Genomic DNA, 72,089 nt, shown 5'->3' with positions numbered 1-72,089 from the left:
GTATTTTTAAGAACATTTATATAAATTGGAATTGTGTAATTGAAGATTGCCGTCCATGGGTTAAAAACCCTTGTCTAAATTCAACTGAGGGTCTAAATTTAAACACTGTCTTATTTGTTTGATCAGAATGATGAACGTAAATGTTATAAGGTTTGATGGCAGAGACAAAGTGACACATTGGCTAAGTCACTAGTAAATTATCCAGAGAAACCCCTCAAATTTATGTCAGGCCAGTGGGCAAACAAAGGAGGAGTGAATATAACTGAAAAAAGTTTTATTTTTCATCCATTAAATGGATGCATGACATTAGATGCCTAGAGAAATACAAAGTTCAGTCATGAAACTCTAACCGAGCGCTGATTGGTTCTTTCTACGCCATGGCATCAGCCAATCGGAAGTAATTCCATATCCACGCAACCATATATATCGTACCCTAGCCTGCGATCGACAAGCTGCGCAATGTGAAGCGCTGTTATGAGCAGAATGCTTTCAGAAATTCAACATCTAAGATAAGTAAACAGGTTTTCTTATGATATTGCACAATGCTTTGAGAAGTACTGTATGCTTTCAATTGTTGAAGTATCATACACGAGGTCAAATCATGTCAACTCCCAACCTACAGTGATAACTATATGCATTAGCAGCTAGCGTACATGCATCGCATCTGGAGCAGCAAACAGATATGTTGTAAGGATACAAAGAAATAGTTCGCTAATTTAAGCGTATGGGTTTCACTCCGTTTCACACATAAGCTACAGCAATTCCTAATATTTAAGCAGCAGCAACATGCTAAAACAAATATTAGCGGATATCAACAGCATAGAACGCTAGCAGAAGTAAATGTGTGTTTCGCAATCGAGTGACATTGTTCAATTATCTGCTAACCACGATCGATTACTCTTTAAAAACGTACTTATTCACTTAGCATATTAAGAACGTGAGCAGTTAACGTTACATACACTTTTGGGAAATATACACTAACGGACCATGCGGTCCACTGCTTTGAGGGGGTTCTACCATTCTTGCAGCAGCTTTTTCCTTGTTGTTTTATTTGACTAAGCTAAACAATTTGTATTTGCTCAGCAGCAACAGCAGTAACTGCAGCAGCAGTAGCAGCAGCAGCAACAGCAGCAGCGTAGCAGATCTCGTACGCCAAAATCAAGCCATGTATACTTCATACCCCATGCCAATAAATGCTGGTTGAATTTAATTCACTCCGAGAGTTGTCATGATTGAAATACAAAGTTCAGTCATGAAACTCTAACCGAGCGCTGATTGGTTCTTTCTACGCCATGGCATCAGCCAATCGGAAGTAATTCCATATCCACGCAACCATATATATCGTACCCTAGCCTGCGATCGACAAGCTGCGCAATGTGAAGCGCTGTTATCCCTCCTCCTCCCCAGCGCCACCTGTAGAGATCTGCTACGGGGGTTCTACCATTCTTGCAGCAGCTTTTTCCTTGTTGTTTTATTTGACTAAGCTAAACAATTTGTATTTGCTCAGCAGCAACAGCAACAGCAGCAGCAGCAGCAGTAACTGCAGCAGCAGCGTAGCAGATCTCGTACGCCAAAATCAAGCCATGTATACTTCATACCCCATGCCAATAAATGCTGGTTGAATTTAATTCACTCCGAGAGTTGTCATGATTGAAATATAATTTATGTAATAAGGGTTGAAGGTGAAAGAAGCTATCAGGCTGTTTGTGCAACCTAGGGATTTGAGAAAAACAATAATTTGGTTTCTGCAAAAAAAAAAATAGAGATAAGTGGGACTGGAGACAGTAACGATAATATATTTTTAGATCTGCAGACTAACAATTCAATGGGATAGAGTGACAAAATTATAAGCAGTTGAAATTATGATGAAAAAAAAAAGAGAAACTGTTTCAAAAACAGCTTTAAAGAAATTGATAATGTCTTATAGTACAAATTTGTATAATTTATAAGTGTTATGGAAAAAAATCTGTCCGTTTGTGTTTTTGTTTGACAATTTTGGGGCAGTGGGTAATAATGAAAAAGATCCCTGCCAAAGAAGAGGGTTAAGATTTTGGTCATTAAGATTTTGGTCAGCCTATGCAGTTATAATTGACAAGAAACTTGAGTTTAAAACTGACTTTAAAGGAAGTCTTAATTATTATTAAATTATTTTGAATGCTGTACTTTTGACAGTCTCAATACTGTGAAATGTTGTGAAAATTGAGTTTCAGATTAATAATAATTAGGTATTGAGTATTATTAACAGTGAATGTCATGATAAAGATATCAGTCAAGACAAAGAAATTGTTACTCTAACTAAATTTATATGTTTTGATGATTATTTCATTTTGATGAAAGGTTTTTAACGAAATGTTTTGAAATTCAAAGGTTTAGGTTTATGTTTATTTTTATTTATATTGTTTATTTTTTTGTGGGCTATAATGGATCTGTTGTGAAAAAAAATCTTAACAAAAGGATTATTAAGTAAAAGTAACAATTCTATGTTTTATTGAAAATGATAATTGAAACGGTCATGTAAATTTGTTTTCTTTTATTTCTATTTTTAAAGGTGTTTAAAAAAAGAGATTTAAAAGATGTTCTTCAATTAAGGTGGTACATGCTATGTCTGTAAACTGAACAATGATTTAAGAAACTTACAATACTTAGATGGATTATGATGGTCTTAGTTATTTATTTATTTTTTGTTGTTTATTTTGAATTAGACCACAATTTTGTTTTTAATATTAAAAATTATCTATAAAGGTATAGTGAAAGGAGTGGATTTGCGATCCATCACCTTGTAATATATAATGAATTGGAAATTATATTTTTCTAAAAACCAGTGTATAGATCCTGGTGTTTATGATTACAGGCAATGTCTGTATTTAGTATCTGAGGAGTGACTGAGGGTCTGGCCCATGCCAGGAATGCAGTAACAGTGCTTGCTCATTTAGCCCGGCTTCCAGAGAATAAATATGTATTTGCTTTGTAGTCAAGGAATTTGATGATAAAACCGAATAACAAAGATTGATAAAGACGACTATGTGTAAGTACTGAAGATCAATAATGCACTATGTGCTCTGTAGAATATTCTGTTCTAGTTAAGTCCTTCAAGGGAAAACCTATTGTCTATTTTATACAATTGTAACATGCCAGGGGAGCATGGGTGAGCAATGTTAAATTTTGAAGCGACCTAAATTGTTAAGACCAGATGTGGTGTTTAAGACTTCACATCTGCCTTTTAAGGGGGGACTGAAGGGGTGGATTCTGGAATCCACTGCCGCTTCAATATATATCTTTTAAGTTATTAATCAACATTTATATTTCTGTTAAAATATTTGAATGACTTCTTCAATGTATGTTAAAGCATCTATTTTCCTCTGTACCTCTCACTGAGAGAAAAGAACATGTTATCAGTATGTTTTGGGGAAAGTTTCCTGCTCAGAGCAGAGCTCAGATCAACTTCAGCCTTGAAGAAGCTGTGAATCATGTGTATCTGTGTATGTGTGCTAAGAGTTTTGTGCAGGTCCCTTTGTACTGGACAACTGGCATTCCGCTTGAGACCAGCAGACGCCACATCATGACCCCAAAAGGACATCCGGTACCTAAATCCAGGGTCCCCCTCGTCATCACCGCGACGAAGGGAGATATGCTTCTTACTATCTGTCCATGTGTGGAAAATTTCTAATCTTGTCTATTTTTCTTAGCCAATCAGAATCATTCAACCTGAAGTAATGACGTAGTTAGTTGATTCTGTTAGAGTATAATTGTTGTGGAAATGTGAATGTACGCAGAGCGGCCTACGAACTCCTTGTGAGACTTGAAGCTGGCTTCTGCTGATGAAACTGCAAACTATTCTTCATAAAATTTTTCTTCAATTTATTTTTTTAAAAACTTTGACTCCGGGTCTTTATTCAACATATCTGGTCTCAAGGGTCCTAAACTGTTAATCCCCAACAGTGCGAAGCGGCTGGCGGGCTTGGGTCAGTGGCGGCCATCTCGGGACGAGACACTGGCGTGGCGGCCATCTCGGGGCAAGACACTGGCGTGGCAGGCATGGAGGGAGCAGGCCCTGGCACGGCAAAAGCAGGCCCTGGCATTGCAGACATGACATGAAGAGGCTCTGGTTTGGCATATGCCTCAGCCTCACTCACAGCGAAACTGGATCCACTTAAAAACAAAATAAAGTCAATATACTGACATAGTGTACAAGGGTGTTCTACCGAGGGCATGAGTTCAGCAAGATCATCATCCAATCCGCATTGAAAGCACCATTTTAAATAAGTCTCGTCTCAGGGTACATGATCAATGAAACACAAAAAATCCTTGACATAGTCCTCAATAGCTCTTCCCTCTTGAAGATTCAAGAGCTGAGAAACTGTGGGTCCATATTGTGGTCGTGTATTCTGTAACAGAGTCCACTGGAGGCGAGCGTAGTGAAATGATTAACCCAAGTGCAGTTATTGTATGAAACTGAACAAACAAAGCAACCAGTTGACATGAACTTGAACAGACTTGAACTTGAACAGACTTGACTTGAACTCACCAACAGCAGGGTTATGATAACAATAACAAGGAAGGAACATGGGAAAGACAATGGCTTTAAATATACAAAATAAAAGACATGAAATCAAAAACATGAACACAAAACCAAAACACACATGACATTAATGTTAGTTTATTTATTTATTTATTTATTTTTGGTTTATCGCACCATATTGTATATTGTGTCTATGTATTTGAAAAATTTGAATGGACTGATAAAGGTAGCTGTAAAGTATTTTTGTTGTTGTTTTGACCATAATAATGTACCAAATATAACTTGTATAAATATTACAGTAGAATAGAAAAATACTATATATACGTTTATAGGTTAAATCGAACTCCGAGGATCATGGGAGCCCGAAGTGTCCATCAGTTGTACCCTTCGAAATTCTTCATTCCAAAGGTCCCATTGAAGTGGCCAGTTTTGAGCACTTCGGTTTGGAACAACCCTACAATATGGCTGCCATGACTGTTTTCACTCCGAAGTGCCCTTCGGAGGGCGATATATCCCGTTTGGAATGCGCAAGCAAGACAGAAGAGTCCACTAGGTGGCAATACGCACAGTGCTGAGCATAGTGTGCAGTCATCGAAGAAGAGTGTGGAAAGAGTGATTCAAAAACAAGACGAGTAAACTTAGTGTCTGGTAGAGTATAGAAAAAAAATTCTACTGCACGTGTCAAACTTGGTCATACACATCAGTTCTATACACATACGCAAGTTCAAGCAGTTAAGATGAAAGCAAAATACCAAACTGCAAACAAGAAAACCTATCAGAAAAAAAAAATATGTGCAGAAAGAAATGCATGCAAACTGACATAAAAACTGTTGTAGTTGCGGCAAAGACCCACAACATAAGTGGAATCAAGGAAAATGTCCACCTAAAGGCTCTTGTCTGCTCATACTGTCACAAAACAAACCATGGGTGTCACTGGGTATGTCGCAAAAGATCAGTAAACACAGTCAGTGTGCAACTGCAATCAGAAACAGAAGATGAGGAGATGCTGAGCATAAATGTCACACAAACAGATGAACACAGTGATGATAAGTGGATAGCAGACATTGAAGGTACAGAATTGATACTGGTGCAAAATGTAACACGTTGACTTTAAGCAATTATCAATCACTCCCTTTTACACAGGACACGGAATGTGTTGCGCTCGCTGCTGGGTTCAGCGCAGCCCTTCAGATACAAAGCGATTTGCGCTATGCTGGCCAGAGCAAAGTAGGCAGAGTTTTCAAAACTTTTAGTGGGAGTTCTATACACATCTAGTCATTTGATTGCTGTTCCACCTTTCGGTCAGCAGCAAAATATGTATGTATGTCCTGTGCTAAGAAGCGAACAATAGCACTAGCCTTGCTAGTAAGAAGAAGAAAAAAAAGAGTAGCTCTTTTCAGTGTCTGTCATGTCTCCATGACACAGCTTTTCTCCCGATGTCTCTATACAACCGCAAACTTGTATCGTATAGCTCCGTAAATTCCTGCGCTGTTATTAATACTTATCCACTTTTTCATGAGAAATGCTGTCCAAATGTCCCATTTTTAATGATGACGTCTAAAGTCCCCGCCAAAGGAAGTAGTCCCTTTTAGCAATTTGTTAGCAACCGCCGATTTTAAGACACAGTAAAAGTTTAAAAAATTACAAGTGGGTTATAACTGGTGTGTTTTATGTCATAGATCAAAACGTGAAAGTATTTAGAGGCTTTGTTAACCACAGACCTTATTTCAGGCGATTTAGCAAAAACCCATTCTAAAAACCCATAGACTTTACGGCGTTGGAACCGGAAGTCCTAAAATGCTAACTCGCTTCAGGGTTTTGCCTACAAAAATGCGTCATCCCTGAGGCACTCTATAGCGCAGCGCATTCCGCGTCCTGTGTGAAAGCCCCATTAGACTTAGTTATGTGGCTTGATGCATTGCAGCCTACTAAGAAAGAAAATAACAAGACACTTTCTGGTCAGACGACAACAAAACAAAATGTGCAGACTGGGCTTGATGATTATCCAGAGAGGACTTAGTGCTGTCTTACTACAGGACAGTCATGCAGTTGCTTTCTCATCCAGGTCACTGACAGGTACAGAAACATGCTACATGCAAATTGAAAAAGAGATGCTCTCAATAGTTCATGCATGTGTCAAGTTCCACAATAACATATTTGGAAACCATGTCACAGTGTACAATGACCAAGCCTCTGGAAGATATTTTCAGAAGGAAAATACCCCCAGGTGAAAAAAAGTACACTTCTATAATGTACTTAAAATGCTCTATTTTCATGCACTTATTTTGTACTTAATATACTAAAAATTCTTCTTTAGAACTTCTTAAAGGGTTTGTTCACCCAAAAATGAAAATAATGTCATTTATTACTCATGTCATTCCACACCCATAGGACCTTTGTTCATCTTCAGAACACAAATTAAGATTTTGTGGATTTAAATCCAATGGCTCAGTGAGGCCGCCATTGCCAGCAATGTTACTGCACCTCTTAAGATCCATAAAGGTACTAATAACATATATGAAACAGTTCATGTGAATTCAGTGGTTCTATCTTAATATTATAAAGCCACAAGAATACTTTTTGTGCATCAAAAAACCCCCAAAACTTTTCAAAAATATCTGTATGGGCCGAGTTCAAAACAATGCTTCAGAGCTTTACGAATCGAATCAGTGGATCGGAGTGCCAAAGTCACGTGATTTCAGCAGTTTAGCCATTTGTTGGGAGATCCGAATCACTAATTAGAAACAAAAGATTCATAAAGCTCAGAAGCTTCATGAAGCAGTGTTTTGAAATCGGCCCATATAGATATTGTTGAAAATTTGTTATTTTGTGTTTTTGGCACACAAAAAGTATTCTTATCGCTTTATAATATTAAGATAGAACCACTGAAGTCACATGAACTGTTTCAAATATGCTTTTAGAACCTTTATGGATCTTGAGAGGTGCAGTAACATTGCTGGCAATGGGGGCCTCACTGAGCCATCGGATTTTATCATTTTAACATCATGTATACGCGCATCAAAAAGCCAACAGGAAGCAGGTAATGCATTTACATGCCACTCGAAATCGGGGTAAGAGGCAAAAAACCTGTTCCGAACTGTTTATGCTTAATCCGTTTATGACCTTATGACTCTGATAAAAGAAAATGGGTCACCGCGTTTACATGACCACTTTCGTTGTCAGTGATGGAGTATTTGATCTATCCTGTATAGGCCTCTTGCCTACATGACTGTAAGGGTCAGATGTATCTGAGAAGCCAATAAGCATATTTTGCTGGTAGGGTTCCACCAGACAACAGGTGGCTGTGAAATTAATAATATAATTATTAAGGGTGTCATATGAAGGCTTCTTGCCTCCGGGGAGTGTTGACTGTTTTTGATACAATGTTTAATTTTGTCTATGGGAAAAAGGTTGACCATCAGTTGGCAGAATTCCACCAGTAGAGAGTCAAAAGATGTAGACTAGTTGGCAGTCGGCCACCCTTACAAAGAGAATTATCTCTTGCATAAGCAACACCTGCAGTTTAATTGGTGAAGTGACTGTGGTAAAAATGTTGGGGAGTACTTGGGAGACTCCAGGAAGAGAAAGGGAGGAGAGCACCTGTAAATGAGATCATGGAAAAGAACTGTAGGGGTGGATCTTAGACTGTTTTAACAGATAAGAAAAATGTATAAAAACTGTGCCCTGGCTATAGAGATTCAGATGTGGAGCTGGCATCTCACTTTGTTGCTTGTCAATAAAGTTAAACTCCTGGGACCAGGAACTTCCACAAATCCTATACAGGTGCTGGTTATATAATTAGAATATCATCAAAAAGTTGATTTATTTCACTAATTCCATTCAAAAAGTGAAACTTGTATATTATATTAATTAATTATACACAAACTGATATATTTCAAATGTTTATTTCTTTTCATTTTTATGATTATAACTGACAACTAAGGAAAATCCCAAATTCAGTATCTCAAACAATTTGAATATTAGATTTTTAGAAATCTTGGCCAACTGAAAAGTATGAACATGAAAAGTATGAGCATGTACAGCACTCAATACTTAGTTGGGGCTCCTTTTGCCTGAATTACTGCAGCAATGCGGCATGGCATGGAGTCGATCAGTCTGTGGCACTGCTCAGGTGTTATGAGAGCCCAGGTTGCTCTGATAGTGGCTTTCAGCTCTTCTGCATTGTTGGGTCTGGCATATCGCATCTTCCTCTTCACAATACCCCATAGATTTTCTATGGGGTTAAGGTCAGGTGAGTTTGCTGGCCAATTAAGAACAGGGATACCATGGTCCTTAAACCAGGTACTGGTAGCTTTGGCACTGTGTGAAGGGTGCCAAGTCCTGTTGGAAAATTAAATCTGCATCTCCATAAAGTTGGTCAGCAGCAGGAAGCATGAAGTGCTCTAAAACTTCCTGGTATACAGCTGCGTTGACCTTGGACCTCAGAAAACACAGTGGATCAACACCAGCAGATGACATGGCACCCCAAACTATCACTGACTGTGGAAACTTTACACTGGACCTCAAGCAACGTGGATTGTTTGTCTCTCCTCTCTTCCTCCAAACTCTGGGACCCTGATTTCCAAAGGAAATGCAAAATTTACTTTCATCAGAGAACATAACTTTGGACCACTCAGCAGCAGTCCAGTCCTTTTTGTCTTTAGCAATATAAAAATATAAAAAATTACTTTTGGAAAATAAAAATTGTCTGTCATTTTATTATTGTTAGGCCTGTGTGCTATATATGCTATTTTCAATTAATCCAGTTAACTACGCACAGTGATATGAACATGTACTGCGGCCAAGACCTGCCTGGAACTACTTTAGCAATTTTATTACCTTTACCACAATATTACCATTTTTACTGTATTTTTGATCCAATAAATGTGATTTGTCTGTGCAAGGCTGCCCATCAGATATACCCCAAACAAATGACTTCTCATGTTTAACCACTACAGAGATATCAGAGTTAGTGGCAAATGTCAGGATTTGCCAAGATACGGCTGTTCTTGGCAGGGCAGAGTGTTACATGTGTTGTGTTTCTGTGACCTAGTTTTCCCCAGTTGTTCCCCAATTGTTCATTTGATTCACCTGTCTAGTTAATCATCTCATCACCTCATTAAGTTCCCTTTGTTTGTCACATGTATTTATACCCAGTGTTCTCCTTCACTCCTTGTCTGTTCTCATTTATGTTTACATGTATGTAATGCTGTCTCTACCCTGTTGGAATCTCCTGTGTTTGATTAAAGTATTACTCGTATACTCATCTTCATCTTTGTCGTGCGTTTATATACAGCAACTGTAACAGAAGAATGGACCAAACAGTTATTTTTTTGCAGCGTTTTACTTCAGTTTTTTGTTTGTTTTTTCCTTCATTAATCTACCCGCTGTCCAGCTTCTCTGTCTGGAGCAGGGAGACCGCTCGCTGGAACAACACACCAGTGACTTTCTCCAGCTTGCGTGTCTGACTCACTTCCCGGACCGCTCACTCTGTGTATTTTATCACACCGGCCTGAGTGAGCGGTCCAGGACACGCATTCCAGCGGGCGTTCCAACGGAGGACTTCGCCGCATATGTGGAGTGGGTGCTGGTGAACAACAACTCTCTGTTCACCATCGACCCTGCTGAGGATGACACCAGCACCACTCCACATCCAGAGACCAGCCACCCGCCACCGACTACGTGCATGATGGAGAGACGAGAGCCCACCGTAGAACGTGGAGTTCAACCTGCCGTGACGAACGAGACCGAACCTGAAGAGAGGGCGGAAGGAGTTGTCACCCCGGGATGTTAACCGCAAGGTGTGTCTGACCAGGTGCGTGAGCCCGTTACATTGTGTGCTGCCGAGGGAGTGTTAAGGCTGATTTATACTTCAGCGTCGGACCTACGCCGGAGCCTCTGCGCCGTAGGCTATGCGTCTGTTTTCATTTATACTTCTGTGACGTTGTGCACGTCGACGTGCATGCAGACCACTAGGTCTGGCAGTGTCCGTGGTCATGTTGAATATCAAAACAAAAGCCGAAGAAGAAGCAGCTCTTCATGTACGTTGTCAGAGAAGCTTACAAACAGAAACGGCAGAGAAGCGGCAAATAGGTAATGACTTTTGTTGCAGTTTGACTGTATGTGTCCTCTGAAACAAACAGAATGTTTTTCATTCATAGTGAAGTTGAAAGTGCTCACTTTTCTCCGAGTGCTCCGCGCCAGTTTTTTGACCTGAGGGAGGGGTTCTAGCAGACCAATCAGAGCGCCTGCGGTCCGCGTAGAATTGACGCGTTGTTACATTTTTGAAGAGGTGCACGTCCAGCAACGTCGTATGCTATGTGTGCTACGCACAGCCGTAGCTACGGTGTACGCATTTATTCATTTGGCAGACGCTTTTATCCAAAGCGACTTACAAGTGAGGAATACAACAAGCGAGTCGTCATGACGAGGCAAATAGACAAGAAGTGCTCATAATACAAGTTATAGGCAGTGCTCAGATTATCCTAAACTACAATAGAGAGGGATTAGAGGAAGTGAAAGGATAGGAATAAGAAACGGCAGAGAACACTCGACGCAGAAGTATAAATCAGCCTTTAGTGGAGTTCGAGAGCTGGGAGGAAAGCCCTGCCCACAACCTCACCGCAGTGAATGGGATCGCTATGGCCACTGGAACTTTTTTGGAATTATTGGATGTGTTTGAGGAGGTTAATTCCCTATGTCTCCTTTCCCCACTGGTTCCGTCCAGCCCTGAAATTTTCGTCTCCCCGCTGGTTCCGTCCAGCCCTGAACTGTTCATCTCCCCGCTGGTTCCGTCCAGCCCTGAACTGTTCATCTCCCCGCTGGTTCCGTCCAGTCCTGAACTGTCCGTCTCCCCGCTGGTTCCGTCCAGCCCTGTGTCTCCTGTGTTCCCTCTCCTGCCTCCTCTAACTGCCTGCTCATCATTCCTGCCTCCTCTGGTACCCTTCAGCCCCTCTTCAGCTCCATCAGACAAGTGTATGGACCTGCTTCGAAGCTTCAGGCCACCAGCTCCACCTAGGCTAGAGGATCTCCTGGCTCCACCTCCAGCCTCCGAACCCAGCACTCCACCGTGGCTCCTCCCTCCCTCGGCTCCACTGGAATCCCTCAGCCTCAACACTCCACCGGGCTCCCTCGTCCCACAGGCTCCGACTTGTCAGACGTCGTCCAGCCTGCACCTTTGGTTTCACATTCCCCCCCCACCTCCCGTCTCGTCGTTTGTCCTCAGTCACACCGCCTCCGTCTCAGTCATCAGGTTCCCGGACTCCACCTCGGATGCTCATCGTCCCAGCTCCATCTCGGTCTCCAGATCCAGCAGTGTCGGTTGGGCTCTTCAGCATGCCAGCTCCACCTGGATCTCCATTGTCGGTGGCGTCTCCATCGGCCGTCCCCAGGGTGGCGCCTCTCAACTCTCCACTATGGCGTCTCCCATCCTCGACTCCACCCTGGGACCAATATGTTACATGTCTTGTGTTTCTGTGACCTAGTTTTCCCCAGTCTGTTTGCTTAGTTCATTTGATTCACCTGTCTAGTTAATCATCTCATCACCTCGTTAAGTTCCCTTTGTTTGTCACATGTATTTATAACCAGTGTTCTCCTTTTAAACACCTTCAAAACATTTGATATAATGGAATTGTCAGGATAGAACCAGACTCAGACGCAGAGGTGAGTGAATCCAAAAACATGTATTTATTGAACATGAAACGGAGATGCAATGCAGGCAAGTAATAGCACAGTAGACCGTTCAATGAATGCGATGATGACAATAACCGAGTCTTCTCTGTTACAGGTTGAAGCAGAGTTTGGGTGCAGATGGGAAGTGTGAATACTGAAAAGCACAAACCACAGGAAAGTATCAGGCGAGTATATTTTCACACAGATAAACACAGGAGTTTTTCAGGGAATATAGGCCTAGCTGAAGGTTACCCGGAAATCACTTGGCGTACAACAAGGGAAATCGCTGAAGACTTATGAGCAGAACTACTATGGAAAGTAGAGCAGGTAAGGAGTCTGTATTCATTTGTGAAGCCAGACAATGTCTACATCTGAAAACTTAGGCAGCTGACTTGTTGCCTCACTGCCTTACAGGCAATGACTTTGTAAGCAGCGTTTGCGCACCAAGGTAAGCCTACCTCATGAAACTGATTTCGAACAGACTTCTGAGGCAGTGTAACTGTTTAATGATCTACAGCAAATATAGAGAGAGTTTTGTTGAAAACTAAGCAAATATTTAATTACCACAAAAGTAATTTCGGTAACACTTTCTATGAAGACCATGCTTGTAATGAATTATAGCTCCATTTATACTTGTTTCACGAGTTCGTTTCCTCATAAAATCTTTAAGCTAATAAGGTTAAGCGTATTTGGCTTGCTGTCCGCTGTGGAGGGGCTCGAGGAAGCAGCTTCAACTCGAGCTTGGATATACCCCCCAGGGACTACTAGCGCACGGAAGAGGAGTACGATAGGTGAGATGCCTAATTTATGTGGTGGAGTTGGGGAGGTGGAGGGATATCGAAACAACTGATGCCAGAGCAGGGTGAGTAGCTGCTTATATGCTCTGGATGTAATTGAAATATTAGGGTTCCCTCCTCTTGAGATTATGTTTGAGTTTCACTAATTGAAAGATTAGATGGGTTCACTCCTCCCGAAATTACGTTGTGAACTTCACTTATAAGCAAGTATTACTATTTTATAAACATATTATTAAGACATATACCACATTATAAGAACTGTTATAGTTACACTTATATTATTTTTATAATTAAGTCATGGATTTTCCTTTTCAATGCATGTTCATAATTCATTATACACTGATTTATAAGTATTGATTACCCCGTTGTATGGTTCCATGAATATATATATACAGATGCAGCTTGCATTGCTATAATGTTATATTATAGTTAAAATGACTTTTTATTCAGATTTATTTGTCAAATTAGTGAATATATTGTTATTAATAGCTGTGTTGTGTTCTTATAAATACTTATTGTGAGTAATAATAGTTACTAATCTCTGTAAATGCATCATTGTTGACTTTAAATAAAGTGAAAACATAGGATGCAATTTTCCTAAATCAGATGTTAAGAAATCACGAATATGTGCTAATTTTAAGCTTACTTGTAAATGTAACTAATAACAATTCCTGTAATAAAATTAAAATAATGGAAATCATTAATACAAACAGTTGAAAAAAGTATCTTTTTTAAATGGTACATACTAGCAAAACACTGCAACAATATTTTTAAAGTATAATTCCAAACTGCTATAAGTAATACCATGCAAATGGCTGAGGATATATAGATTTTAAAAAGATATATATATTTTACCTCTAATGCAAACTTTAGCCATTAAAGACATAATAACTTACATTTACACACAAACTGACCAGCAAATGCACCTTTCAACGCACATGATTGTGGGATATCAAAGGCAGCAATGGATACATCTATGCTGGCTTCAAAAATTCAATCAGATGAAGGTATCTCAGGAGGCAGAAAGTGAAGCTAACATTGAATTTGGACATGCCTTGATGCTTTCCTACCTTGCAATGCATCCTCCTAAGGTAGCATTTTTAAGATTTTACAATCAGCCAAAGAGTGACTGAGGCTATAGAGGGTAGCCTAACGTCACTTTCCCGCCAGAACACGGTCCCTCAGCTGGACTGAATGGCAAAAAAACCTGCTGCATGACTGGATTTAATAGGGGAAACTGCGAAAATGCGACTAAAACAAACAATTACACTAAAGGTTGGGCTTGAAAGTGTTCCTTATGACATGTCAAAGAAACCCAATCCATGGATATCGACATGGAGCCAGGAATCGTGTTTCCTGACATTTATATATGCCTGATTTCTACGCCGGGGAAATACATAAAGCAAATCTGAACTATGAACGCTTTATATAACTACAATATAGGTAGGTCTAAATTGGAGTAAATCTTATATCAATGTTATACAACCTCAAAGCTCTTTCCCGATTTGGATGTATTTTCGGTGTTTTTCGCGGCATTCACGCTGAAAACCAATGCACTCAGTCTTTTTGCCACTCAGTGGGCGTAACCACAGTCATAAAACGGTTGACGGTGACATCACGTGCATACCCTCTATACAGGCCTTTGGTGATGTGCTGATGAGGGACAGGTGCAGTTGATAATTAATCATGTGAGAGGGAGCACTGAGTGGTGTTGACTAAAAAGCCTGGTGTAGTCACGACAGTAATATTTTTGTTTAATATGTTGCATGAAATTTATTTATTTATTTTTGTGCAGAATACACTACCTTTGTTGGCCAATGGAGAAAGGTGCATTTTGATGCCAGATGGTGTAGTTACCAGCATCAACCAGCAGGGGTTAAAGCTAACAAGCTGTTCTTGGCAGGGCACATCTTAAAAACACACGTTTTTAAACTAGCAAAAACTCTTTAAATTTAAATTTTGAGAATTTTCAATATGCCTCTAAAACGTTTTCGAAAATCTATTTAAAAAAAAAATACATATTGCACATCATCTCTGTGATGGGGTGATGTGTTTTGTCATTGATCAATATATACATAAAGACCATTATGTAAAAACAATATAAAAACTTTATTCATTTTATGATAACATTAAATGAGTAGAGTGAGGTAAAGTACAATAGATGGAGGTTTATCAGATATGTTCAGTTGGGATGGTATTTTATGCAGTGCTAAGGGCAAAGTCTTTAACAGGAGTCTGTTTGTGGGAGGAGCTTGTCACTTGTGTCCACACCATTTAAGGAGCCTGTATGTGGTTGATTTGTGTCATTGACAGAGACTGTTGTGGGATTGTTGGCTGCTGTGTTTGGGTCAGTTGAACAGTGTTCAGATGTACAGACGTTATGATATAGTTGGATCCCGTTTCTATCACTTCTTTCTCGATGTCTGTGGTTTGGAGGGTGAAAACAATTCATTAAGAAGCTGCAAAAAGCCTATAAATTCAAAACTTCATTCCACAATAGATTTTATAAAACATACCTCCACCTCCACCAGAGAAGGAATACTGCTGCCGCCAGGCAGATGATAATTATGCTTGTAACACCACTTACTGTTGCTGAATGTTGAGAGAAAGAAAGAAAGAAAGAAAGAAAGAAAGAAAGAAAGAAAGAAAGAAAGAAAGAAAGAAAGAAAGAAAGAAAGAAAGAAACCAGTTTAAAAAAATAGAATTATGAGCACAAAGATCGGAAATGTAAAATATTATTTGTTTCAGGAAATTAACTGCAATAAATGGAACTCACATGTGTAATTACTAAAGGTGGCTTCCATTTTAGTTTCTAAATAAAAGAAATAATGGGTTAGTTTGTTCAAAAATAAAATGTATGTCTTCAGTTCCTCACTTGTGTTGTTCCAACCCCAAATTACTTTCTTTTACTTGGAATTATGATTAATGTATTCTTTTTATGGAAAAAGCATAAACAGAGCATGGTCAAAAGGTGTAGAGCTCTTCTGAACCCATTGAGGAACAGACATAAAGAAGTTTTTTTCACTTAACATCTTCCCTCCATCATATCTTAAATCTCATGTGCACTTACTCATGTTTTTAAGTGATGCATTACATGCAAGAACAAATATCAAATGTCTTCATCTTCTATGTTTTAATATGCACATATGTAAATTATATTTAATAGCTAATACAGAGGGTAGGTTTCCAATGAATAACAACTTGACTTTCTATCTGTTCAAATGGCTTCGAGAGATTTACAATATAGTACATGAGTATGGACTACTTTAATGTTGCTTCCATGGTTCATTGAGAGCTTGACAGCCCCTTAAAATTGTATGAAAGCTATGAGAGAAGCATACAAGCAGAAAAAAAATAAAAAATCTACACAGAATTTACTTATACATGTTTTAAATTACATTATCATGTTTTACATTAAAATGTTATTGGTGATAGTGAGAGAAAGGAACTTTCTACAGGGTCAAATTGCACACTTCCCTACTATATAGTAGGTGAAAAACAGTATGTCCGAATTCACAGTACTTACAAAATATTAGGCAAAAAGTACAAAGTGAAGTGTGCATATGATGGACACTTACTCTCTATAATAATTAACGCTGGTAAGTAACATTTACATTTATACTACACACATATAGAATATATTTTTTTAGAACTCATGAAGTAATTACTTATTCAAAATAAGTACCTACTCGAAAAAGAGTATGAGATTTTGGACATAGCCTACTGTTGTAATAAAAAGCATCCCAGGATCCACCTCATGGAGCTGGTTGAGATAATATCTAGAGCTGTAACCAACGCTACTTTGAAGAATCCCAAATATAATAGTTTTGATTTGTTTAACATGATGATTTTACTATTATTCTAAAGTGTATAATATAATATAATATAATATAATATAATATAATATAATATAATATATCAAAGTTAGAATATATTGATTTTATGGATAACTATAAGCAAAGAAATTACCTTCAGAAACATTTGTAGTCTTTACAGATACATTGACTCCTAATAAAAAATGGGAGAAGGAGAGAATTACAATGACTGAGGTTTGACAGAATTCTGCAGAATGATGCAGAAGCAAAAAAACAAATAAACAAAAAACCCAAGCCATTTGTTGTCAAGGTCAGAATGAAATAAAAAAGGGGAAAAATGTCATGAAGAATGTATGTTTTGGCATTATACTTTACAACAATACACATGGACTTAATTTAAATCATAAAAAAAAAAAAAAAAAATGATGGCCTGAATTACAAAAAATGAAGGCCTACAATACGACCCCTTTTAAAGGTATAGTTCACTCCAAAGTAAATACTCACCATCGTGTGAAAATCCTTTAACTTCTGTGTGAGAAATTTAGGAGAAAGGAAAAATTTAGCAATTTACAAAAAAGAAGAAATGTACACTATAACAGTAGATGATTATCATGGCTGACAAAATCGCATCATAAAAGCAATCAATAAGATTCTTCTTCCAAGTCTTCTGAAGTCATAATAGCTTTATATGAGGGACAGACTAAAATTTGGTTTTTCATTATAGTTGCTGCTTGACAGCCGTGGTCACCATCTACTTTCATTGTATGGAAAAGAGCAACTTGGATGTTCTGCTGTTAATAACTCATATTATTGCATTCCCTTGAAAGTTAAATGAGTTTTGAAAAAGATGAGGGTGAGCAAATTTTGGGTGATCTATTCCTTTACTTACAGGATCTGCAGTTTGTTTGATTGTTTTTAAGATTTATTTTTTGGCATTTTTGCCTTTATTTAGTATAGCTGAAAAGAGGACAGGAAGTGAAGTGGGAGAGAGAGGACATGGGGTCGGGAAAGACTACGAGATGGGACTCGAACTCAGGTTGCCCGAAGTGCAACCATCCTATGTGTCGGTGCCAGTCTTGGCACTAGGACACATGACTTAGGGGGGCTTGCGGTTGAAATCGCATTCACAGGTTGGGGGGGTGTTTGGATCATCACGGGGTGGGCTTGAGATCATCATGGGGGAGAGAAGGTGGGGGCTAAGCCCCACCCCCACCCCCTTGACACCAGGCATGGTCGGAGCACTGCCCATGAGGCCTAGCTTTTCGTGTTAGTTGTGTGTGGTTACTTATATACATTGCGGGTTTTGTAATATGGAAGCATATTTTTTTGTGCATAACAGGAAGTAAGATCTAATCATAGTCTGGTTTGCATCCTGTTTTGCTTCAAATTCAAGTTCCACACCCTAAGGTCTTTATATACCAAACACAAATCACTAAATAAGACGAAAACTATTTGAAAAAACTATTGATTTTGAAAAACGTATATAGATTTTAACTACATAGAAAATTGAGCTAAAGTGAGCTAAAAAGGATCTATTTGAACTTTTATACTTTCATTGTTAAGAATATTGAAAAGCAGATTTACTAAGAATGAATTGCGGCCACTAAAAGTGTGTTTTTTTGTTTTTGTTTTCTTCTTTTGCATGTGCTAACTAGTGTCCAATTCACCTAAGGAATTACATAGCAACAGTGCAAACACACAAAATATTAGCTCTGATGCCAATTTGCACCAGACAATTGATGCAAACATACATAAAACAGAATTATTTCAGTCTCTTTTATGAGAGGCCATTCAAGACATATTTCAAACTTCCTCGCGCACACACTATCAAAGTATTCAAATTCTCTCTCATACACTATCAAATCTTTCACACACACTATCACACTCTCTCGCGCACACTATCAAAGTCTCTCGCGCATACTACCAAACTCTCTTGCGCACTCTACCAAACTCATTCGCACACACACACACTACCAAACTCTCTCGCGCACACACTATCAAAGTAGGGTGACCACCCGTCCCGCTTTGCGTTGTACCGCACAGCATTTTGACGACTTGTCCCGCACGTCGCATATTATTGAGAAAATGTCCCGCATTTTCACCAGTTTGTTGGTTTTTAATTATAATATTTAGAAAACGCGTGCTTGCGTTATTTTGACTTTTTAAGAAAGCATTAAATTTATTATTTTTGCTGCGTAGTTTTTCACCTACCAGCGCTTCGATAGAAGTAACATCCCAACAGCCGTTTTTTTAAATCCTATCCAATGGTTGAAAAGAAAGGAGTAAACATGGTCACTCGGTTGTGACGCTGTCAATCCAAATGTGGAGCGGAGTTGGACTTGGTCAAAACTGTTTCAAAAATAGGGTGACCAGACCGGTTTTTGATGTTCTGTCACCTGAAATGTCCCCGTTTTACAGCTCGTTCAAACCAACCCGCATGATTGCAAAAAGACCGACAAGCATACAGCAGCCTGCTGGAGAAATTGTGTAGTGATCATGTTCTCCAACAGAGGGGGCTGTGCAGCTACACTTGGTTGCGCGCGCGCTGCTACTTCCTGAGGAACGTAATCTGGATCTGGAACAGAGCAAAATGCCATTATCGTCAAATATCATAATAAACATCGTTATCAGTTTCAAGGTTAGTAACATACTAACTATTCATACTGTTTGTATTTTTATAACAGGGCCTCAACAGGGTGCGAGATTGTTTTGCACAATTTTAAACGTCCACATAAGTTCCGTCACAACGCAGCAATTTCCACACAAACGTCTTAAAGGTGATAGAGAGGATTTTTTCGTCGACTGAGAATCCAAAGACTGTTACTGAGTTTTTTAAATGAGCGCATGTGTCAGAACAGCACCCTCCTTCACAGCTCATTTCAAAGGAACGCCTCCCAAAACTCGTGCACGAGTATTGGAAAATGAGTGTTTACCACCGGCATTCGCTGTGTTGTGTTTTTTGGATTCATTATGTCGGACTCACCGCAGGTAACTCATAATCTGCAGTTGTTATTCCTTTCTCCTGACAAAAACATTGCATGCGGCGCCTGTGGAGTGTGGAAAGTTACTGGAGCGCGCAGCCGTGCACGTCTCTCACAAGGAACGTCACGGCAGTGATTGACAAGCCAAAGGGCCAATCGTTTACGCAATGATCAAAATAGTTAAAACAATTGTAATGACTGTATACAGCTAAAAACAGCTTGTAAAAATTAAAATATTAAATTCAATAATGTTAAAAAATATGTTAAATGCTGTAAAATATTTATCTTCTTATATTTATGTTTTATTTTTGTAATGTAATGTGCTTTTGTAAAGTCACACTAATGTTATAACAGACATATTGTTTTGAACTGCTTTTACAGGTTACTATTAATCGTGTAAAAGTTTTTTTTGGTGAATTTGTAAGGCTTGATTTTCCTGCTAAACAAAAACTGAGATCAAGCGTCCTGCAATAAAGTAATAATACTTTAATCTGGAAAGAAGATCTCAAAGAAGTAGCAATGGACGCCTTGCCCTAACCCCAAAAGGACAACGCCTCCCCCACCACACACACACACACACACACACACACACACACACACACACACACACACACACACACACACACACACACACACACACACACACACACCTCCCCTTCCTCTGGCTCAAGTCACTGAAAGTTATTCAAAACATATAATGTAACTTATGTATCTATTGTTTTTCCCTTTTCATGTTTGGTATCATTTAATTTGTCTCAGTGCGATTGGTAAACTGGTCTCAATTTCACAGCAGTCACTAGAATTATGAAGAAGATGGAAAATTAAGGAAAATTCTGTCCTCTTTTTGGGTGGTGTCTCTTCTCCTCTCCCCCAAAACAGGTGTTGGTGTAATAAACATTTACGATCCTTTTGTTCTGGTTCTGGTATAAAAGGTAAAGAGCAAAGCAGTCATGTGGGATCATCTGTAGCCCCCACAGAGATGGGTGAATGTCTGAGGACACTCACCCATCCCTGTGTATATATGCATTTCTTTGAGTAATCGATGTTATGCATTTAACATTTCTGAATTGGCTTTAATTGTCTAATTGTAATGTAATTGGCATCATATATTTTTACTTGACAAATAAAATGTTATATTTGGTTAATTCTGTATTATTCTTAATCCATTATTTCTAGTAGATCAAAGCGAAGGTATTACCTCAAATCTGTGTTCAGGATTGTTCATACGAAAGGTTTAATAGATGGAGCATGGGGCACGTCAATTAAATCCATTTCGATTTCTGACTATCACTGCCTTAAATAAGTTGCAGTTTTCGTAAATATATAAAAACTATGCTTTTTGTTACGAGTAAGCAGAGCACGACCGACTTAAAGGTAGATATTTACCCTGCATCCAATGTTTAAGGTCAGACTGACGAGTTTGTGTCCGGGAAGAGTGCTCAAATCGGCCGAAGTAACTCTTCTAAAGCGATACCGGGACTGCAGTGAACGAAATAATTGAAGATATAAGGTAATCAGAATAATCGAATATCTAAATTAATACATAACAAATGATTAATTTCTAATTGGAAACACAACCTAATAGTAATAATCATTTGAAATTGGAGTCAGATTAAACGAGTGAAATTAAGTGAACATTCAGAGACGCTGAAAAGGCATACACGCGTTAACCTTCGCCCCGGCGTGTCGGATTCCGTTTTTGGGCCGATGCGGGGTTCCTTACAAATTGTATTTAGACCAGAGCAAAAATCCTAATATTAAAACTAAATCATAATTATTAATGTAATAATAGCCTATAAGGAACCCACAACAATTAAAAACAAAAACATTCAAAAATGTATTGTCCCTGTTTTTAAATACATAATAACAAATTAGATTTTGGTGATATTTTGATCACTCGAATAGGAAATGTCCCCAGTTTCCATTTCAGAAATCTGGTCACCTTATTAAAAATAGTTATCTACATGATGCCTGCTGCGTTTAGGGTCAGTGATGTTTAATTTAAATTACATGTAAAATAAAGACATGTTTTGTTATAGTGTGATGTAATGGTGTTTTCTGGAAGGGACTAAAGAACAAAGTATTTTTATCATCTGAAAAGAAGATTACAAATGTTGTTATTAAGTTAGATAGACATTATATAACAGCTTCAGGTTGTGTTTTAGTGTTGGTAATATGTCCCACATTGTCCCACACAAACTTACTAATCGTCCCACATTTGGTTTGTTTGTTGGTGGTCACCCTATATCAAAGTCTCTCGCGCATACTATCAAACTCTCTCGCATACTACAAAACACATTCGCACACACACTATCAAACTCTCTCACACGCTATCAAACTCTCTCACGCACACTATCAAACTCTTTCGTGAGAAATACCAATTCACTCACGGTCTGTACCTTCGGATAGTTTTCTCGTTTTTGTCTTCAAAACAGAAAAACTAAGAAACTGTTCATTTATCACATATTCTGTCATGTGGGGGGTTCCATATTTTTATTTTCGTTTTCATCACACTGTTCTAATTTGCCGAATGGAAACACAAAACCAGTATGAATGGCGGGAAATAAACGCCCCTTTACACTGATTGGTCAACATCAAACCGTACCGTCATCAGTTCTATTCCTCAGTTTCGCGCGCTGTTGTACGGCGTTCGATGCAAACTATCTCTTTCTCATCAAACCAGGGGCGAGGCAAGAAATGTTCAAACAGGTGGGCCTTCATAAAAACATTGTGGGCCAATTTGGCTATGACTCGATGACACTCTTCCTCGCTCCTCAAACACACACAACATTATTTTTTTTATTTATAGTGTTTCTTGGGTAAAGAAAAAAGGCGCTGTATTTATTCAAACAAGCAGTTATTTTATTTACCCTAATATTGTAAACAAGCAGAGATCTTTCTCCATACAGTGGAGTTATGAGGTTTGACTGTCAGCTTGAAGAGCCAATAGAGTTACTAGGTTTAGTCACAAGCTCTTTTTAATACTTTTCACTGGTTAAAAAAATATTTCAAAACCCACAGAGAGACGTAAAGGATGACCACTAAGATTTATGAAAATAAAATAAATTAATAAATAAATAGGAAAAAAACAAACTTGGAGATACAATGTTTCTGCAGGACAGCAGCAAAATGAATTAATGTTTAGAATCTTTTAACTATAACGACACACTTCAAAACGCGAATTAGAACAAAGTGCGATAAAAACGAAAATAAAAATATGAAAAAAAAAAAACCCCACATGGCAGAATATGTGATAAATTAACAGTTTCTTAGTTTTTCTGTTTTGAACACAAAAATGAGAAAACTATCGAAGGTACAGACCGTGATTGAATTGGTAGGCTATTTCTCACGAAAGAGTTTGATAGTGTGCGCGAGAGAGTTTGATAGTGTGTGAGAGACATTATAGTAGAGGATGAGAGACAGTTTGATAGTGTGTGCGCGAGTAAAGTTTGAAATATGTCTTGAATGGCCTCTCATACTCTTTTAACTAAAACAATGATATTCTTGTTCAAAATAGCCTTAGTCTCAAATTCAGCAAGTAGCGTTTGGCAATGTCTTCGGCTGGTTACGATTACCATTTCCGTGACTGCTAGAAAGTGCACTCAAATGTTTTTTTTAATATATATTGTTTAGGCTTGTTTTCTCAAAAAGGAGAGTCAATGGCTTCAAGATGCAGTGCAATTTCAGCTAAACTGGATTGTGGATGGTTAGTACATAATAGTAGTAGTAAATGTTGTTAAGTATAACGCTCATGTGCCATGTGCAAAAGTGGTGCAACTGTTTAGTGAATTATACTATATAAGCGTTAGTACATTTACATAAACATAGCTTTATGAAATTAAGATTAATATGAAAATTCTGTCATCATTTATGTTTTCCCAAACCTCTATGACTTTAACAAACTTGTTGTGATATCTTGCTCTAGGAAGTTTGAATATGTGCATTAGCTAATAAATTGCTTAACTTAAATCTTGGTCATTATTTACTTTATGAAAAAGAGCCATGTGAACATTCTGCTTAACTTCTCCTTTTGCGTTCCATGGAAGAAAAAAAGTCATACTGATTTGGAACAACACAAGGATGAGTAAATAGTGACAGAATGTTAATATTTTTTGAGTAAACTATTCCTTGCATAGCCCCATGCATTTTGACCCATCACAGTGAACGGCTTCACCTGTTATTGTAGTGAAAGAGCTTGACGAGGAATGTGACGATGTGGCTGTCATATAATCTCTGCTTGTGAAGCTGCTGGATGTTGAAGAAGTAATTTCGTTGGTTGTTGTAATAGACTCTGCCTCTTTTGTTGTGCTCTTCAAAGTTGGCTGGCTGGTAGTTCTTCTTGTTTTGGTTGTGACAACTTCATTTGTTGTTGTCAAAGTTAAATGCCCTGTTGCTGGAGTGTGTCATGTAATTAACGTAATTGTGTGCCTACCCAAACAATATCAAGAAATAAAAGCATAATATAACATATATACCTGTGGTTGGCATGCTTGTGCCAAGAACTGTGGAAATCTTTATATCTGTGCTTTCTGTGGTGGATGATGTGAAATGAGGCATTTGGGTCTCTGCTGAAGCAAATAAATAGTACAGGACACTTTAGTCTTTAGCCAATCTTGGTAAAGCCATAGGGTTTAAAAGTAATGTGTGCAATTTTTGTTGTTGTTAAAGGTGCCCTAGATTCAAAAAATTGAATTTACCTTGGCATAGTTAAATAACAAGAGTTCAGTACATGGAAAAGACATACAGTGAGTCTCAAACCCCATTGTTTCCTCCTCCTTATATAAATCTCATTTGTTTAAACGACCTCCGAAGAACAGGCAAATCTCAACATAACACCGACTGTTAGGTAACAGTCAGGGTGTACGCCCCAATATTTGCATAATGCCAGCCCATGTTCCCAACATTATGAAAGGGTTTACACAAGGGCAGCCAGTTAACGTCTGGAGCTGCACACAGCCGAATCATCAGACTAGGTAAGCAAGAACAACAGCGAAAAATGGCAGATGGAGCAATAATAACTGACATAATCCATGATAGCATGATATTTTTACTGATATTTGTAAATTGTCTTTCTAAATGTTTCGTTAGCATGTTGCTAATGTACTGTTAAATGAGGTTAAAGTTACCATCGTTTCTTACTGTATTCACGGAGACAAGAGCCATCGCTATTTTCATTTTTTAAACACTTGCAGTCTGTATAATGCATAAACACAACTTCATTCTTTATAAATCTCTCCAACAGTGTAGCATTAGCCGTTAGCCACGGAGGACAGCCTCAAATTCACTCAGAATAAAACTTTAACATCCAAATAAATACTTTACTCACATAATTCGAAGAATGCATACAACATGCATGACGAACATCTTGTAAAGATCCATTTGAGGGTTATATTAGCTGTGTGAACTTTGTAAATGCACTGTAATATAGTCGACAGCTCATGTGGCAGGGAGCACGCGATTTAAGGGGGCGGCGCCGAGTGTAAATCAGTGCATTGTTAATGATGCCCCAAAATAGGCAGTTAAAAAAATTAATTTAAAAAAATCTATGGGGTATTTTGAGCTGAAACCTCACAGACACATTCAGGAGACACCTTAGACTTATATTACATCTTGTGAAAAAGCATTCTTGGGCACCTTTAAAATACTTTTTATATCAAGAGACAACTATAAGTAAACTATTTGTGCTACCAAAACATTGACTGATTGAGTATTCCGACACATTAACTGGCTCAACCATTGGCAATATTGGGTCTGGATCTGTTTTGTGTATGCTAATCCATTTGGAACCATAGTGCATAATTTACACACTTCACTTTTCACTTCAACATCAGACACAGAAAGACAGGGAGGAATTAGGAAATATGGTACTCACTTTTTGTCACATGTGGCGTTGTGGGATCAGCTGCAAAGAAAGAATAATAAAATCACTACATTGATCACCTGATATCTGTTAGGATGTTGTTAAATAATTTCTTATTTCTTGGGCTTCACTTTTTGACTTTCTTTGTGTCTTGGGATTTTTCCATTGTTCACATCATGTACCTACCTAGACAAAACAAGTAGTAGTCCTTGGACACACTGACACTCTCACACGCAACCAGAAGTTGAAGACGCACACATTTACGCACATACATTTCTTATTTGTTATTATATTTCTTGAAATGCCATACATGGTAAGGTTTGATTCTGAAGTCATATGATTGGATGCTCAAGCCATCCTGGAGATTGTTGTTTGACCTACGTCTATAAATATGACCCTTCTTCCTGAATAAATCTGAGAATGCTTTGTACCACACTTGATCTGTGACTGCTTGGTCATTCTCCCAAGATCTCGCGCTGCTACTGCCACACATCACAGGGGTTAAGGCACCTGTTTCTAAACTGATGACTGAGACTACAAATATTCTACCTATGATTGAGATTTTACACTATCTAACAGATCTAACACTCTGGGTGCTCGTCCGGGATATTTCCAAGAAACACAGGACTGAGAGGTCATCCTTCATCACAGGTAAGTTGTTTTTAATGATTTCCTGTGGTGGTAGGATTGATTGAACTCATCTCATAATAGGTAGAGTTGTTCCGATTCCGATACCAGTATCGGAAATGCCTCCGATACTGCCGAAAATGCTGGCATCGGAATCGGCGAGTACTGGAGTCCAGGCACCGATCCGATACCATATCATTTTTTAGAAATAGGAATCGATTTACTGTTAGCTCTGTTAGCTTACATTTCTTCTTCGCCGCTCTTAAAACAGTTGCGCTGTTGTTTTAGAGGGGCGAAGAAGAACTGACCACCTGACTTCTCCTTAAAAGGAGCTAACCATAGAGCTAACGTTAATGCATCATGTCGGCAGTTTGGCAGTACTTTACAGTGGATTTTCCCACCAGTAAGACGGCGAAATGCAACATATGCAAAGAAGCAATTTCGAGGGGTGGCACGAATGTTGCAAATTTCAACACCAGCAACTTAATCAAACATTTGAAGACGCGCCACACTAAAGAGCACGACGAATTCACCAAAGCTAAGGGTAAAAAAAAGGACGAACTGCAGCAGCAAACTCTGGAAACTGCCTTCCAGCGACAAGATAAATTCCCCAAAGACAGCCAAAAAGCAACAAAGATAACCGACAAAATTGTGGAGTTTATTGTCCTGGATGACCAACCCCTTTCTGTCGTCGAAAATGTGGGATTTCGCCGCTTAATGGAGCATTTGGAGCCAAGGTACTGTTTGCCAGGTCGTAAATATATTTCAGAAACTGCGCTACCCAAATTATACGAGACAGTTAGAGAACACATTTTGTGTATGCTGAAAGACGTGCATGCAATCAGCTTTACCACAGACATTTGGAGCTCTGACATGTGCCCCATGTCTTTGCTAAGTTTAACGTCACACTGGGTGGACAGAGAGTCAACATTTACCCCTCGAAGTGCGGTGCTGCACGCGAACGAGTTCCGAGGGTCACATACTGGCACATCAATTGCCGAAGCAATTGAAGAGATGCTAGTAAAATGGAAAATCCCCAAGTCCAGCGTTCACGTTGCTTTGCGCGACAACGCTAGCAACATGAAGAAAGCCATGGACGAGATGGACGAAGCAAGTTTGGGATGCTTCGCCCACACTCTCCAGCTGGTGGTGCATGAAGGGCTACTGTCACAGAGAAGTGTGAGTGATGCACTGGCGAATTGTAGAAAGATAGTCGGTCATTTCAAACACTCGCCTCTAGCTACTACACGCCTGGAGGATATTCAAAAAGATCTCCAAATGCCCACCAAACGTCTGCACCAAGACGTAGCAACGCGATGGAACAGTACCTACTATATGGTCGAAAGTTTCCTGGAGCAGAAGCGGTCAATTTCAGCTTATGGAGCTGACCATGACCTGCCAGTGACCCTTACGTCTTACCAGTGGGCTTTACTGGAGGAAATCATCATTGTTCTGGCACCATTTGAAGAACTGACCAGACAGATTAGCTCCTCCACCTCTTCTGCAGCTGAAGTCATTCCCTCAGTCACAGTGCTGAAACGCCTGCTTGCTCGGGAGAACGAGGGGGACACGGGTATAAAAACCATGAAAACAACCCTTCTTGAGGCTGTCCAGAAAAGATTCAAGAATATTGAGAATGAGCCCTTGTATGCAGTTGCCACTCTTTTAGACCCACGATTCAAAGACAGGTATGTCTAATATGTTTATTAAATGTCTATATTATAAACAAAATTTTGAAATGGTGTTTTGGATAACTAGATATTGCATTATTATTGATTACTGTTGCATTAATATATTACCACTAAAAGCTACTATAGAGGTTGTTTATATGTTTATTTAACACATTAAGACATTTATTTATTATTTTTCATTGTTTTTAGATACTTCACAGGAGCAGACAGCAACAAGCATGCCAAAGATGCTCTGACCAAAGAAGTGGAGAAGATGGAGGCAGCGTTACTGAGCAGGACGACACCTGAGGGAGCAGAGGCAGTGCCAGAAAACCCCCATAAAGCCCCACGTCTGGAAGCACAGCCAGACAGCAGCAGCAGCAGAAAGAGCAGCTTGAAAGGCCTGTTTGAGGAAATCCTGCAGGAGCATGATGAGGAACGTGGGGCAAGTAGCACTAGCACACAAGTTCAAAATCAAATACAGACATATTTGACAGAGCAAACGGTCCCATGCTCAGACAGCCCATTCCAGTACTGGGGAGTCAACCAAATTCGTTTTCCCACCCTGGCTGCCACTGCTGCAAAGTTTCTCTGTGCTCCTTGTACCAGTGTTGACAGTGAGAGACTGTTCAGTGTAGCATCCAACATTATTGATGCAAGAAGGAACAGGCTAGGAGGAGAGAGGGCAGAAATGCTCATCTTCTTGAAGAAGAATCTGCCTTTGCTCTTGAAATTATGAGCAATACTAAATTGCTTAAATGCTACTGCAATGTGTAGCCTACTTGAATGCAAAGTATTTTTTGTTTAATATGTAGCTGCTACTCTTTTGATTTGTATTTTTGTTTATGTTTACTTAATAGGTTGGTTTTGCACTATTGTTAAATACTGCACTATTTGAAGGTTTGAATGCCTTTTTATTACATAATGGCTGCACTTTAAAGGTGCCCTAGATTCAAAAATTGAATTTACCTTGGCATAGTTGAATAACAAGAGTTCAGTACATGGAAAAGACATACAGTGAGTCTCAAACCCCATTGTTTCCTCCTTCTTATATAAATCTCATTTGTTTAAACGACCTCCGAAGAACAGGCGAATCTCAACATAACACCGACTGTTACGTAACAGTCGGGATCATTAAAATGTACGCCCCAATATTTGCATAATGCCAGCCCATGTTCCCAACATTATGAAAGGGTTTACACAAGGGCAGCCAGTTAACGTCTGGAGCTGCACAAAGCAGAATCATCAGACTAGGTAAGCAAGAACAACAGCGAAAAATGGCAGATGGAGCAATAATAACTGACATAATCCATGATAGCATGATATTTTTACTGATATTTGTAAATTGTCTTTCTAAATGTTTCGTTAGCATGTTGCTAATGCACTGTTAAATGAGGTTAAAGTTACCATCATTTCTTACTGTATTCACAGAGACAAGAGCCGTCGCTATTTTCATTTTTTTAAACACTTGCAGTCTGTATAATTCATAAACACAACTTCATTCTTTATAAATCTCTCCAACAGTGTAGCATTAGCCGTTAGCCACGGAGGACAGCCTCAAATTCACTCAGAATAAAACTTTAACATCCAAATAAATACTTTACTCACATAATTCGAAGCATGCATGCAGCATGCATGACGAACATCTTGTAAAGATCCATTTGAGGGTTATATTAGCTGTGTGAACTTTGTAAATGCACTGTAATATAGTCAACAGCTCATGTGGCAGAGAGCACGCGATTTAAGGGGGCGGCGCCGAGTGTAAATCATTGCATTGTTAATGATGCCCCAAAATAGGCAGTTAAAAAAATTAATTTAAAAAAATCTATGGGGTATTTTGAGCTGAAACTTCACAGACACATTCAGGAGACACCTTAGACTTATATTACATCTTGTGAAAAAGCATTCTTGGGCACCTTTTAAGTTTTTTTTAAAGGAATCATTGAAGTTGCTGTTGGGCTACTGTTTTATACTGTTCTATTTAAAAATTTAAATGCCTTTTTTTTTTTTTACAATATTGTGGCTGCACTTTATTTATATATATATTCCTATATTTATTTAGTTAAGTTGCTGTTGCACTACTGTTTTATACTGTTCTATTGAAATGCCTTTTTTATTTTACAATATTGTGGCTGCACTTTATTTAAAAAAAAAATAAAATAAATAAAATATATATATATATATATATATATATATATATATATATATATATATATATATATATATATATATATATATATATATATATATATATATATATTCCTATATTTATTTAGTTAAATTGCTGTTGCACTACTGTTTTATACTGTTCTATTTAAACATTTAAAATAATTTAAAATAAATGGCTTCCATTTCCTGTATTTATTCATGTTTTACAAAGGGTTTAACCTGAGCCAGACCTTACCACAATGATAATATCACAGTTATGCAGGCGTAGTATGATCTTTTCCTTTTTTCTTTTAACACACTGGTATCGGTACTCGGTATCGGCCGATACCCAAAGCACGAGTATCGGAATCGGTATCGGGACGGAAAAAAAGGTATCGGAACATCTCTAATAATAGGTAGTGTTATCCTTGGATGGAGCTCTAAGAGTTAGTCCAGGAAGATTTGTCTGTAAGGGTACTGTTTAAACACACAGCTACCTGACAAATATTTTGGTTATCCCTCCAGTACGAGGAAGATCCGTGCAGATCCGCTCTGACTGATATTTGGTTAGATTCGCTCTGATGGAAAACAAAGTGTTGATGGGAATATTCCGTTTGACAAATTAATAAAATTGGCTGATTAATTATAATTAAAGAATTATAAAGAGACCCATTTGATGTGGTGTGGCAAATTAAAAATCAAAATTGTGATTAGGTGAAGGCAGAGATGTATAGTAACGAAGTAGAACTACTTCACTACTGTACTTAAGTACAAAAAGGCGGTATCTGTACTTTACTAGAGTATTATTTTTTTCTCCTACTTCCGCTTTTACTTCAGTACATATTTTCAAAGAGTTTAATACTTTTACTCCGATATTTTTATGTGCTGCATCGTTACTCGTTACAATTATAAAAATGTTACGAATCATTCCATTCCAAACCCACATTACCACTGCCAGAACGGTGGATGGCAGGTTTGATTAGGCTGGCACATCGAGCGAATCAAGCGATTAAGAAGACTGCGCGTGCTCCCGTTCTGCCTTTTGATCAGCGTAAAAGATGGACGAACCAAAAACACCACCTTACACCATCAGTAAGTTAAGCCCTTTTGCTAACTAGCGACATGCTGCGGTGTTCACTTAACGTTAACTAGCTGGCTATCATAAAGGCTGTCACGCAGCGCGTTGAATGGTATTTTTGACCCATCACTAATGTCAACATTCTCTTATTTTATGACAGCCTACTGTTGCCAAAAATAAATCGTAGAGCATGTCTCCTTTGGTGCTGCTTAATCACACGCCCGTTTTTATAGTGTAGTAGTGTTTTATAGGTTAATGGTAGTATAGATTTACACTGACATAACTAATGCAGGAGTTTTCCTGCACCTGCGGCTGCCAAAGCCTTATTTGTTTGGTGAGTGATGTAGAATAGAATGCACTTGTCAGGGCGCATATAAGAACGAGCAGCGAGAGAGAGAGAGTATGGCAAGCCAAAGTACTCACAAACGCCTGGTCGGACGTCTGATTGCACACTGACTCGTCAAAAGCGCGCGTTTTGACAGCAAAACGCGCGTCCTCGACGTGTGATTTGCGTTAAGAACACGCGTTCTTAACGCGCGCTTTGGTATCATGGGCCAAAACGCGCGTTCTCGGCGTGTGATTTGCTATTAAAACGCGCGTTCTTGACGTGCGCTTTGGAGTGATCAAAAACGCGCGCTTTTGACGTGCGTTTATCATAACAAAAATGGGCGTCGAATACGTGCGTTTTGAGTCAGACAAAACGCTCGTTATGAACGTGTAAACGGGTAAACCAAACAGGCAGTGCAAACGACCGCAGTAAAGATAGTTTGCGGTTTGATATTCAGATTTCTTTTGGCTATAAATACGCAGTGCGCTGTCATAGACATGCAAATAATACCGAATATCGTTCTCCATGATTTGTGAATTAAGGTGACGCTGTCCTTTGGGCCGAAATCAGGGTTTTTTTTCGTAGCGACTCTTAATTTCATAATGGCTATAGCTCCAAATGTTGGACACTTAGAGGAATGAAACTGGTGTCATCTTCACCAGCTTGATCTGTGAATTTTTTCACAGCAAAGCTCTTGTCCGTAAACCCCTTGGTAAGTCCGCCAGTAAGGAATGTGAAATAAAAGCGTTCTTCATGTTTAACGTCTATTACCAATGAACAAGCAGACTGCTGGAATAAAATAACATTGTTTTAGGTCGAGCTCGATTTGTGAAAACTTTCACAATAGCATTTTATCTCGTGGTTGTGTTTCTCTTTGCTCTGCCCCCCGTTTTTTGTATAATATGATAAATAAATATATATATATATATATATATATATATATATTATATAAATGACCTTTGATAATGATAATGTACATCACTATTCTCATCTGTGAAAACTTTCACAGTTCAGTACGGGTCAGCTGACCCATCCCAGGGTCATGTACATCACTATTCTGATCTGTGAAAACTTTCACAGTTCAGTACGGGTCAGCTGACCCATCCCAGGGTCATGTACATCACTATTCTGATCTGTGAAAACTTTCACAGTTCAGTACGGGTCAGCTGACCCATCCAAGGGTCACTAGCATCACTTTTCTGATCTGTGAAAACTTTCACAGTTCAGTACGGGTCAGCTGACCCTTCCCTGGGCCATGTACATCACTATTCTGATCTGTGAAAACTTTCACAGTTCAGTACGGGTCAGCTGACCCATCCAAGGGTCACTAGCATCACTTTTCTGATCTGTGAAAACTTTCACAGTTCAGTACGGGTCAGCTGACCCTTCCCTGGGCCATGTACATCACTATTCTGATCTGTGAAAACTTTCACAGTTCAGTACGGGTCAGCTGACCCATCCCTGGGTCACTAGCATCACTTTTCTGATCTGTGAAAACTTTCACAGTTCAGTACGGGTCAGCTGACCCATCCCAGGGTCACTAGCATCGCTTTTCTGATCTGTGAAAATTTTCGCAGTTCAGTACGGGTCAGCTGACCCATCCCTGGGTCACTAGCATCGCTTTTCTGATCTGTGAAAACTTTCTCAGTTCAGTACGGGTCAGCTGACCCATCCAAGGGTCACTAGCATCACTTTTCTGATCTGTGAAAACTTTCACAGTTCAGTACGGGTCAGCTGACCCATCCCAGGGTCACTAGCATCACTTTTCTGATCTGTGAAAACTTTCACAGTTCAGTACGGGTCAGCTGACCCTTCCCTGGGCCATGTACATCACTATTCTGATCTGTGAAAACTTTCACAGTTCAGTACGGGTCAGCTGACCCATCCAAGGGTCACTAGCATCACTTTTCTGATCTGTGAAAACTTTCACAGTTCAGTACGGGTCAGCTGACCCATCCCAGGGTCACTAGCATCACTTTTCTGATCTGTGAAAATTTTCACAGTTCAGTACGGGTCAGCTGACCCTTCCCTGGGTCATGTACATCACTATTCTGATCTGTGAAAACTTTCACAGTTCAGTACGGGTCAGCTGACCCATCCCTGGGTCACTAGCATCACTTTTCTGATCTGTGAAAATTTTCACAGTTCAGTACGGGTCAGCTGACCCTTCCATGGGTCATGTACATCACTATTCTGACCTGTGAAAACTTTCACAGTTCAGTACGGGTCAGCTGACCCTTCCCTGGGCCATGTACATCACTATTCTGATCTGTGAAAACTTTCACAGTTCAGTACGGGTCAGCTGACCCATCCAAGGGTCACTAGCATCACTTTTCTGATCTGTGAAAACTTTCACAGTTCAGTACGGGTCAGCTGACCCATCCCAGGGTCACTAGCGTCACTTTTCTGATCTGTGAAAATTTTCACAGTTCAGTACGGGTCAGCTGACCCTTCCCTGGGTCATGTACATCACTATTCTGATCTGTGAAAACTTTCACAGTTCAGTACGGGTCAGCTGACCCATCCCTGGGTCACTAGCATCACTTTTCTGATCTGTGAAAATTTTCACAGTTCAGTACGGGTCAGCTGACCCTTCCATGGGTCATGTACATCACTATTCTGACCTGTGAAAACTTTCACAGTTCAGTACGGGTCAGCTGACCCTTCCCTGGGTCACTAACATCGCTATTCTGATCTGTGAAACCTTTCACAGTTGAGTTTTGGTCAGCTGACCCTTCCCTGGGTCATGTACATCACTATTCTGAACTGTGAAAGTTTTCACAGATCAGAATAGTGATGCTAGTGACCCAGGGAAGGGTCAGCTGACCTGTACTGAACTTTGAAACTTTTCACAGATCAGAATAGCGATGTACATGACCCAGGGAAGGGTCAGCTGACCCGTACTGAACTGTGAAAGTTTTCACAGATCAGAAAAGTAATGCTAGTGACCCAGGGAAGGGTCAGCTGACCCGTACTGAACTGTGTAAGTTTTCACAGATCAGAATAGTGATGTACATGACCCTGGGATGGGTCAGCTGACCCATACTGAACTGTGAAAGTTTTCACAGATCAAAATAGCGATGTTAGTGACCCAGGGATGGGTCAGCTGACCCGTACTGAACTGTGAAAGTTTTCACAGATCAGAATAGCGATGTTAGTGACCCAGGGACGGGTCAGCTGACCCATACTGAACTGTGAAAGTTTTCACAGATCAGAAAAGTTATGTACATGACCCAGGGAAGGGTCAGCTGACCAAAACTCAACTGTGAAAGTTTTCACAGATCAGAATAGCGATATTAGTGACCCAGGGAAGGGTCAGTTGACCCGTACTGAACTGTGAAAGTTTTCACAGATCAGAATAGCGATGTTAGTGACCCAGGGAAGGGTCAGCTGACCCGTACTGAACTGTGAAAATTTTCACAGATCAGAAAAGCGATGCTAGTGACCCAGGGATGGGTCAGCTGACCCGTACTGAACTGTGAAAGTTTTCACAGATCAGAATAGTGATGTACATGACCCAGGGAAGGGTCAGCTGACCCGTACTGAACTGTGAAAGTTTTCACAGATCAGAAAAGTGATGCTAGTGACCCTGGGATGGGTCAGCTGACCCGTACTGAACTGTGAAACTTTTCACAGATCAGAATAGCGATGTACATGACCCAGGGAAGGGTCAGCTGACCCGTACTGAACTGTGAAAATTTTCACAGATCAGAAAAGTGATGCTAGTGACCCAGGGAAGGGTCAGCTGACCCATACTGAACTGTGAAAGTTTTCACAGATCAGAAAAGTTATGTACATGACCCAGGGAAGGGTCAGCTGACCAAAACTCAACTGTGAAAGTTTTCACAGATCAGAATAGCGATATTAGTGACCCAGGGAAGGGTCAGTTGACCCGTACTGAACTGTGAAAGTTTTCACAGGTCAGAATAGTGATGTACATGACCCAGGGAAGGGTCAGCTGACCCGTACTGAACTGTGAAAGTTTTCACAGGTCAGAATAGTGATGCTAGTGACCCAGGGATGGGTCAGCTGACCCGTACTGAACTGTGAAAGTTTTCACAGATCAGAATAGCGATGTTAGTGACCCAGGGAAGGGTCAGCTGACCCGTACTGAACTGTGAAAGTTTTCACAGATCAGAAAAGTGATGTACATGACCCAGGGAAGGGTCAGCTGACCCGTACTGAACTGTGAAAATTTTCACAGATGAGAAAAGTGATGCTAGTGACCCTGGCATGGGTCAGCTGACCCGTACTGAACTGTGAAAGTTTTCACAGATCAGAATAGTGATGTACATGACCCAGGGATGGGTCAGCTGACCCGTACTGAACTGTGAAAGTTTTCACAGATCAGAATAGCGATGTTAGTGACCCAGGGAAGGGTCAGCTGACCCGTACTGAACTGTGAAAGTTTTCACAGATCAGAATAGCGATGTTAGTGACCCAGGGAAGGGTCAGCTGACCCGTACTGAACTGTGAAAGTTTTCACAGATCAGTATAGTGATGTACATGACCCAGGGAAGGGTCAGCTGACCCGTACTGAACTGTGAAAGTTTTCACAGATCAGTATAGTGATGTACATGACCCAGGGAAGGGTCAGCTGACCCGTACTGAACTGTGAAAGTTTTCACAGATCAGAAAAGTGATGCTAGTGACCCTGGGATGGGTCAGCTGACCCGTACTGAACTGTGAAACTTTTCACAGATCAGAATAGCGATGTACATGACCCAGGGAAGGGTCAGCTGACCCGTACTGAACTGTGAAAATTTTCACAGATCAGAAAAGTGATGCTAGTGACCCAGGGAAGGGTCAGCTGACCCGTACTGAACTGTGAAAGTTTTCACAGATAAGAAAAGTGATGCTAGTGACCCAGGGAAGGGTCAGCTGACCCGTACTGAACTGTGAAAGTTTTCACAGATAAGAAAAGTGATGCTAGTGACCCAGGGATGGGTCAGCTGACCCGTACTGAACTGTGAAAGTTTTCACAGATCAGAATAGTGATGTACATGACCCAGGGAAGGGTCAGCTGACCCGTACTGAACTGTGAAAGTTTTCACAGATCAGAAAACTGATGCTAGTGACCCTGGGATGGGTCAGCTGACCCGTACTGAACTGTGAAAGTTTTCACAGATCAGAATAGCGATGTTAGTGACCCAGGGAAGGGTCAGCTGACCCGTACTGAACTGTGAAAGTTTTCACAGGTCAGAATAGTGATGTACATGACCCAGGGAAGGGTCAGCTGACCCGTACTGAACTGTGAAAGTTTTCACAGGTCAGAATAGTGATGTACATGACCCAGGGAAGGGTCAGCTAACCCGTACTGAACTGTGAAAGTTTTCACAGATCAGAAAAGTAATACTAGTGACCCAGGGAAGGGTCAGCTGACCCGTACTGAACTGTGAAAGTTTTCACAGATCAGAATAGTGATGTACATGACCCTGGGATGGGTCAGCTGACCCGTACTGTACTGTGAAAGTTTTCACAGATCAGAAAAGTGATGCTAGTGACCCTGGGATGGGTCAGCTGACCCGTACTGAACTGTGAAACTTTTCACAGATCAGAATAGCGATATACATGACCCAGGGAAGGGTCAGCTGACCCGTACTGAACTGTGAAAATTTTCACAGATCAGAAAAGTGATGCTAGTGACCCTGGCATGGGTCAGCTGACCCGTACTGAACTGTGAAAGTTTTCACAGATCAGAAAAGTGATGCTAGTGACCCAGGGAAGGGTCAGCTGACCCGTACTGAACTGTGAAAGTTTTCACAGATCAGAAAAGTGATGCTAGTGACCCTGGGATGGGTCAGCTGACCCGTACTGAACTGTGAAAGTTTTCACAGATCAGAATAGCGATGTTAGTGACCCAGGGAAGGGTCAGCTGACCCATACTGAACTGTGAAAGTTTTCACAGACCAGAAAAGTTATGTACATGACCCAGGGAAGGGTCAGCTGCCCAAAACTCAACTGTGAAAGTTTTCACAGATCAGAATAGTGATGTTAGTGACCCAGGGAAGGGTCAGCTGACCCATACTGAACTGTGAAAGTTTTCACAGACCAGAAAAGTTATGTACATGACCCAGGGAAGGGTCAGCTGCCCAAAACTCAACTGTGAAAGTTTTCACAGATCAGAATAGTGATGTACATTATGATATATCATAATCATAATATATCATATTATACAAAAAACGGGGGGCAGAGCAAAGAGAAACACGACCACGAGATAAAATGCTATTGTGAAAGTTTTCACAAATCGAGCTCGACCTAAAACAATGTTATTTTATTCCAGCAGTCTGCGTGTTCATTGGTAATAGACGTTAAACATGAAGAACGCCTTTATTTCACATTCCTTACTGGCGGACTTACCAAGGGGTTTACGGACAAGAGCTTTGCTGTGAAAAAAATTCACAGATCAAGCTGGTGAAGATGACACCAGTTTCATTCCTCTAAGTGTCCAACATTTGGAGATATAGCCATTATAAAATTAAGAGTCGCTACGAAAAAAAAAAAACTGATTTCGGCCCAAAGGACAGCGTCACCTTAATTCACAAATCATGGAGAACGATATTCGGTATTATTTGCATGTCTATGACAGCGCACTGCGTATTTATAGCCAAAAGAAATCTGAATATCAAACCGCAAACTATCTTTACTGCGGTGTGCAACCGTGTGTTTAAAGTGTCCATCAGGCGAAGAGAACGCGCTCTTTCCTTAGAGTTCTCAAAAGTGCATGTCGAAAGCGTGTGCTCACTCTTTAGGGCTTTGAGTCTGTTATGTTTTTGTCCGCTATATGTTTAGGACAGTATTATCATTAAACTCAACCAAAACAACATTGAATTGTCGAGGATAAATTTGGCAGATGATTATAATGGTTGAGTTATAATCCATAATAATTAATATGAAATATGCATATGAAAACGTAAAACTATTATTTAAAATAGCCGTGGGGGATGACAGTGGATATACCTTCGATCAAGGCCAAAACTTTGTAAGTTTGTAAGGAGCCAATAACGCCATGTATGATCATCTTGGCTATATATTACGGTGGCGCATTACCTCATAAATAATATTTTTTCCCCTCAATTATGTCATTAAGACATCTTTTCTCGTAATAACGAGATGTTATGTCGTTAAAATCACATATTTTGTACGTGACGTGTACGAAAAATACCTTTATACCTTTATCTGATCTATAGAGCTTATAGCCTATATCGGTTCAATTTACATTTATTTTTTTAGCGCTTTTCACAATACTTAGGCCTATAGTTTTAAAGCAGCTTTATAGGAAATGCTTTAACATTACAATTTGGAGTACCTAATCTCCCAGATAGCACACGTACGTCTGCAAGACGTCTGTTAAAGATCACTTCATCTGGAAAGCATCTGCTGTTTACAAACATCTGATAGACGTCTTTAAGATGTCAGTTTTACATACATTCTAAATCATAAACATCTTAAAGACATCTTCTAAACGTCTATTTGACATCTGACAGGATACGTCCTATAGACGTATTCCAGATGAGCAAACAACCTAAATAATACGTCTTCCAGACGTAAACACACACATCAAATAGACGTCTCCGAGATGTACGTGTGCTATCAGGGCTGTTATCAAAGGTGACTGTACAAGTTATGGCCTAATTTCAGACATATATAGCCTACATAGGCTATATGTAGTTAGCTAACATATTAATTTAAACAATGTATTAAGGTAGAAACAATGAGCGATGTCCAGAAAAATGTGTAGGCCTAGCCTATATATTAAACGTTGTAGCCTACTAAGAAAGCATAGGTACTACACAGAAAAATGTATTCGTGCAGAATTTGATCTTTTAGCCTATCACTTAGTAGGCTACATTACGCGACCTTGAGCTTTTTCTTTATAACGGTTTTCTATAAGAGAAAAACACTTAATGTAGGCTAATTAAACGAACTGCGTTCATATTCTGGGCTCATCTGCTTTGCTGTACATAGTATGGTTTAGTATGGTGTTTACTGAGTTTGGTCTTTTATGTCACACATTATACAAGCATTAAGCTTTAAACATGTATTTTAGGCTATCTCCACAACAAATCCATAATGGTATTCAATACAAAACAAGACTGAAAATTGTTATAAAAAGTATAAAATAATCATAAACAAATTATGGCATTCATTACAAACAATATTTATTTAAAAGCCTAAAAAATGTATTTAAATTGACACTGTTGGGCTCTCATTCGGCACAAATCCAATTGTGTATTAGCACTTGGACATTACGCCTATTATGTTGTTAAACAATGCTTTCGTGTCCCAAAACAGCACTCACATGCGCAAAAACATGTTTGGAACAGGGTCGATAATTTCAATATTAGTGGGGCTCAGCCCCAAATGAGGGATTTAAAAAAATATATATGCTATAGGCCGATATAGGCCTATTTAATAAATGTTATGCATGAACAATACATAGGCCTATATCAAGTCAATCCCTGTTGAATTTATTTCTAATCATTCTAAATATTCATGAATATTCAATAAGAATATCGACAAACTTTAGGCTATTTTTGGCTGTATTTGTCTAGATTGGCAATATGTGGCTAACATTTTCTTTTTAATATTTTTTCCAATACATGTAATCTTTTGAACACTGTTTTGTTTTTAAAACTCTATTTCTGTGCAGTAAAATTAACTTGAATGTATAACAAAATTTAGTAGTTTAGGCTTTAAAATATTGTTTGTAGGTAATGAATGCCAATATAATTTATGTTTATTTAATACTTATATTTTGTATAGAACAATTTAAAGGATTTGTTGTGGAAATAGCCTAAAATACATGTTTAGCATATTTTTTTTTTTGTAAAAATTTCGTTTTTACCGGCTAGCCCGGCTTCAGGTTGGTATATCCCACATGGAAAGAACCTATATGTGGATATATGCGCATATATGAAACCTATATGCAGTGTATATGCTGCATATATGCACATATATGATAATATATATGCTGCATATATGCACATATATGCTGCATATATGCCGCATATATGCCGTATATATACTGCATATATGCGTATATATGCCACATATAGGCAAAATTGAGGTGCATATATGTGCATATACAGAAAATATAGGTCTCCTGTATTGCGTCTTCATATCCACATATAAGCCCTATACATACAAGATATGTCTTCTATATAGCTAATGGCAGGATCTGGTCATTTTGTAGCTCATATCTCATTTTTGACTGTCATACATGATGCCTAGCTCATATTTTCAATTATCAAGGCAAAAACTAAGAATTAACGAAAAAAATTATGCAAGAACTTATGTATGTGCGAATGTAGCAGTTATGTATTTAGACAATTATTTTGTGATTCCACTTGCCATGACCATATTTGGGGTTTCCTGCCGCCATGCTGACTTGGGGTGTTGACGCACTTTGCTGGCTGCTTCCCGGGCTGCGTTCCAGTTAGGTTTTTAAATGCCCTTCCCTCGCTAACTTCCCTCGGTCTCGTTGACTCGGATGTACGTCATTGCTTACGTTGCACAAGTGCCCACTTCTGGCGGAACCTTTGCAATGGGCTGAACTGGAACGTCCTAAGCCCTTGATCACTTGGAATCTGCAATGGAGCTGATTTATTATTTATTTTTTCCCCTTACAGATTTGTTTAATTCAGCATTCTATATGCATATATGTGTGTTTTAAATGTTTAAAAAAATAATTAATATATCATAGAATTGTTTGTGGTAGGGTAAATTAAACGCGATATGCGGTGACGTCATAATTGTGTTGCATTGTGGGTTATGGAGCTGCCTGAAGTGTACATGTGAAGTAGACTCGCTCCCTCGGTTAAAATCGAGGGAGCGAGGGTCTGTCCATGTAAACTTCCCTCGTCCACTTCACGAAGTGGAACGCACTTCAAAATGGCGGCAGGGATTCCACCGAGGGGAAGTGTGTAGGGAAGTTCGCGAGTGCGTGTCTAAAACTGGAGTGGAACGCAGCCCCAGTCTGCATGAGACATCACAGCGGTAGGTCGCACAAAGTTTTTGCGGTGATTCAATTAAGAGCCATGTTTCATGTAACAGCTGAATTCACATGATATATTTGTATGATTGTAATCCAAAACCCCTCTGTGATGTACATTCAGATGTTTCGTTGATTATTTTTCTTTACTTAAGTTACTTTTAATATCTCTCTTTCTCAGCGTTGTGCGTTGCTGCCGCACGCTGTTTGTAAGCTGCACAAGTCCTCATATATTGCCATTTGTGTTATACAGAATAAAGTGAGGACCTGATGGCAAGATTTTTCGCAGTCTGTCTTTGATTACGACGCAATGCAGAAAACACTCCGCTACACGAACACGTGAAATTGGTCCCACATGGAAAAAACCTATATAAACATATATGTTTCAATATAGGTTTTGATATAGGTTTTTAATATATGTGACATATATAAAATTGGCCGTTTTCCTATATTATGTGTACATATATGTGTGTATATATATATATATATATATATATGTGTGTACATATATGTATATGTGTACATATATGTGTATATAGCTATATGTGTACATATATGTGTATGTGTATATATATATATGTGTGTGTACATATATGTGTACATATATATGTGTATATATATATGTGTGCATATATGTACATATATGTACATATAATATAGGAAAACGGCCAATTTTATATATGTCACATATATTAAAAACCTATATCAAAACCTATATTGAAACATATATGTTTATATAGGTTCTTTCCATGTGGGTAGGGGTATTTAATCCCACCACTGCGTAGGCTTTTTTAGTTCCCCTTGCGCTACAAATCTTTTAAATTTAATGGTATTCAGAAAAACAGAACAATAATGACAAATATAATATATAAACGTCAACCCCAAACCAAATTAATTTCAAGCTAAACTGAAATAGAAACCCATTTGGCATAAATCCAAATGTTTCCATATGCACTATTTGGATCAAAATCCTATAGCCTATTTATTATTTAAACGCTCTGGGTAGCGTTTCCCAAAAGCATCGTAAGCCTAAATTGATCGTAGCTCCATTGGTTTCAATAGAGCTACGATCAACTTAAGCTTACGATGCTTTTGGGAAACGCAGTTCTGGGCTGGATTCCCGATAACGTTGTCTCTCAGCGCGCTACGAAGACCCTAAAGTATACCTTAACTGAATGAATACCTTTTTCAGGCATGTTCCCCGAACTATACCTTAGGAGGTTGCTTAAGATATACCTTCTTAAGTCCGACGTTACCAGGTGCTGCCCATGGCACTGAAGCTGAATTGGTTGATATCGATGGCTCGAGAATCGATAATTCACTCTATACAGGGGCTGCTTCACTATGTGAGAAATCAGTGTTCTTTATAAAAAGAAGCACTTCAGAAGTAGAAAATGCATTTATCAGGACTCATTGGATCTTATAAAAATAATCCAAATTACAAACTAAATCTATCTTGTAATTTATCTATATTCTGGGGGTGCGAAGCCCCCATCAGCGCGAGTTTAAGGCGACAGTTATTTAGAACATCATTTTAGAATGTATTAATTCCTTGGAGACGCGTCATGCAGCTGGCAGATATGTATGTAACTCGTTTATATCGTTTTTCCTTTGTTATTCAAAATATTCACAAACTTGTTAACTACACCAAGCATTTTATGATATATTCCGATTGTAAAATATGTGGAAGTGAATTTTTGTCGCGCGATGAGAATGTTTGCACCGCAATTCAGAGCTGTCGGATTTACTTAATTTTCCCCGAAATACATTAAAGTATGTGGCTGGTGAACTGGGAGAAGAATAGAGTAAACTTATGTTTCAAACACAATGTGTATCTGATATTAATAAAACACTTCGTCAAATTATATAATTGAAAGGGTTATTATTGCAGCTTCTATAGACATCGGTGTATTGAATTTGAATTTAACAAACTATAAATGTATTTTTATATAGCCTAGTGCCTCATTCATATGTGTATTTAAATGACTGAAATCTAAATAAACCTGATGTGGGGTTGAAAACACTAAATATAGTTGTGATATATGACAAGAGCTGAGCGCGTCTGTCTCTGGATCAGAGCTAAAGCACATTTGAAGTGAATCTTTGCATTTTATTCTTTGTCATTATCCTAATTGAACACTGGGTGCATTACAACTTCAGAATTATATTCGTATAGACTGTCAGCAGTGATAAGGTAGTTAAGAGTGGTCCAGACCAACCTTACGAAAGTATGACTTACAGAAGGTATACTTAACTAAGAACGTTTCGGGAAACATGTATTAACGTTAACGACGTAGAGTTAACAAGGTTTCGGGAAATTCAGCCCTGATTGTACACAGACTATTTAAAATGAGCAGCGGCTTTTTCTGTTTTTGGTTGAATGTATTTTGTTTTGACAATAAACAGGCTGCGTGCGATTTCAAGTTATAGTAGCCTAGCTAAAACTGATATGGCGCCGGCGCGTTCACTTGAATTTTCTTATAAAAGCATAAACAACTTAAAATACTCAGACATTTATGGTCATAAGAGTAACACCATTCGAATCTGTGTAGGTATAACTATTATTGTAACTATTATTTGCACTCACACAATAAAACATTGCTTGAAAAATAAAGACAAGCAATGCCTTTCCATGAACTTCTCAAAATCGAAACTCATGGTCTACTTGTCGCATTTTTTTTTCTTTCATTTTCTTAATATGTTAATTATTTAGGTTTAATATATTTCGTGTATGCCTAGCTAGAAATAGGCTATTTATTCCTTTTATAAGATTTCATCTTGTTTTTTCTTCGTTCACAGAAGCGTTGCATGTGATGCAATGAATCCTCATGTTTTGTTGTTTCTCCTATATAGCCTCGGTTAAAACTAAAGCCATGGGATTTTTTTTTTCCTCATTCTAATTTCATTTAGTTCTAATTTAACATAATCTTGTCGGTTAATGAAAGGATCGCGTCGGTTGAAGGTCGTTGGGGAAAGGAAATTATATTGAAAATATAAGTTTCAACTAATATTTAGGCTATATTTTCTTATATTTCAGGTTTATTTCGATTAGCATAAATGTTTTGAATAGTTTTTTTAGTTAACTATAGGCTAATAACCTTGCCAAGGCAAAACATCCACAGAACTGCAGTATACCTATACAGGAATTTTTCCAGCTGTTTAAGCCACGAATATTTACAAATATTCACGAATTATTTAATGCCGTCTAAGACACAATCTCTGACCGGGAGTCTCAGACTCATCGAGGCCAATAAACCTACAGCTGCAAACATAATTTACATTAGGCTACTTTTAAGAATAATGACACAAATGTTGAAAAAGTAATGTAGACCTTTTTTGAGGTAGACTATTGTCTCCACTTTCATTCATCAGTTTTATTTTGAATAGGTCTATGACAATATAGCATTATTGTTGTATCCGTAGCGCAGGCCTGTTTATTTTAGCAAAATTATTTTTGAATAGACCTATAATAAAATGCGACTGAAACACCAATGATAATTTTTTTCTCTCAAAAACTTGACTTGGTGCATGTGGCATAATCAGGTGCGAGTTATTTTCCAGAAAGTAAGTAATGCTAAATAATAAAACTGTGTTTTATTAGGCTATTAGAAACTGCATAGGCTACACGCCAATAAAACAACAATATTGTGTTCATTACTCTATGGGCATTGCCATCGATACAGGCATCTAAAGGTATTTTACACTATATTTGCTTCTGCTTTTCGAGTGCGGAAGTGTGATAAAGGCATGATAAATTCTCTATTATAGATCAGATAAAGGTATAGCCTATACATTCACGTCATATATGCCAACAAAATGTCGTTTTAACGACATAACATCTCGTTATTACGAGAAAAGATGTCTTAACAACATAAATTCTCGTTATTACGAGAAAAGATGTCTTAACGACATAATTGAGGGAAAAAAAATATTATGTATGAGGCAATACGCCACCGTAATATATAGCCAAGATGATCACACATATGGTGTAGTATTTTATTGGCTCCTTACAAATTTACAAAGTTTTGGCCTTGATCGAAGGTATATCCACTGTCATCCCCCCACGGCTATTTTAAATAATAGTTTTACGTTTTCATATGCATATTTCATATTAATTATTCTGGATTATAACTCAACCATTATAATCATCTGCCAAATTTATCCTCGACAATTCCAAGTTGTTTTGGTTGAGTTTAATGATAATACTGTCCTAAACCTATAGCGGACAAAAACATAACAGACTCAAAGCCCTAAAGAGTGAGCACACGCTTTCGACATGCACTTTTGAGAACTCTAAGGAAAGAGCGCGTTCTCTTCGCCTGATGGAGACTTTAAACACACGTTTGCACTGCCTGTTTGGTTGACCCGTTTACACGTTCATAACGAGCGTTTTGTCTGACTCAAAACGCACGTATTCGACGCCCATTTTTGTTATGATAAACGCACGTCAAAAGCGCGCGTTTTTGATCACTCCAAAGCGCACGTCAAGAACGCGCGTTTTAATAGCAAATCACACGCCGAGAACGCGCGTTTTGGCACACAAAAACGCGCGTTCTTGACGCGCGTTTCCCATGATACCAAAGCGCGCGTTAAGAACGCGTGTTCTTAACGCAAATCACACGTCGAGGACGCGCGTTTTGCTGTCAGTGTGCAATCAGACGTCCGACCAGGCGTTTGTGAGTACTTTGGCTTGCGCGCATTCACCGTCTTAAAAAAACACGAGCGCTGTCTTGCTCTCAAATTGCTCTCTATTTGTTTACATAGTTAATGTGCACTGTGAAGTAACATATACAAACAATGAACAGCTGTATTTTTATTAACTAAGATTAACAAAGATTAATAAATACAGTAACGAATGTATTGACCATGGTTAATTCATGTTGGTTATTAGTCTAATACATTAACTAATGTAATGTTAACAAATCAAACCATATTATATAAAGTGTTACAAACAAGTAATTTACTCAGAACACCTCTTGAAATGAGAATATAAGTGTGCTTACCCCATTTTTTTAGTAAGAGTGGTTAGTAAGATTTAATCTTAATGAACTACAGTATTTTCAGGTTATTTATATGACAATGTGTAGAAAAATTACCTAAAAAAATAATTTAGCCTAGACTGGAGTGAGGTGAAAACAGAAAAAAGTGCAAAGCAAGTTGTTGTTGTTAGCTAGCTGTTAATTTTATTCAATTGTATATGGTAGAAAATTACACTATTAGTCAAAATAAACTTTTTGGTAATGAAATCAAAGTGCTGACAACAAACAAAGCATCTCAACTTCACTGTTAGCCCGGATAAGTTGAATTTACTTAAAAAATTTGAGGAAACTGGTTGCCCTAAAAAAATTAAGTAATGATTAAGTAATGTGAACTTAATAATTCGAGTTCATTTAACTTAAAATGTTTTGTAATATTAATTACTTTGTAGTTATTACAACTAGTATATTTAAGTTCAATGTACTAAGCAAGTTAACTTGCCACCAATCAAAATTCATCCATGCCTCCCATCATGCATTGCTGCATGAATAAATTATGAGCTGAATTGTCTTAGTAATTTTCTTTATTCTCACTATTTAAATTTTGCTGTTTTTCTGTGACTTTTTAGTAGCTTGTTTTCTAATGTTCAGAGTTGATCTGTTTATCAGAACATGCTGCTTGTCACCGTCGTTGAGATTCACAGGCTGATTCTTGATGTCTGTGTGTGCCTAAAATATATATATATTTTTTTTTTTGTGATAAGGACAACTTTAAAAAAAAAAATTGTATTGTAGAAGTTGATCCTCCGCTGTAGAATCACACTGCTGCTGTAATCAATAATGTAAATCTAACTCAGAGATTGGGCTCTAAATGAGTTTAGTGATTCAGATGAAATAATGATTATGTGAAAACATAACCAACATCACCTGATCATCTTTTAACTTTGCTTGTCTGGTTGGTTTTAATACAGTTAAAACTGCCCAAACAAAATCTAATATTAAAAAGTCAAGGGTCAAGAGCTCAACTAAAACAAACACTGACCCTCGATGATGGTAACTTAAAAATTGTGATTTTCTCCTTTGGTGAAAAACTATAAGGTAAATGTTAGGAAAAAATGTCTGTAGAACAGCCAAAACAAATGTTCCAACTGCTCATCAACAGCTCCTTGAATTCATACACACCACGACAAAATGGCGTCATTACCTGCCGCAAACCAGTGAGAAGGAGGCGTGGCCAGGAGAAAAACTTAATAATTTAAGTGCATCTAACTTACATTTATTAACACATTCAAATACACCCACAAATTAGTAGAATATACTTATATTTTATAAGTAATGCAACCAAACTTAAATATTTTAAGTATATTGTAATTATATTTTTTAAGTAAATATAAAATCCGGGCTAAGAGTGTTGTCTGCATCTCAAGTGGTACTTAATCACACTTAATCTGTTTGTTTACAAAAAGTTACAGTCAAAGGAATTGTGATTGTCCTTTAGGTTTATCATTTGAAATAATAAAAACAATATGATGTTCAAACTTTTGACTACTTTCTTTAATAACTACATAACACAATACTTGTACTTTTACTTTCAGTACTTGAGTAGTAAATTTTAAAATAAACTACTTGCAATACTTAAGTACAAAAAATGTTGAATACTTTAGTACTTCTACTTAAGTGTGGTGCTTAAAGAGCATTTCAACTTCTACTCAAGTCACTTTTTTGATAGAGCACTTGTACTTTTACTCAAGTCTCAGTCTCTAGTACTTTATACATCTCTGGGTGAAGGATAGGTTAAAAGATATCAAGACCAATACAAGATGAGACACCCCGAAATTGGATGTTTAGAAATAATTGTGGATATTGGACTGAACCCTATTTATCAAATTTAAAGGGGTGGACTCAGGGAAAAATACAATTGGATCCTTTCCCAGAAGAAGGCTCTTTTAAGCCAGGGGATATGGAAAGTGCAAATTTGATGATTAATAGGGGCTGGGGAGACCCAGAGTGGGGAGTTGTACAGTAAATGGAAAGAAATGAAAACATACTGGGATAAAGGTCCAGAGAGGCCAAAAAAAAGGGTCACCCATACCAGCCCCATGCCCCAGCATCCCCTTCAAATATTTGTCCATATAAGGCTCCTACAGTAGAGGAATTGAAACAACCTCTCATTCCACCAAAATTATATCCCACCCTGTAAAATTGTAGAGGAGACGGATATACAATGATGAGTGAGACACAACAGTGTGTGGCAGTGGGGGCCACAGCTGCCAGTAAACGGACAGAGCCTGCTTTTATGTTTGTGAGTCAGGGAAATCAAATTTTCATACGCCCTGCTAAGGCAAGTGACTTCAAAAACTTATATAACAATCTGCCCTCTCCCTCTCATCCGCTGAAGTTTGTGCATATCCTGAAAAGTCATACCCTTTACGTAATACTTCTCAGAACATTGGGGGATGATGCGTGAAAACAGAAAATGATGAAATGACTGGAAAGGGGACTGCAGATATTCCCAATAAACTGGGAGGAGGAATTTTTATGAGTTTTTTTACGAATAGCTGCAAAGGATGTTAGAAAAATGGGTGATTTAAAAAAGAGATGCCACTAACATATGTCGTTAACACTAAACAGGGGCCAAAAGGATCCGCCGCAGCTTTCGTAAATCGATTCAAAAAGTCATGGGAGGAGGATTCTACATTGCCGACCACACAAGATCATAGCATACTTAACACATATTTGTTTTAACTTAACACAGGTCATTAACACATGTTTGAACAATATGAATCCAAAACAGGCTCAGCTGATAAGAGTAACCACATCATGAATTACTGATTCGAATGTAGAGGAATTTTGTGCACAAGTAAGAGTTAGATGCTGCTGGAGGATTTTCAGGTAATAGTGCATTGACAGTTAAAACTGAACCTGCATTTCTGCAGACAACAGGGGAAGAAGCCCCATGAAGGTGAGGGAAATGTCATTATTGTGGCAAACACTGGGCAAAAGAGTGCAGGAAACGAAAATATGATGAGCAAAGACGCAAACGGAGAGAGACAGACAAAAGGGAGAACTCCAACCAAGAGACTGGTAACAAATACCAAACAGAATGGACTCCCCAATAGGGAGGCCTACGGAGTGAAGGAGCCCCAAGTACTTCTATGCTCAATCTAAAATATAAAAATAACAAAATTGATAGCAATAGTCAGAGGTGTAAAGTACTTGAGTAATTTTACTTGATTACTGTACTTAAGTATTATTTTTGGGTATTTTTACTTTACTTGAGTACATTTAAAAATCAATACTTTTACTTTTACTTGATTACATTTTTTGAGAAAAAAAGAGTACTTTTTACTCCTTACAATTTTATTTACAGTCAAAAAGTACTTATTTTTTGGAGATCACTTCATTCTATTTTCCTTTGCTATTACCAAACCAATTGAATTGTGCTGATGACCAGTTTAATTTAAATGTTATTTATTCAATGAGATTCATTTTCACATTCCATGAAATTGGTCAGACATGTTCATTGGTCCTTTGGAAGTGACGTCATGTTGCATCAATTACCACAATGCACAGCACCTTGACCTCAAAGAATATCCACTAACAAGAAGCGACACTCAACAGAACGTTCCATTGCAACACCTGCGCCAGCAGCGGCCTTGCATTTCCGCCATTTTGGGGTGAAGGCGACTTGGCATTCCACTAGTTTCTATGGCAATATCAGCTGCTTTGTTAAAAAAAAAACTTTTTCACAAAACCTTTTTGCTCTCAGTCAGTTTGGGTTAAAACTCTTTAAAAGATCTAGTATTAGTATTAGACTTATAAACACTGAATTAATACCGACATATGAAATTAAATTATGACATGCATCAGAAAAATTGGGAATGTTGGACAATAAATATATGAATATAACAGCTTGATTTTGCAGTGTTGTCTAATGTCCATTGAAGTAAAAGTGGGAATAATGCGATAACAGACACAGCAATGCATCATGTATTATAAGATCATTATGTTTGTAGCGTGATCCATTAAAATGTACAATATAGCTTATTTTAATTCAGACCTAGATATTATTACTATTACTCCACTAGGTCTGAAATATATTGTTCGCTGTAAATATGATGATCTTAAATGTATTAATTATTAATTTACTATTAATAAATGCGTAAAGTTGCATAAAATGGAAATACTCAATAAAGTAGGCTAACTACGTTACCTCAGATGGATGAATGGTTGGATTCCACAACTAGTAAAATAAAACACATATAAGACAATACAACATTTACTGTAGGAGCCATACAATTTACTGGTGACTTAATTTAAAAAACTGTTCTACTGTGCTTCTGATTTGGCAGTGAAATTCGCCGATTTTGGGTGCGTAAGATGTGAAGGATTCAATGCTCCAGTTAGTATTTTCACCCCATAATGGTGGCCGCGCTACCGGAGCACCATCTAGTGGCTGTTACCTAAAAAGTATCAGAGTGTCGCCTCTTGGGTTCTATACTCTTTGTTGACCTGGAAATTATAACAGTCAGTGGAAGAAAATGGAGGAAGTCAAAAATCAGCCACAGAATCAAGAGCACCCGTGGCCAACAGTTCATCTGCTTCTTTGAAACAGACAACACATGAAGCCAGCAAATAGTTGGACGGATATCTGGCCTGTGTTTCAGACATCAGTGTTTCAGGCACTGCAGGAGTGATTTTTAGCCCAAAAGTGCTAGGTTTGACACTCACAATTTTGAAAATCAGCTTCTGCTTAAGTTAAATCCGAGGTTTTGCAACTTTGAGTAGCATGTTGCATACTGGCATTAGGTAGTAGTCTTATAGTTTTATAATTAAATACAATTAAACACAAACAGTTCTAAAGGAGGATAAAACCTTGTATGTGGTTCATTCACTTCATGTTTTTAGAGATTAAAAGCTTAAACAAGAATCTCTAGTTTTCATTCTTGCTGTTACTTTTACTTTTTTAATACTCAAGTACAATTTTAATGTAGTACTTTTTTACTTTTACTCAAGTATGATTCTGGCCAGATACTTTTACTTTTAATTGAGTAAAATTTTCACTCAGTACTTGTACTTTCACTTGAGTAAAATTTTTTGAGTACTTTTTACACCTCTGGCAATAGTACAGGACACTTTAGTCTTTAGCCAATCTTGGTAAAGCCATAGGGTTTAAAAGTAATGTGTGCAATTTTTGTTGTTGTTACAATACTTTTGATATCCAGAGACAACTATAAGTAAACTATTTGTGCTATCGAAACATTGACTGATTAAGTATTCTGACACAGTAACTGGCTCAACCATTGTCAATATTGGGTCTGGATCTGTTTTATGTATGCTAATCCATTTGGAACCATAGTGCATAATTTACACACTTCACTTTTCACTTCAACAACAGACACAGAAAGACAGGGAGGAATTAGGAAATATGGTACTTACTTTTCGGCACATTCGGCTTTCTGGGATCAGCTGCAAAGAAAGAATAATAAAATCACTACATTGATCACCTGATATCTGTTAGGATGTAAAACTAGGGCAACTTTAACATTTTTGTATCATCAGAAGAAAATTGCTTGGGTGTTCTGAGTGGTTTTTTTTAGCATGTTGTTATTGTCGTTTGTTTTAAGTGGTTTTTAAAGGCCAATTCACACTGCACCTACAGATGGCGACCAACAACGTACATGGCGCTTGTTTTCACCTGATCGAACATGTTGAATCAGTATTTGTCGGGTCTTAGAATGTCTTGAGAAGTGACATACTGTAATCTAGTGACTGTTGGCGTTGGTTGGTACTGTGTGAGTTAGCCTTACAGGGTTAGTTCACCCAAAAATTCAAATTCTGTCATAATTTACTCGCCCTCATGTCGTTCCAAACCCTTAAGTCTTCCTTTCATATTCAAAACACAAATGAAGATTATTTTAAAGCTGCAGTCTGTAAGTTTTGCTGCTTTGTCGACATCATTGTTTGAAACTTGCAGTTGCAGTTATTTGCGGAATTATCATGATTACGTGGGTTGTGCATCGGCACGGCTCCTCAGCGTGGATAAATCTAATGTTTTCTGTCAGTCACCACATCGGTGTGGATACTGTACTTCGGAATTACAGATTGTAGTGTTGAAGTATGACCAAAATAAGATTTTTTTATGTTTTCAAATATCATCTGAACAAGTAACATGTCTGCCACTTTTGTTCTAACTGAGAAAAAAAGCATTACAATAAATCGCGCTGCCAATGGTCATTAAATCTAACGATCGTTTAGCTCGGATCATGTCAAACCGTGCAAATTATTTTTATTGTTCTATTTTGTTCTCAAATTGTTAATGTTAGCAACATCAGCATTGCGTGACTATGTGTATTTAGTGTGTATTAGCGTTACCTGTAGATTTCAGGATTTCTGGATTACAATCCGCCATCTAAATGATAAGTTTAATTATTGCAGCTGCTGTGAGAAAAGGCTATAAATGATCCGCCACCTGCAGCATCTTCCACATGTCATATAGCCTACTAGCTGGGACTCATTCTTTCTGTTTACAGATGTGACGTAATGACGTAAAGATGAACGGCTGCATTCTCGAACTTCCTGCGGAAACCCACCAGTACCGCTCTTATTAGAAAACATTATTACAAGCTTACCGTTGTGAATCGGGCTAAGGTAAGGAGATAGTTTTGAACACTGGCTGGTTATGAAAAAAATGATGGATCATTTTTAAACAAAAAAGGTACAGACTGCAGCTTTAAAGAAAACTGAAAGATTTCTGTGCCTCCTTTGACAGCTATGCAACTATCAATCAATTTTTATATGTGAATAAAAGCCTAAATTCAATCTGATCATCATAAAAAGTGTTTGTGTCTCTTCAGAAAATTTGGACTAAACCCCTCAATTAATATGGATTAGTTTTACTAATCCATATTAATTGAATCTTTTTGAAGTGAAAAAGTGGCAGTTACGTAACTGTCAATGGAGGGACAGAAATCGCTTCATTTAAAATATCTTCATTTGTGTTTCGAAGATGAACAAATGTCTTATGGTTTTGGAATGACAAGATGAGGAATTAATGACCTTTTTTTATTTTGGGGTGAACTAATCCTTTAAGGTTTTGCTAAAGTGTTTTTTTTTTTTTTTTTTTTTACTGGCAGTGGCAACTCATCAGGGAAGGCAAGGGAGGTATACAGCCTACCCAAAAATTTTGAGGTGAAAATGGGAGAAGGAAAAAAATCCAGTTATTCACTTAATTTCAAAAAGAAGTCTTGGCCACAAATTAAGAATTCTGTCCCATGACTTATTAAAGGATCATGAAACCCCAGAACACATTTTTTGAGCTGCGAACAGATATGTATAGGCTGCAGATCATTGAAAACACTAAAGGAACTCATTAATTTTATTCATAAGTTGAAATTAGTTATTTTTGCTTTTTTCAGAGTGATTTCTGTCTTCCAGTCGGAAAGTCGGAGCAAAGTCCGAGCAACGTCACAAAATCCGACGTCATCGTGTGATACCGACAAGATCTGGAGTGCTGATTGACTCCAATACGGGCTGGTCGAACATGCTGACGTCAACAGTTTTGAGCAGTTATCTGCATTTATTCATGACAAAAAGCACATTTAATCCAATCACTGCGCTGTAGTATGCATAAGATTATAACTGCGGTATTATGCATGAGGAAGTATCACTTCTCTTGCCTCTGTCTCTGTTGTTGACATTCAGAGACATGGGTCGTAGGTGCTCGTTTCCTCAGTGCTACAACACAAAAATGCGTTTTCCTGTGACGCGACCAGAGCTGAAGTTTGGGTGCATGTGGTTTGTTTTGCTGTGATCTACCAGCACAAATGAAAATGTTCGTGTGAGATAGCATTACAGCGGAGAATTCAAATGTCAAAAAAGACCCTTTCATGACCCTTTAATTTGTTCCCTTATTTTAGTTATATAGTGGCCATGATTTAGAGACGTAAAAAAAGGGAGCAGACATGTCATGAGCCCTGGACATCTCTCTGTAACAAGCAAGACTCTTACGTATGCACTCGAAGTTAAGGATATACTCCCAGAATTTTTCGCCATCTTTTTCTGTGCAGCGGATCTGGTTGGATGTTCCTGCTTTCCTCACGTAGCCCTCTACACACTGAAGGCGAATTATCTTATTAATGGGATATGTCTCATGAACAGGAACTGTGTAGGCTATCTGAGGCGGTCCACAGAAACCTGAGACAAAGTAAGAATAATGTCACAAAAATATCAGACATGCAAACAAAGAAACTGATAGATAAAATCTAATGCATCGTATTTGCATTGATATAATACATTCTTCTCTGTAATATGCACAATCCTGTTAACTAAAAATAACAGTGACTTAATGACATTTTCTTTCTTTTTTCCTCTTTCAGTTTTTCCACAATGTAATGCACTGGACCAGATAGCATTATCACAGCCTTTAGGAATGTTCTGGTACTCTCTCATTTCAAATTATTTACATTGAAGTCTTAAAGCCTTTGTAGCAAAAATCAACCTAACATTGCAACGTTGCACTGTAAGAAACCTTTTGGGGCAGTTAGTTTGCTTTGGTTGGAGTGAAAGTGGGGTGGGGGGTGTAGGGTTCGAACTGGTGCAGAAAAAATTCTTCAGTACATTTTTGGACAAGACAGTGCACATAGCTGTTAAAAAGGATAGAATAAAGTTACAGTTTGGAGGGATATGGTATTCTCCCTCTAATGGAATGAGGAAACGGTGATGCACACTATATGTAATCATTTATCATCCACCTACATATGATAAAAACAGCTCTGGAACACAAATCACCTAAAAATAGTGCTTATCTCACCAGTGTTTAGTGACTGAGTATTGTCACTGAATTAGACTGAAAAGTCTATTTTGATAACATAACTAATATTCAAAGGGAAATATGTGTGTGTGTGTGTGTGTGTGTGTGTGTGTGAGTTGGGGGGGGGGTTCATTTTGTGCAATGGTGCTTTCGCAATATGTTGGAGTCATCTTAAACCACTCCTAGAAATACACTATATATAAGAGTCAATGTTCAACTGTTTAAGTGACTGAATGTGGTGATCTGAGTATTTCAGAAACTGCTGATCTACTGGGATTTTCCCGCACAACCATCTGAAAAGAATGGTCTGAAAAAGGGAAAATATCCAGTGAGCAGCAGTTCTGTGGGCAAAAATGCATTGTTGATGCCAGAGGTCAGTGGAGAATGGATAGACTGGTTCAAACTGATGAAAAAATTCAACAGTAACTCAATAAGCTCTGCAGAAGAGCATCTCTGAATGCACAACACATCAAACCTTAAAGCAGAGCAGAAGAAGACAACACCAGGTGCCACTCCTGTCAGCTAAGAACAGGAAACTGAGGCTACAATTTGCACGGGCTCACCAAAATTGGACAACAGAAGATTGGAAAAACCTTTTCTGATCTGATGAGTCTTGATTTCTGCTGTGACATTCAAATGGTAGGGTCAGAATTTGGTGTAAACGACATTAAAGCATGGATCCATCCTGCCTTGTATCAACGGTTCAGGCTGGTGGTGTAATGTTGTGGAGGAGATTTTCTTGGCACATTTTGGGCCCCTTAGTACCAACTGAGCATCGTTTAAACATCACAGCCTACCTGAGTATTGTTGCTGACCATGTCCATCCCTTTATGACCACAGTGTTTCCACTATAACAGAGTAAAATTTAGGTTCTTCCTCGCTACAAATCTCACATTTTAACTTGTGTGTTAATGTATGTTTGGTTATGATCGAGACCAAGGACCTCATTTATAAAATGTTGAGCAGATACCATCCTAAAGTTTCTCAGATGTGCATATATGTGTGATTCATAGAATGAACGTACACACAGAAAACGGGTGTACACCTCTCCTTCAGATGTGAAATCTATAAATCGCAAATGATCTTGAACTTGTGCACAGCTTTTGAAGCCAATTTTCTTGCTTTCATTGTTGGCATAGTTAAAGAATTTTGCCTTTTTATGTAGCATAGTGTTGTTGTATGAAAAAGTGTGAAGATTTGAAAATTCTACTTTTTGTGTTTCACAGGGGGGGAAAAAGGGAAGTTTGGAGCAACATTATGTTGATTAAGTTGATTAAATGATGACATAATTTTCTGTCATCTAAGAATCAGCAGTTGAAAACCCAAAAAAGGTTGATAATTACTCAGCTTACAGGAGATGACATTTCTTTTTACATCCATGTTAATTTCCATTAATGGTGTTGTCATCACTATTGCACTTAAACTTCTTATTTAACCCTGTTTTAAACGCGAACTGAAGGATGAGACGTCATCCAGCTTCCTGTAAAAGATTAAAAAAAAACTTGCCACATGCACACCACATCCTTATTTCTTATAACACCACCTCTAAATCCAAAAAAAGGCTGCTCTGACAATATTTTAACTCTTGAACATGAACATGACAACCAATTTTTTATCTATATCCTCAGTTTCCTGTTATTAGTTGACACCCGGTGTGGTCTTCTGCTGCTAAGCACAAGGTGTTTTTTAAAAAAGTGGCCAATGAGTGTATGTACTACATGTATGGTGCTTTTTGGAGCTTGACAGACATGGTCACTATGAACTGATGTTCTATAAAAAAGGACAAAATTGTCATTTTGTGTTCAACATAAACAATAGTAGCATGCAGGTTTAAAAGAATATGCGGGAGAGAATGACACAACTGACATTTTTGGGGAAACTATTCCCTTAGCTTAATTCTAATAAATATTGTAAAGCAACAATATAAACTTACAATTTCTGAATAACCAGCTCAAGAACCCTATAGTAGCTTACATCAAAAATGATTCTGTCATCATTTACGCACCCTCAGGTTGTTCCAAACCTGTATAAATTTCTTTGATCTGTTGAACACAAAGGAAGATATTTTGAAGATTGTGGAGAACTGAACAGTTCTTGTGCACCATTAACTGCCATAGTATTTCTTTTCCTACTATGGAAGTGAATTGTGCCCCAAAGAGGCCTGGTTACAAACTTTCTTTAAAATATCTTCCTTTGTGTTCAGCAGAACAAAAAAAATGTATACAGGTTTGGCACAACTTGAAGGTGAGTAAATTATTTTTCATTTTTGGGTGAACTATCCCTTTAAGTGCCATTATTCAAATCTATAACTTTATTTGAAGGATGAAAAAAAAGCATATCATGTATAAAATACTGTATACTGTATCAGGCATAACTGTTGTACTCTCCTTTAACCCTTGGAGACCCACAGTAGCAAAACTGTACCATGTTTTTAGATCAATTAGCCTATTAAAAAAAAAAAAAAAAATTCCACTATAATGAGTTAACACTACAAATCATAGCTCATGAATGGTCACAGCCTACTGAAAACCATTGCTAACTGTTTTGGACCAAATTCAGCAGTTATTTAATCAGACATTTGCCCTGTCAGTTTTTCACAGTATGGAAAAATGACAATAAATAAACAAGCAAGCTACAAATAATACAATTATTTTTTTTCCATTAGGCTATCTAGGAGACTGTCACATTAATGCGTTTTCAATACTTCATATTCCAGTTAAAGTTTCTTAGTTTCTTTTTCCAAAACATGGTTTCGTTTTTATTTTTACTTGAAGGCCATGTGATACACGAGCATTTCACGAAAAACGTTTTTTTAGGCGAGCAAATCATTTTAGTAGCCTAGTAGTAGTAGCCAGTCCATAGTTACAAAGTAACGCTAAACCTCAACATAATATGTTCAATATACAACACTGTTCAGGTTTGCTAAACATATAAGTGTGTTTTCTCGTGATGTTTCTCAAAACTCACCGCTTGCTCTGGCAAAATTATGCTGATTAGCAGCCGTCATGAAAATCAATATAAGCAGCACAAGCATGTCCGCTTGTCCCGGAGAATTCAGATGGAACGCCGACGGGTAAATCCACACGAATGTGTATGAAATCACACCGCCACGCAGAGAGGTGCGACATTTGTGTTGAGTGGAAACGTCACTTTCTGCCTACAACATCTTTCACTTTCACTTTGTGGGCGCGTCCGAGCGAACTGCGCGAAAAATATACGCTGTATTTGCATTTCCTGGAGGAAATAGCAGTGCTTACACTTACGCACTTACGCTTCAAATGGACTTGAACTTGAAAAATATACAGTTAAGGGCAATGTTGTATGTTCTCAAAGCCTGTATGTTCTGTGTTCTATAAACTAAAGCCTACACAATGCTGCCACGAGCATGCAACTGTCACGACGTGCATGACTTTTCTCTATAGGTTAAATGTAAGGCTAGAAATAGAAATTAGAGAAAGGCAGATCGCAATTCAGTATGCTAAAAATAGCGAGAGAGCAATCCCCAACGTGTGTAGAGAATTGGCAAAGACTGCGTGTCCGAAATAGCACCCTATAACTTATTTAGCTATATTCCTACATTACCCCACTAAAGAATCAGGGCGTACATTTTCAGAAAAAACGAAAGGGTTAAAAAAAAAAAAAAAACACCGACAGACAAGACAGAGCAGGCAGCAACGAGTTATTCAGACCAATCGGGGGAAATACACAGCTCTAATAAATTGAAATTTATTCTCTGTTTCCCTCGCGTTTAGGTTAGTAACTATGCTGACCTGTGTAGCCTTCATAGAAATAAGTTACCATTAGCAAAGTTATTTGTTTTGCAGCATTGCAGCAGTTATTTTCATAAAGTACACATATTCCAGTATACATACTGTATATTCAGTGCTTTTAGAAAGTATTGAGCCCTTCATTTTTTGTCACATCAATATGCTAAAATGCTTTTAAAAATTCTCACAATCGGTACTCCATAATGACAGCAGAAAAACAGTAGGGATGGGCGATACCACTTATTTTGTTTTCGATACGATACCGATACTTTTAAGGGCAATATCGCCGATATTGATACCGATACGATACCTCTAGATTTTAACATTTATTCAATTAATGAATTACTAAGAGTAAAATGGGTTATGATACCCACTTAAAGGAACACTCCACTTTTTTTGAAAATAGACTCATTTTCCAACACCCCTAGAGTTAAACAGTTGAGTTTTACCGTTTTCGAATCCATTCAGCCGATCTCCGGGTCTGGCGGTACCACTTTTAGCATAGCTTAGCATAGTTCATTGAATCTGATTAGACCATTAGCATCTTGCTCAAAAGCGCCTCTCACAAATGTCTCCGTGGTTGCAAGGCATGCTCACTATGCAAGCAGGGGCTCACAGGCGCTGCGTAATGTCATTGCGCCTGCTGCACCCATGGTACGGCAGCAAAGTTCCTTGATTATTACGCTGGAATGAGAGTATAGTTCCTAGCCATATCAGCCTAGAAAATCGCAACTTTTCATTTTCCGTCAGTCTTAGTTACACAGTGTAACTACAGAAGAGTCAAGTTTTAAATAGGAAAAATATTGAAACTCTTTGGTCATTTTTGAGCAAGATGCTAACGGTCTAATCAGATTCAATGAACTATGCTAAGCTATGCTAAAAGTGGTACCGCCAGACTCGGAGATCGGCTGAATGGATTCGAAAACGGTAAAACTCAACTGTTTAACTCTAGGGGAGTTTTAAAATGAGCCTATTTTCAAAAAAAGTGGAGTGTTCTTTTAGCATTATATTTGAAAGGCATTTTAACATTCAATATGCCTTAATTGCAATTATTTTTTTTTACACATGGTTAAAATGTTTACTTGATAAACCATGGAAAATCTACAAATAAGCCTACTATATGCCTATAGCTAAACTATGGTCACTGTAGTAATGGTTAATTTTCATAAAGGCCTGCCAGTGACAGGCTGTTGTACCCATAAAATGAAACATTTGTATTCTGACAGAACATCAATATGAACTTTTAACGTTCCATTTAAATAAATGTAATTGCACAAACTATGTAGGCTACTATTTCATTTTGTTTATTGTGAAATAACTAATAATAATAATAATAATTCTGTGTCTGAAAGCTGAAAAATGTTGACTCCGCAGCAGCATGGAGGAAGGCAAAAAAGCATGTCCGAATCCAATGATCATGTCACATTCTGTCTACTGAAATACCTTCATCTGATAAATTTTTGAAGGCAGCATAGATGTATCTTTCATATGATATTTCGAAATCCTGCAACATCACTGCCTTATAGAGCAGCTGGGCAACAATTTATGTGCTTCCAGTTACCAAGAACACAATAGACATTATGGTGGAGCTCCGGATAACATGTGTGGAGATGTTTGTCTTTCTTCAGATGTTAAGTTTCTACCATGACTGCACCACTCCATCGATCTAGACTTTATGGCATAGTGAGACTTTATATCAGCCAATTCTGACTTTATAACCAGTGTTGGGGTAATGCATTACAAGTTACTTGAGTTACGTAATCAGATTACTTTTTCAAGTAACTAGTGAAGTAATGTGATGGTTGTAAACACTACAGTAATTACGGTAGTCCTGTTGGGTTGGGGGAGTACGGTACCTTCTGGTCCAATTTCCTCTTTATGAATGGAGTAGTGTTAGCTCAGGAGTGATGGCGGCGTGCATGCTGACAACACCAAATAGATGGCTGTGATTTTTTTGGTTTGAGGTAAATCAAACTTTTATTGGTGATGCAATGGTTTTTAAACTTGTGATATTTTGTATAATCATGTATCAAAATATTTCGTGCAGATGGTAATGATGGTTTGTGCATGGGCTGGAAAACAGTAGTAGTAAGCTGTTGCCAGGTACAACAACGCCAGATAGATGGCTGTGATTTGAGGTAAATAAAATTTTCATCAGATATGTTTGATGTAGTGGTTTTTTTAAACGTGATATTTGAATAATCATGTATTAAAATATTTTGTGCAGACAGTAATGATGGTTTGTGTCTGGGCTGGACAACAGTTGTTGTAAGCTGTTGCCAGGTATGTTTTTTATTTATGTATGTCAGAGGTCTTTAACCCTGCTCCTGGGGACCCACTATCCTGGGGTGCGTTTCCTAAAGCGAACTATGGTCGCAAGTTCCGTCGTTACCAATAGAGTTCAATGGGACTTACAACCATAGTTGGCTAACGATGCTTTCGGGAAACGCACCCCTGGAGAGTTTAGCTCCAACCCTAATCAAGTACACCTGACGCATCTAATCAAGCTCTTCAGGATGGCTTGAAACTACACATGCAGGTGTGCTGAAGCAGGTTGGAAATAAACTTACCAGGGGTGCGTTTCCCGAATAACGATGTAACTCGTTGCTGAACTACCGTAGTACGATGCATCGTTGAACAAATCAACTAGCTAGTCACGACTATTTCCCGAAACCGTATTGCCGCAAACCTGTCGTTAACCATGTTGGTGAATGACGTCAAGCAGGTGGTGGAGTAATAACTTCTTTAAATGAATCCGTTTGAGATCGAATTAATGCTAGAATTTCTGCTATAAATTACAGACAAAGCATTAGAGGACTAATTCTCATTTTCCTCAGTTATTTTGCTTTATTTCCAGATTAAATCAAATGCTTGTTCTTACGTACTAGAGCACGTCCGCACATGCGCGCTCTTCAAAAACGGTGCTTTAAATCTCTTGACAAACTAAAATATATAAATGACATTTGTATATATTCGAAATAAAAGATATACATTGGACTTAATGTCATCTTGCTTATTTTGCTCAAGATAACGATTTATTAAGTCCACATGTCATAAAAACAGGAAACTATGCTTCTAACCACAGCTCGAGAGCTGTCGTTCCAACCACACAAGTTTACAATGCAGTCTGCGAATGTTCGTTTGAACTATGGTTTTGGGAAACACCAAATCGTTGAACTATGTAAGTAACAACGGAACTTGCGATGTTAGTTGGCTAACGATGCTTTTGGGAAACGCACCCCAGGACAGTGGGTCCCCAGGAGCAGGGTTGAAGACCTCTGATGTATGTTATTTGGTGAATGTTGGGTTTTTAAATGTTTCGGGTTTTTTTGTTTTGTTTTGTTTTTTTGAATATTGTAGCACAGAAATATATGGTGTTTTTCTGGGTCTGTTTTAGGAGCTGGCCTATGTCAGTGTTTTGAATTATATGTGATCTAGTTGGAGGTGTTGGACCATTCCAGTATCAACTTGCTACCACCTATGTCTATGTATGTGACTGTTTTAGAGTTTGTATGTGACTGTTTTAGACTGTTTCAGACTCTTTACAGTTTGGTGTTCTCGAACAGGATTTTTTTTTTCTTTTGTTGGTAGCAGGTTGATACAGGAAGGGTGAGGATTCAAAACAGTGAGCAAAGGACAAGGAACTTCAGCAGAACTATTGGGGATATAAAATCTCTTGAATGACTGACTTCCAAACAATGGAGCAAGAACTTGCTGCTTTGCGGGAAAGGCTGGCAAGGGAAAAAGCTGCGACGGATGAACTTAACAGAATGAAGTACTGACTGCTCAGTTACAACAAGCAACATCATCAGATCCTTTGAAAACTTCACATTCTCCTTCAGATGCAGGCCTGGCTTCTTCAGCTGCCTCTTCGGCCTCTACAAGTAAAGTTACAACATCTGTTGAAGTACACTGAACAAAATTATAAATGCAACACTTTTGTTTTTGCCCCCATTTTTCTTTTTCTTTTTTATTTTTTTTATGTTGATGTAGCAGCATCAACAACAGTACACCATTTCAAACCAGATGCAATTACACAATTACATTATTTCTCTGCCCATCAATTTTCTCTTTTTTAACACAATTCAAAACTCAACAACAAACAAAATAAAATAAAAATCAAATAATAATATTAATAAAAACAATCATTTCTACAATTCGGGGGAGGACAGATACAAACTCAATAATCATACTGTCACGGAAAAATAAGGCAGATGCAAGTGCAAGTTAATATCTCGTTTATTGAGCTTCACACCAGGGAAAACACAAGTAGTACGGGGCAGACAGCAGGAGAGTGGTGATCGCAGGGACTTCGATGGGCCGTGGAGCGGGTGAGTGGAGATCGTGGAATCTGGTCCGTGGTGGGTGAAGATCCATGGTGTTCCGTGGTGAGTGAGAGTCTTGTGAAGTCCGTGATGAATCAAATCCAACGAGGAAACAAGAGACAGGAACATGTAGACACGAAGAACTCCATTCACAGGTGAGACTCACGAGGAACACGGGGAAAACACACGAGACACTCCAAACAATGATCTGACAATAGTGAGACGAAAGACAGGGCATTAAATAGGCTGGTAATGATGACAAACAGCTGCCGCTGATCATGACAATCAGCGGCGATGCCCACACAACTGATTACGTGACAAAACACACGTACACAAGACCACAGGGTGAGAGAGCGGATCAGCAACCGTGACAGTACCCTCCCTCCTAGGAACGCCTCACGGCGTTCCCAGGAGCACCTACCTGTCGATTGTAATCATCGATAAGGGAGTGATCCAGAATGTCCCTAGCAGGTACCCAACTTCTCTCCTCCGGACCGTAACCTTCCCAGTCCACCAAGTACTGGAATCCGCGTCCCCTCCTTCTCGAGTCCAGAATACGGTTAACCGAATAAGTTGGTTCCCCGTCTACGAGTCGCGGCGGTGGGGGAACCGGAGCAGGCGGATTAACGTGTGAATGAAACACAGGTTTGATTTTGGAAACATGAAAGGCGGGATGAATTCTCCTGTACGCTGGAGGGAGTTTGAGGCGGACTGCCACCGGACTAATGATCTTGGTGACAGGAAACGGGCCGATAAATTTAGGAGCAAGTTTATTAGAAACGGAGCGGAGAGGAATGTTCCTGGTTGAAAGCCACACTTTTTGACCCACGACGTATACGGGAGGCTTCGACCGGTGGCGATCGGTCTTAGCCTTGGTGCGCGCCCTCACCTGGAGGAGAGTCTCGCGGGCTCTACTCCATGTGCGGTGACACCTCTGGATGAAGGCGTGAGCGGAGGGGACAGCGACTTCGGATTCCAGACTGGGAAAAATAGGTGGCTGGTATCCTAAGCTACACTCGAACAATGAAAGACCCGTGGAAGACACTGGTAACGAATTATGTGCGTACTCGATCATAGAGAGTTGCTGGCACCAGGAGGAAGGATTCTTGGAGACCACACATCGCAACATTCTTTCCAAATCTTGGTTGGCTCTCTCGGTTTGACCATTGCTCTGGGGATGAAACCCTGAGGACAGACTGACAGTCGCTCCCAACAATTTACAAAATTCTTGCCAAAATTTGGACACAAACTGGGGACCCCTGTCAGAAACCACGTCCATCGGGAGGCCATGTAACCGGAAGACGTGATCTATGACAGTTACCGCTGTCTCCTTTGCAGAGGGTAATTTGGCCAAAGGGATGAAATGAGCCGCCTTCGAGAACCGGTCCACCACAGTCAAAATGACTGTGTTCCCCTGGGAGGGTGGGAGGGCGGTAACAAAATCTAGAGTGATATGGGACCAGGGTCTCGAAGGGACAGACAGCGGTTGAAGTAACCCATGAGGAGGGCGATTGGAAGTCTTACCAATGGCACAAACCGAGCAAGCCAAGACAAAACTGCGAATGTCACGAGCCATAGCAGGCCACCAGAATCGTTGAATCGACCTCCCACATCAGAGTGGAGACCACTAATGTCTCAGGAAGAATGCACTCGGGAGTAGACGGGCGCTCGGATGGATCAAAAATACGAGATAAAGAATCGGGTTTGATGTTCTTAGAACCCGGGCGGTACGAGAGGGAAAAATCAAAACGTCCGAAAAAAAGTGCCCACCGAGCCTGCCTGGAGTTGAGTCTTTTAGCAGATCTGATATATTCTAAATTCTTATGATCAGTCCAGACGATGAAAGGAACCCCTGAACCTTCCAACCAATGTCGCCACTCTTCCAACGCTAACTTGACCACCAGCAACTCTCTGTTACCAATGTCATAATTACGTTCGGCTGGAGACAAACGATGGGAATAAAACGCGCAGGGATGCATCTTATCGTCTGAAGGAGAACGCTGGGACAGAACTGCACCTACCCCCACCTATGTCTCTCAACACATCATTGACGAGTGCCTGGAAGACCGCCGGGGAGTTGGACAGCCCGAAGGGCATGACCAAGTATTCAAAGTGCCCCCTGGGGGTATTAAAGGCGGTCTTCCATTCATCCCCCTTCCTAATGCGAACCAAATGATATGCATTACGTAAATCCAATTTCGTGAAAATGGACGCTCCCTGCAGCCTCTCGAAGGCTGAAGACATCAACGGCAAAGGATAAGTATTCTTTACCGTGATGTTGTTCAGCCCCCGGTAATCAATACAAGGCCGCAAGGAACCGTCCTTCTTCCCCACAAAAAAGAATCCTGCCCCCGCTGGAGAAGAGGAATGACGGATGAACCCCGCTGCTAGAGAATCAGAAATGTATTTCTCCATGGCCTCCCTCTCCGGAACCGAGAGAGAGTATAACTTGCCTTTAGGCGGAGACTTACCGGGCACTAACTCTATAGCACAGTCATAGGGACGATGTGGAGGGAGAGAAGCAGCACGGGACTTACTGAACACTTCCTTCAGGTCCAGGTACTCTACGGGCACGTTTGACAAATCCGCTGCCTTCTCCTGTAACACAGAAACAGAAACAGACGAACAAGCAGAGACAAGACAAGACTCATGACAATGTGTGCTCCAACACCAAGTGCTGCCGCCAGTCCACCCTGGGATTGTGTTCCGTTAGCCAGGGGTGTCCAAGTACAATGGGTGCGAGGGGAGAGTCCATGAGCAGAAACTGAATGCGTTCGGTGTGGTTGCCAGAGGTGATCATGGTTATTTTCTCGGTGGAGAATGAAATGTCAGGAAGGTTCTGGCCATTGAGTGCGTTGACAGTAATCAGTTTGGTGAGTGGAATAGTGGATAATTGAAATCTGCGTGCAAACTGAGTGTCCATGAAATTACCTTCGGCTCCGGAATCCAGCAAGGCTTGACAGGTGACAGAGTATTGGCCCATCTAAGTCTTACCGGAAGGAGAGTGGATGGAGAGGACTTTTCCGCGGAGATCCCACCCGATAGTAGCCTAGTACTTACTACCGGGCTTGGCCTTTTACCGGGCATGTATTCAGAAAGTGCCCGGAGCCACCGCAGTATATACAAAGTCCTTGGGACCTCCGCCTTTCTCTCTCCTCCCGGGAAAGCCGAGCCCTCCCAACCTGCATGGGCTCCGGATCGAGAGCGGGACTGACCGTGTCTCCTCCGCCGACTGCCCGAACCTCTGAGCCACTGGCTCCACCGTGTGGTCGGGAGAGGCGCTCTAAACGATTGAGTCAGGAATCCACCCGTAGAGCCAGCTCGATGAGGCCGTTTAGATCTGGTGGCAGGTCCAGGACGTAGATCTCCTTGTGGACACGGTCAGCCAGCCCATGCAGGAAGACGTCCCACTGCGCCTCCTCGTTCCAGCGGCACTCCGCCGCGAGGGTGCGAAACTCAATCGAGTATTCGGCAACAGTGCGATGACCTTGTTTGAGTTCCGTGAGTTGGCGGGCCGCCTCCTTGCCCGCGACTGCACGATCGAAGACCCTCTTCATCTCCGCGGCGAGTGCCTGGAACGAGGAACAGCAAGGATCCCGATTCTCCCACACCGCCGTTCCCCATAAGGCTGCCTGTCCCATGAGCAGGGTGAGCACGAATGCCACCTTGGTCTCCTCTCTCTCGAAGGTGTGAGGCTGGAGAGAGAAATGCATGGAACACCGATTAAGAAAGGCTCTACAGAAGTTCGGCTCACCCGAGTAAGGCTGGGGGACAGGCAGACGAGGCTCTGGGTGATCGCCTTGGTCCGGTGTTGAAGGGGGAACGGACGGCGCGGGTGGCGCAGTGGGGTTGCGTAGTTGTTGTAGCTGCTGGGAGAGCTTGGACACCTGCGTCACCAGGGCTTGTACAGCGCGGGAGGTGGATGAAATGCTCTCCTGCTGCTGATCCATCCGTGAAATACTGTGGTTGATGAATTCAGTCAGCGCCGCTGAACTTGCTGCATCCATGATGATCAGATCGTTCTGTCACGGAAAAATAAGGCAGATGCAAGTGCAAGTTAATATCTCATTTATTGAGCTTCACACCAGGGAAAACACAAGTAGTACGGGGCAGACAGCAGGAGAGTTGTGATCGCAGGGACTTCGATGGGCCTTGGAGCGGGTGAGTGGAGATCGTGGAATCTGGTCCGTGGTGGGTGAAGATCCGTGGTGTTCCGTGGTGAGTGAGAGTCTTGTGAAGTCCGTGATGAATCAAATCCAACGAGGAAACAAGAGACAGGAACATGTAGACACGAAGAACTCCATTCACAGGTGAGACTCACGAGGAACACGGGGGAAACACACGAGACACTCCAAACAACGATCTGACAATAGTGAGACGAAAGACAGGGCATTAAATAGGCTGGTAATGATGACAAACAGCTGCCGCTGATCATGACAATCAGCGGCGACGCCCACACAACTGATTACGTGACAAAACACGTACACGTACACAAGACCACAGGGTGAGAGAGCGGATCAGCAACCGTGACACATACTCCATACTGAACAATGTCAAGTGTTTGTTCACGGTCCACAATGGAAACCGTGGGAGAAAGTCCGCTGGCCTCCAATGTGGAAAAGGCACACCACAGATACCACAACACCATTACTCACTCAGAAAAGAAGGGTCAGTTGTTTTATATCTCCACAAAGGAGATAAATAGGATTTATAAATAAAAAATACAATTGACGAGTGTCTGTGTCTTCCACGGGTTTATTTTAACATGCAAACAGCAGCATAGAACAGATAAACAACAGAACCTGGATTCACATTATCAATTGTCACGCACCTGCAGCGTTTCTGACAACAGAAAAAAATAATTTCAATAAAAGGCATAAAATAAATAGGCCTACACTAAATATTTTTCACTTAAATGTTTAACAAATTAAGATGACAAAACAAAAACACGGTGAATCCATTGAAGCTTTGAACAACCGGTATTTTAGACATTTTTTCCGTCAAATAAAAATAGCAGGCCTACCTCAAGGATTGTTATTGTTATGACCACGGACGGTGCACGTGTGCATACCGAACGCATCTTTCCGCGCTCATGGGCAAAGGAGTTTCTTTGAAAGGCTCGCGCACGATACTGAGCGAAATGCGAGAAATGAAGTATACCATGGCCCTAAATTGTAATGGACTGGAGCTCACGGTTCACATCGAGAGAAATGGGAATGCGGGGGTCACTGCGATGTGACCGCAAAAGGCACTTTCACTTTCGTGATCAAAGTGCATGCCACTGATAAGCTTTGTAAATGCAGTATTACAGTATACACATACCAATTAAATGCGCAGGTCTCCTCTCGTGCGTCCTCCCCACTGTGTCGCCGGTCGAGGCAATAATTTTCGTTTCGCTTTTAGATATCTCTTTTATAGATGCCATCAATGCTTTTAACTGTCTAGATGTAATTACCGAAGTCAAAACAGTCCATAAACTACAAATCCTCACAAAAACTTCAGTCAAGCCAGCTCGCGCATCAATCTGAGAGATCAGCCTCCTTACCTTAAAGTGTCAAATTTCTCGGTTTCTGAATGGACGGTTTTGCTTGATTGACAAACGCTAACGTTCGGCCACGATTTATATACCATCGACCTGTCCTAAAACGTTAGCACGCTGTGATCGATTGCTTGGAGATCGCGTGTTTCTCTGTTCGAGAGCGCATTTCCTCTTCTTCACATTTGCGACAAAACAGTTTATTATTTATGAACAAAAGCTCACAGAAACGTGAAAATGGTCTCATTTGAAAGAAAATATCCTAAGCTAAAAGATGATATATTTTGACTGATTGAAGCATCCCTTATCAAAAGTGCGGGGGTCGATTTCTTTACTGTCCCCGTGCCAACGGCGCGCCTGACCCTTTCTATCGAAATGGTCAGTACTTCTTTTCGCTCACTTCATTTTGCTTGTTGCTTAGCGAAATATGTCTGGCACGTGTGAAACGCCCCGCGAGTTAACAAATAAGCATATATGTATATATAGCATATTTTTCTTTAACCATGCAGCAAACAGCAAAAAAAAAAAAAAACGTTTAACTGATAGTATTAATCGGTTAAAATTCTTACTTTCGGTTAACGGTTAAACGGTCAATGTGAGCATCCCTACATAGAAGCGAGCATTGTTGCAGAACACTTTTTTTTTCTGCCAGGCTCTCCAAAGCACCTCCTCCTTTGTTCGGTAACTGCCAAATTTTACTACTATTGACCGTGGCTTTGCTTGAGGATTATTGGGTTTCGGTACTAATGCTCGGTGTGCTCGTTCAATCCCAAGCTCTCTGTCTGGGGCAATGGTGCAATGATGGTGCAATGATGTTGGAGAGCTGATTCTGCTATCTTGCCTTGCTTCAGGGTCATTTTCTGTTACAATCGCCATTGTCCTACTTCTAGTAGTAACCCCTTTCTCCATTGTTACGTAAAATATTCACAAGTTCTGACAAAAAACAAATTTTTGGGGTTATTTTACAAAACCGTCGGGGAGCTCGAAAATTAGGCTTTTATCCTCTTGGTGGCGTAACCGGAACTCTTAATGCATCGTGTTTCCTTCTGGAGCATCAGTGAATGTTTAAACCTTTTTTAATAGTTGTGTTCAAGTCCCTCAATTGTCCTCAGTGTGAAAAGACGGATCTCAAAATCATTTAGTCACTGCTTTAAAGGGTTCAAATATGCAAAAAATGCTTGTAAACGGAAGAATCTGCAGGACCTTGAGGATTTTTCTGAAGAACAGAGCTCAGTTGAACTGTTCAGGACAAACAAGGGACTCATGAACAACAATCTCAAAACAAAAAAACAGTTGTAGATCATTCAGGTAACCACACACAGTATTAAGAATCAGTGGTTCACATACTTATGAACAGGGTTATTTTAATAAATTCAGCTATTTTTTTTTTTTTTTGTCGTGTGGACTATATATAAACATCTTTTATGTAAAGTATCTTACTCAGGACAGTACTAAATAAAAAATAACATGCATTTTGAATGATCTCTCTTATTTAGTTAAAATTATTCACATTTTCACAGATTCTGCAAGTGGTTCACATACTTTTTCCTGCAACTGTAGCTCAGGTTAAAGCATTACTGAATGAGTATGCTGATGTGTTCGCTTTCAGTGATAATGATTTAGGGTGCACTGCAATCATACAGCATGAGATACCACTCACGGATGATGTCCGAGTTCGTCAGCATTATCGCTGTCTCCCTCCAAGCCAATATGAAGAGATAAAGGATCATATTAGACAGATTTTGGAGCAGGGTATTATTAGTGAGAGCTGTAGTCCTTATTCCTCACTTTTGGTTATTAAGAAAAAAGATGGCAATATGCGTATCTGTGTTGACTATAGACCGTTAAGACAAGAAAAGATGTTTATCCACTCCCTAGGATAGAGGAGTCGCTTGATGCCCTTAGCAGGGCCCAGTGGTTTTCGACCTTGGACCTCGCTAGTGGTTATAATCAAGTGGAAGTTGCTGGGAAAGACAGAAAGAAGACTCCTTTTTTGTACTCCATTTGGTCTATATCAGTTCAATAGTATGCCTTTTGGGCTTTGTAACGCCCCTGGAACATTTCAGCAACAGTAACCGAACTTAAAACATTTTGGGGTTTTGCAGGATACTATAGGCAATTTGTGGAAATTTTTTCTCGGTTAGCAGCACCCCTTCATGCTCTGGCAGCATTGGCTGCACCAAAGGCAGACAAAGCAAAGACCACTAGAGTGCCTCTTTCTGAGTTGTGGGGTTCTGAGTGTGAGTCTGCTTTCCAGGTATTAAAAGAGAAGTTAGTTACGGCTCCGGTCCTTGCATATGCAGATTTGTCAAAGACCTTTTATTTAGAAATTGATGCTAGTCATCATAGCTTAGGAGCAATTTTGTCCCAAGATGGAAAGGGGGGAAGAAGACCGATTGCATATGCAAGTTGTGGTCTGAAACCATCCGAGTGAAACATGGAGAATAGTGCTATGAAGTTAGAGCTGCTGGCACTGTAATGGGCAGTCACAGATAAGTTTCGTCACTATTTGGTAGGCCACAAATTTATTGTGTTTACAGATAATATTCCTTTGAGCCATCTGCAGACTGCCAAGTTTGGAGCCTTTGAGCAGAGATGGGTTTCAGAGTTGGCTAGATTTGTTTTTGAAATTCACTATAGGCTAGGGCGTCAACATGTGGGTGCAGATGCGCTGTCACGGCAGACCCAGTTAGTAGCTAACCCTGTATTTGGGGGCAATGTATTTAATCAGATTCGAGAGAATAATCATATATTGACTGTTAATGAGCAGACAACCATATGTAGCTTTCCTGTGTTTTCTCCTGAGGTGTGGGCAGACCAACAGCAGGCTGACCCCATTATTGCAAGGTTCCTTGTGTATTGGAGTCAGCAAGTTAAACCTGGCAGATTGGCGAGGACTAAAGAGGATGGTAAGACCTTGGAACTCCTGCGGCAGTGGGAGAAGTTGATCGAGGAGGAAGGAGTTTTGTATCGTCAGTTTGTGGATACTAGACAAGGCCAAATTAAACAGGTGCTTCTACCTCAGAGCCTGAAGGAGGAAGTCCTTCGTGGGCTACATGATGCACATGGGCATCAGGGTGTTGAATGCACCTTTAAGTTGGTTAGAGCTAGATGCTATTGGCCAGGAATGTTTCAAGATATTGAAACTTATTGTAGGCAATGCAAGAGATGTATTGTGGAAAAAG

General features: G+C 39.3%; 1 protein-coding gene and 1 long non-coding RNA gene across 9 annotated transcripts; one reads left to right on the top strand and one right to left on the bottom strand.

Moving 5' to 3' along the window:
• Positions 1–15,077: 15,077 nt before the first annotated feature.
• il15ra (interleukin 15 receptor subunit alpha) lies at positions 15,078–58,534 on the bottom strand. 8 transcript variants are annotated; one of them, XM_048154375.1, is made up of 11 exons: positions 58,244–58,497; positions 54,475–54,660; positions 51,904–51,933; positions 25,656–25,685; positions 24,259–24,348; positions 23,958–24,176; positions 17,307–17,330; positions 16,957–16,995; positions 15,764–15,799; positions 15,504–15,579; positions 15,078–15,410 (listed from the first exon to the last, which is right to left on the bottom strand). In XM_048154375.1, the coding sequence occupies exons 1-11, from the start codon at positions 58,308–58,310 to the stop codon at positions 15,212–15,214; spliced, it is 996 nt and encodes a 331-aa protein (XP_048010332.1). In that variant the 5' UTR covers positions 58,311–58,497; the 3' UTR covers positions 15,078–15,211. The 8 variants fall into 8 exon arrangements, with proteins under 8 accessions (XP_048010332.1, XP_048010331.1, XP_048010334.1 ...); XM_048154374.1 differs by having other exon boundaries at positions 24,259–24,351; positions 58,244–58,487; XM_048154378.1 differs by having other exon boundaries at positions 15,243–15,410; positions 15,575–15,579; positions 24,259–24,351; positions 58,244–58,506.
• LOC125244331 lies at positions 41,437–54,476 on the top strand. The gene is made up of 3 exons (XR_007179313.1): positions 41,437–41,493; positions 52,998–53,115; positions 53,883–54,476. It is a non-coding gene; the product is annotated as an uncharacterized LOC125244331 (long non-coding RNA).
• Positions 58,535–72,089: the final 13,555 nt, after the last annotated feature.

Source organism: Megalobrama amblycephala, linkage group LG14 (genome assembly GCF_018812025.1).
Source record: "Megalobrama amblycephala isolate DHTTF-2021 linkage group LG14, ASM1881202v1, whole genome shotgun sequence".
NCBI lineage: Eukaryota > Metazoa > Chordata > Actinopteri > Cypriniformes > Xenocyprididae > Megalobrama > Megalobrama amblycephala.
Note: the sequence above shows the minus strand (reverse complement) of the source record. Positions and strands in the feature narration are given on the sequence as shown.

What these genes read in the sequence shown, in the direction of transcription:
- il15ra (XM_048154374.1), bottom strand. Translation starts at nt 58,310, where the DNA reads ATGCTTGTGCTGCTTATATTGATTTTCATGACGGCTGCTAATCAGCAT. An exon ending in TAATTTTGCCAGAGCAAGCG is followed by an intron (nt 54,661 to 58,243) that starts GTGAGTTTTGAG and finishes ACTTTGTCTCAG; the next exon opens with GTTTCTGTGGACCGCCTCAG. An exon ending in AACGCCACATGTGACAAAAA is followed by an intron (nt 24,352 to 25,655) that starts GTGAGTACCATA and finishes TATTTGCTTCAG; the next exon opens with CAGAGACCCAAATGCCTCAT.